Below are 72089 nucleotides of genomic sequence, written 5' to 3' on the forward strand. Positions count from 1 at the left end.
TACTTAAAGGAGTATAAGTGAAATTCTTTGAAGTACTAAGAACAAAAATAAAATTTCTCCTCCAGATAAGACACAAATACTTACCTGAAGAAACTCAAAATAGCCAAGTCCATCATCCGTCCAATAGTTCCATGCATCATTAAAATGCCCAGGTCTCTCCTCCCAAGGTCCAACGGTGTCTTTCCAGCGAAAGGCATTTCTTAAAAGATCTCCTCCAACAAAATTGCCACCTGATGTAACATAATAAGAAAATAAGGCATTATTCATATTTGAATTTCTGGGCAATGAATATAACTACAGTTGCTGAACACAAATAAAGAGATTAAGATAGGTAAGGAACATTCATTCGATAAAGCCAGTTAAAGGAAATATGCGGTGAACTCCAGAAATTTTTATATTTGCTTACTTGGACAAGATTCACTCCAAAGCTAATTTAGTATATAAATGAAACACCATATTAAAAACTTTTGAAACAACTTATATCCTCAAGGCATAGAATCAGATCAGAACGTTAAAAATGTCCAATCCATTAAAAATATTAAAGGATTAAATTTGCCTCTCAAGAGTTGAAATTCTATTTCATGTAACAACCCAGCCAACCTTTGCCTTTTTCACACGAGAAACTAGAAAATAATAAATCTAACTACAAGAATAGTACTCCTTCATATTCGTTTACGTTTGTTTCAAGTTATCAGCATTTGTTTTATTAAATGAAAAATTACAAAATTAAAATTGTATATCTTACAACATTAAAGATCAATTTTACATAACACGTGTACACATGTATGTAAAGCATTCAGTATAACGAAATGAATGAACTGTAATGCAAACAATTTATATTTACAATGATATCCGACCTTTTATCCATTACAAGAACCTCTAAAACTTTGGTTTAAGAAAACCATTTGAAAAAAAGTAGTTATGAACCCACACAAAGACGAATGAGTAAATAAACTATATTTGTTTAAATAAAGGCATTAATAGATAACAACTTAATATAAAATAGATAGAATAAAGGCATTAATAGAAAACAAGTTGAATTAAAATACATTTTTATGGCAACTCCAAATATTAATATAAGAAACAAAATATCAATCGCAAACGTCAAAATGAAAGACAAGATTTTCTAATCTGATATTTTAACATGAAACAACTTCACTTGCGCAAAGAAGCTTCTACACCAATAAATCTTTATATACCTGGAAATCTTAGGAATCGAGGTTTGATATTTGCAATCATTTCGTAAAGATCATTTCTAAAGCCATGCCCCTGCGACAGGATACAGCAAGTCTTAGATACATGTGAAAGGTAATTACTGGTTATAAGTAATAAGAAGAAATGCATTGAAAAAATTATGTTCAAACAAAAGCAAAACCCCTACATGCAAAGTTTACATTTATCATTCAGCTTCAAAAGGCAAACTAGAAGTTCATTTTGAAACAATAGTTAACTCCATCCTCACCCAATCAAAGCTATCTAAAAAAAAAACGAGGACTTAAATTTTAAGGAAGATTGCATGTTGAATTTCTTTTGTAATTACCTTGTGTGTGTCCAAGGGGATGGCAGAGACCTGATCAATCCACATTACCCCCTTCTTTGAAGTCTTCAGTTGAAGTCTTGCATTTGGATTTGTTTCTTCAGCTTCCAGCAAAGTTTCCATCTTTGTCCAATTTGAGACATGACGGGCGGAAGCACTGCAATGAAATCAAATTAAACTCTAAAATATAAATAAACAAAAATCTTTGCAGAAGAAAATTAAATAATAATGCTCACATGAGATTGGTAATGGCCAGCATCCGCAATCCATCAGAGCTCGATAAAGATACTGATATATTAACTGAGATCAATGAACGGAGGTAAAAGACAATTTTGTAAATCTTCCCTTGTTTAATGTCCTACAAGAAAGAGAATAAAATAATTAATATTTCAGATTTAAAACAACATATTCAAATTCATTTACTTTTTTGTGTAATTAAGATAAACTATTTCTTACCATTCCCCAGAATCCTGGGTTATAGACACCAACTCCTCCAACAGGACACGTATCACCATCACAAAGCACCTCCATTCGAAGTGCAATCTTATTCCGCTTGAAGCATGATGATCGGTCAGTTGAAACAATTATGGATGATTCATCCCCGATAAGAGACCAAGGGTGGATATTCAAGGATTTGTTTTGTCTTACAGCTTCAAAACCTTAAATAAACATCTCATTAAAAACCTTAATATATATAAATATCCAAACAAATTGTAAAATAAAAACCCCTAAAAAAAATTGTGTAGCTTATGCTTTGATACATTATGGGCTTTTTAAAGACATTTCATGCAACATGTCTGAGAAATTTAGAGAAACCTAAGAAATTGAAAGAGAGAAAGCAGAGAATTAAGAAATTGAAAGAGTGAAAGCAAATAACAACCTCTGATGTTTATATACACTATTACAAGTACACGCTGACAATCCAGCATGTAACTTAGCTACCAAACATCAAATATATAGATAGAAGAATAAAGAATGACCTCTGTTGCTCACAAGCTCTGCCCACAATCCACCAGCACCGGCATGATTGATCTCCTGGAGAAAAACACAGTAATATGGATAATTAGTTTCTTTAAGTACCTTGCCTTACTTTTTCTCCCTTATGTATTTAATAAATTAATTAGTAGCAGCGTGTAAGTTTATTTGCAAGTCCACCAACATGAATGGGATAAAAAAAAATATAAATAAGGTTAACATTAAAGCAAAATTACTCCAAGTGCAAGCTAACAATAAACTACCTCAAAGAATATTCCAAAGAATGTTTCAGGAATCTGTCTGCCTCCAGAAGCATTAACAACCAATTCTGCTTTTTGATTTCTATTGGAAACCGAAGCCGCTCCACAGAAGAAAAACAACAAAATAACAGCGCAATACACCTTGTTGGGAGCCATACCTAACAAACCATGCACTGTATTACAAACTAATTAAAATGATGTATATGTAATAAAATACAAATACTTCTGTTTGTTGGTATTAGTTAGAAGAGAGAAGGGAAGATGTAGAGGAGGGAGAGATGAGTACTGTTGTTGTTTAAATTTTTTAATGAGAAGAGAAGGAAGAGAAGATGAAGATGGAGTGAGGTGAGGTGAGTCTTTTTTATACAAAAAACACTCTTCACGGGCGTGCTCTGCTCTTGTATACTTTCTGTTTTTATTCTTAAGAATTAGACATCCAACTACTTACTATTACTGAAACAGCGAAGAAAATTGCTGAGGGAATATTACTCAACCCCAGAGGTATACCTCAATTAATGAACCCCCACTAGTTTCAGAATCAGACAGAGGTTTTGTGATGATCTTTCTTTGCATACAAAAGGTTTTGTGGTTACCTTAAAAGAGTAGCAGTAGAAGAGACAGAGAGGTTTTGCATTAAAAGAGTGTATTTTCCAATTTCATGCATGAGAAGGAGACACCCACTAACATATAATACAACAAAAATATCCCTTTACCTTGTTATTTTATCTATATGTAAAGTAGTATTTGTTGGCACATCATCCATCCACCATAAATGTAATTTTACCTCTGAGCTACTCGGTTGCCTTATTAAGCAAGGACCACAAAATATCACTACTTCCATCTTTTGTTCCTATAAGTAACAACCAATTATATAACCATAAGATCAAGAAAATCGCTCCAAATAATTACTACCCTAAATTAAATACAACAACAAATGAATTCTATGTAATTTGGAGAGATATTATCAATCAGAGACAATGTTTTTTTAAAAAGACGAGTTTTAAAATGCACAAAAAAGTCACGTTTAGTGCTGATAGAAAAAAGTCTAAAAGATTCATATAGCTAATATATTTATTTTATAAATGTAACTTAAGTTTAGAATTTTAAATTTTATAAAATAAAATAAAAAGATAAATAAATCATTAAAACATCGACTATCTAAACGTCAGACTCTATCATCACTTTACAGAAGTTAAATTAGTAGATTAATTTGTTTTTTCTTTTTATTATTTTTTCCCTTCCTCTCTTCTCTCACTTTCTCTTTCCCTTTCCTTCAACTCCATCAGAAAACGCAGACCCAAGACCTACAAAACCAGCAGCACCAACACCCACTTGCACAGCTAAGCAAAGATTTGATATATTTGGGTAACATAGAGTTATTACTAACGTCAACTGCCCATCGTTTTCCAAACTTAAAGATTTGATTTGATGGATATGAGAATAATTATAGGTCCCACTTAAGTATTTTTACTTGATAAGTTGATATCATGAATTGAAGCAGCAAGATAAATTCCCGTTTTACAAATGATATTACAGTTCTCCTATTGGGAAATTTGAAATGCAGATAAAATTAATTTAAAGGGAAACAAGATAATAGAGTGGGCATTACCAAAGCTGGTGTAATATTGATTATTATTTCAACATCACTCCTGGAAATATCATAAATTGACGAGATGGGTGATGCACATGGAAATTTATCAAAATTGTACATTTATTTCCAGCATATACATACATCCAATAAAGAGTTGAGATTCAAGTTGTAATAAAAAAACTACCCACCCACCACGATTTAAAACAAACCTTCAAAACCTTTAGTTTATAGTATTATACACTATTTTTGGATAATATCACCAAACCCATCACTCTAGCTATTTTTGCCCAAGAACATTGAAGGTTAGTGCCCATATATATAAAATATAAACTCATCTCACAATAGATGTTGACCAAGAATGATTTCAAAAATTAACAGTCTAAGAATGCTCCTAAATGTTTCGTATATGAATAAAAATCGAAAACATTTCGATCTAAGAGTGCAGCTTTTTAATATATGCATGTATTTAAAAGCTTTGCAAATTATTAAATTGTTGTATTATCATTTATGGACACGGAAATATCATATATTGACGAGATGGGTGATGGGTTATAAATTAAAGACCCATTAAGTACAACTACACCTGGCAGCAGTTGTTGCCGTATGAAGAAAATTATTTTAAGACTCCAGCTAGATGATGCCGAAGTCTTTTCCTATAACTACAAATGATATTACTTCTATTGGGGAATTTGAAATGCAGATAAAATTAATTTAAAAGGAAACAAGATAATAAAATGGGCATTACCAAAGCCGGTGTATTGGTTATTGTTTCAACATCACTGCAGGAAATAAATTAAATAATCCTTTGTAGCTTTGTCAAATTAAGTTTATATACAAAATTAGAAAAGTGATGCACATTGAAATTTGTCAAAACTGTACATTTATTTCCTTAAAAAGGGAAAAATTACATTGCACTTAAATATATAGTTATATACATACATTCAATAAAGAGTTGAGATTCAAGAAGTTGTACTAAAAAACTACCCACCACCATTTAAAACAAACCTTCCAGACCTTTAGGGTATGCTTGGGAGTTTTTTTTTTCACTGGTTTTGAGGGTTTTTAATTAGACTGGTTTTGAGGTGTTTTTAAATCATTACTTGCAGATTTTTTATGCACTGGTTTTGATTGGCTCAAAAACCCCCCAGAACCAATGTAGTGTATTTTTTAGGGGTTTATAAAACATCCCAAATTGAGTGTTTTAAAAACCGTTACTAAAAACCCCTCAAAACTCCTACGATGGTTTACCCTCAAAACCGCTACAGTAGTTTACCCTCATAACCGCTACCATGAAACTCCTAAGCGGACCCTTAGTTTATATTATTATAAGTTGTTTTTTTGATAATATAACTAAACCCACTTACGTATTTTGGATGTAATTTTTTCTATTATAGTTTATAGTTAGCTGGTCATGGAAAATAATTTATAATGAAAGGAACTCATCAAAAGAATGGGTATAATAATAATTTATATACTTGGTTAATTCGTTATTATTTTATAGAAGTTAAATTAATAGAATAGTTTGTTTTTTCTTTTACTATGTTTTCCCTTCCTCTCTTCTCTCACTTTCTCTATCCCTTCAACTCCATCAGAAAACAAAGACCCAAGACCTACAAAAGCAGCCGCACCTAAACCCACGCTAACACCCACTTGCACAGCCAAGCAAAGATTTGTCTTTTTTCTGATTATGATAATAAAGTGGGCGTTACCAAAGCTGGTGTATTGATTATTATTTCAACATCACCGTAAGAAATAACATAAATTGATGAGATGGGTGATGCTGATGCTGATGCTGATGCTGATGCTGATGCACATGAAAATTTGTCTGTACATTTATTTCCTTAAAAAATGAAAAATTATATTGCAGTTATATATAAACATAACATTCAATAAAGAGTTGAGATTCAAGAAGTTGTACTAAAAAACTACTCACCAGCATTTAAAACAAATCTTCCATACATTTAGTTTATATTATTATACACTGTTTTTTTTTTCATAATATCATTAAACCCACTTACGTATTTTGGATGTAATTTTTTCTATTGTAGATTATAGTTAGATGGTCGTGGAAAATAATTTATAATGAAGAAACTCACCAAAAGAATGGGTATAATAATAATTTATATACTTGGTTAATTTGTTATTATTTAATCATGATACAACACTAACCTTATTTGTTGCTTTATTTAATTTACAAATACTTGTAAATACAAGCTTTTTATTAATGTTAAAAAAAGGGATATGAGAGACAAATATATGAGTTAAATTTTGGGAGAACGACCTTTTCCCACCCAACGTTTGGCAAAACAACACTTTCCCACCCGTCAAATTTTAAAATGACATTTCTCGCCCTTTGTCAGGTTTTGTTAGTATTTTTTTTGTTAATATTTGACTGAAAATATGAAAATACCCTTAAATTTTTTATTTTTAATTAGTTTATTATAAATTAAAATTTAGTTAAGTTAAAATCTTTATTCGATCATTTATTAGTTTAAGTGTAAAGATATCTTTTTTTCCTTATTTTATTTAATTAATTAGGAATATTGATTTTCTATGTTAATTAGTAAAAATGAAAAATATTATAAATTTAGCAGATTATTGAATAATAATGATGGGATATTGATGAAATTATAAATAAATAAATATTAAGATTATCTAATTTTAAACAATTTCATAGCATTATTCTTAACTTGTTAGGTGGGATTAACTATTTTTTCTTTTTTGAATTTTTAATATTTGACTTTTTGGCTAATTAAAAATTTATAAAGTCAAATATTTAAGGGTATTTTCGTCTTTTTAGTAAAATATTAACGGAAAACATAACAGAACCTAACGAATGGTGGAAAAGTGTAATTTTGAAACTTGAAGGTTGGGAAAGTGTCGTTTCACCAAACCTTGGGTGGAAAAATGTCATTCTCCCTTAAATTTTCTTTATTAATGGGTCATTTAAAACATCAATAGAGGATCATATCATAACATCCAGCATTGATAAAGATTTTGGGTGAAACCTTATACTTATCCATGCAAGCGTTAAGACATTAAGCCGTTGTACAATTCCCGAGAAAAGGTAAGTGAGAATCACAATTATCAACCTTTGTCTGTGCTTCATCAAACATTATACCTATAAATTACAATTATCATGTCAACTATAGTTGTAAAATATATAGAGTAATAATACATATTATTGACCTAAAATAACTAATATAGACCTACCAAATGACTAATATAAATTATATATACAAGTCCTAAAACACTTGTAAATATGAGTGGACAAGGAATTATAAGTTCTAAAACACTTGCTAATCCAGTTGAATTGAAGAATTTCACTCCAAATCCTAAAACACTTGGATTGTGGAATGCAACGGAGAAAATTCGGCCCAAGCAAGTTCCAAGGAGGGAGAGAGTCCAAATATTTCAGCTCAAACCATTCCAAGCTCAAGCTCAACAAAGAAAGCTCAAACCCACCAAGAAAGAAGCCCAAATGTTGAAGTGGCCCAATTTGGCCCAAGTCTAATTCCAAAGGGGAAGGTCTACATGAACCCTTATTGGATCTATTTGCATGATTCTCAAGGTCCAAACTCTTACACCCTTATTAGTAGACTTAATTAGGGTCATTGATTAAGTTTTGATCTAATGAAGCAAGCTTATTTCAACTAATAGGATGATTAAAGACATAGATCCTAGAATAAGGGAATCATGTCTCTTTTGCATTAAATAGGCATAGCCTTGCTGTTTGAATGAATGGCTTGTAATATTAGTTAATTTAATTCATTTTAATGTATTTGTTAATTACTTGTTTATCCTTGTATTTATCTATATAATGACAACTATTTTCATTGTAACATTTAACTTATGAAATATATGAAAATTGGTTTATCCATTTGAGAGAGAACTTTTGTGTTCTTTGTTTGTGCATTATTTATCCAAGTTTTGGCAAGGGGATTTGGTGGTGAATCAATTCAAGTTGGTGAAGCAATCCTTTATGCTTGAAGTGTTTCTACTTGTCTTGGTTCGAAATTGCAAGTGAGTGTGAGATTGTTTTTGTTTTGTATTTGGCCGAAATTTAACTTGGATTTATGGCATATTGTATTGTTGAATTGGTTGGAAATTTATCAATAGACCTACCATGCTCACATATATATGATTCATTTTTATTAAAATCACATTAGCATGTAAATGAATCAAACATAGAGCTATAGTTAAAAGATTAAAAAACATTATATTCAATAAAATATCTATATAATTCATTTTATAAAATCATCTTATTAGTAAATCAATTAAACATTATCTGTAAATAATTAAAAATAATGAAAAATACAAAACTTAATTCATAATATTAAGAAGAATACATTATCCGATAACATAATCAACAAGAAGAAGAAAAAAAAAGCGTTGAAAGTTTGGTGATCCTCATTGTTTTTTCTTTTTTGTGATTATTTACTCTCTAAAGTTATAGCCCGTAAGCAACAAACGAAGTTAATATATATAGTAACATTTACTGGAAACTTCAGTTTCATTACCATTTTACTTCATTCAACAATTAATTAAAATGTTAACATTTAAAATATGAATCACATTAATATTATAATAAAATGGTAAATTAATTTAATGTACCCAAGTTAGAATTGGTATTAATTGTTCTAATAGCATCAAATTTAACTGTCACAATAAAATCATGCATGTGGATGCTAATGTTTTTGGTTTCGCTGTATTGGAAATTATATGCACTATTAGAAGTTTGATATCTCTGATAGCAATGACTTATGATTATTATGTGCAGATAGGAAATTAATTTTAATAAACAGTAAGTAAAATTAGGACGAAGGGACTCAATATCTTTTGATGTTTTTGTTTATCAATTTATGTAAAGAGAGTCTAAGACATGAAGCCTTTATCAATTGAGTTAGCCTTTACTCTTTACCTCAATTTTCTCTTAAGAATGTCTATACAAATTTATTCTGATTCTTGTATGAATCCATAGGGGATTTATGGATTATTGTATATCTCCCGGGTTTAGATAATTTTCTCATAAAACACATCCAAGCTGTACTATATATAAAATTATTAAAAAAAAAAAGGTAATACATTGACCATGTGTATAATTAACAATCTGTACTATATAAAAAATTAGAGTAAACGATATATTCTCACTCTAGGTTTGGCGAAATCCTAAGTTGGTACCCTTGGACGCACATTAGTAGATCGCCGCCTCTAATAATGCTTTGGCACACATTAACAGACATCACCCACAGCGTTTTTCGCCATTTTTCGCCAATTATTTCACCCAAAATCACTCTTGTCACCACCATTCGAACCCCCATCCTCCCCTCTACAAAACCTTACACTTCACAACCTCTCACCACTCGCTAATCGTCAGCCCTAACATGCAACTATTTTTTGTTGGTTTTCAGCCGCATTAAGGGGCGAGAACCCCAACCACCACCACCATTTAACTCCTTGGATCCCCCCCCTACAAAACCCCTAACCTTCCCAACCACAATAGCTCATCGTTTGTCACCCACCATTTCGCCAAAAACATGACAAACATGAACCTCTCGGTCGATGAATGGCGACTAAACGATTGGTGGGGAACAGAGGTGGCGGTGGGCCATGCAATGCTGTGCCTAAAAATTCAAGGCTTATCATACCGTGGGCTGTGCCATGTCAAGGCCCACAAAAATTCATGCCCTATCATGTCATGCTAGCCTGCCAAATTTGAAGGCACATGGCATGACACGATATATAGCGAGCCATGCCTTGGGCCAGCCCACATGCTTTGTAAAAATATTTAATTTTAATATTTATAAATTATGGTAATTTTGATTTATTATTAATAATTATTATAAAAATATTTTATATTTTATATTTAGTGACATTTTGTATTTATATTAATTAAAAAAATGTACAATCACTATGAAATATAATTAAATAATGAGACATTGAAATATTAATTGAATTTCAACACTTTGTATTACTTATAAGTTATAATTATAAATTACAAATATAAACATAGAAATTAGGATTAAGAATTATTATACATTTTCATTTTCATTAATTTCTAAATTCTTAAAATCTTCAAATATATCTTCAAAAACACATTTTTTATTTTTTTTTATTTTTCGTATCGTGCCATGCTAGCCCACATGCCTTTTTTAAAGGTCTACAGTACGACCCACATATTTTCATGTCGTGTCATGTCGTGTTTTTTTTTTTCATGCCATGCCTTGTTGTGGCATGTTTTTTTCATGTCGTGTCGTGGGTCGGCACGGCCCACCGTCGGCTCTAGTGTGGACATAAGGGTTTTGTGTAGTTGGAGACATTGATTGCAATAGAGGTGTCCAATTGGATTTTTACCACTGAAATCCAGCGAAGAATAGGAAAACACTAAACCTAATGATATCGGCGATCAAAGGGGCCATTGAGTCGAGAACCAGAGGGGTTTTAGACAGTAGACTATGGGGAAGGTGATGGAGGTGACCAAGGGGTTCAATGCCATCGAAAACAATCCAGATTGGGCAAAAATCGAGAGGGTGTGCAGTTGCCAAGGATGTTATTGAAGTAATTTGAAAATAAAATAGTAAATTAATAATTGTACTAATTTAGGGGTTAAAACGAAATTTATTTATTTATTTGTTAAGGGCATTATGGTAATTTCATCCACTATAACCTAAAAATTGTTAATAGTGTTACTTTAAGGGTGAGAATTTGGAATAAATACAATCAGAGGTATCAACTTAGGATTTCGCCAAACCTCAGGTGGGAATATGTCGTTTACTCTTTTATATAATATATGAGGTAGAAGGATATTGCATGACCTTTAACTACCTTTTAAAATAAAAAATTAAAAAGGATCAAATTCTAAACTAAACTGATTAGAGAGATTCTGAGAACCAAGAAGAGAACATGGAGAAGAAGATGTAAGATGCTCCTTTGCACATGATACGGCACCGCACAAAGCAAGTTTTATTTTTATGTGGGATGGACCGGGCCTGGCCGCTTTGCCAGTTATTATCCCGCAAAATATAATTCACTTGATACACTTGTTATCCATTCTTAAATAGATAATTAAAATTTTATTATTTGAATTATTAAACCACTTGAAACTTGTAAATATTTTCACTCCATAGCATTCATTTTACCCTTAAATTTACACCTCCATTCACTTTTCATCTTCTCTCCACCACCTCTCATTACTAATGGCTTCATCCCAAATTCTCAACAACCGTTATAAAATCAGTGAAACTATTCCCTCCACCACCATGACGGCCGCCCCCACCACCAAACATAAACCCGCGAACAGAAGCATTTTCCACTGTAGCCCCTCTTATTCTAACCATTACCATAATCTTTTTTATTTGTCAAGGTGGTGGAAACTCATATGGTGATTGTGAAGGTGGTGCTTCTGGTGATGATGATGATGGGGAGGAGGATTATACTCGCACTCCATTGATGCAATCTGAAGTTTTTGCCATCTCATGAGGCCATACTCTAGACGGGTTTCTTGTTTGCTCCAGCAAAGAATCCTTCACATGATCAGCTTGAACAATCTCGCTACTTTTTTTCTGCCACCAAGAAGTTCATAATAATCAGAACAACTAATATTAAAGAGTAGTTTAGTTTTTTTATCTCAAATATGTTCATAATTTTACCTTTACTTTGAACACGTTAGAAACAAGTACCCTAAAATGGGTTATATTTGCATTTGTCACTTCCAGACCCAATTCCATCAATTTTACAAATACACCTAGCTTATGTTCGCAAAACACTTTAACAAAGAACTCGCTTCCATCTAATGGAGCCACTTCAACTTGCACCTTCAAATGTACAATAAAATTGACATATTGAAATTCTAATTAGAGAGAGGAAGGAGATATTATGTTTAGATTTTAGAGTACGTTACCTCCATTTGTTGTGTCTTGTCATTAGTGATTTCTAGGTCTTGATTCTGCACTTTAGGAAGAGTACTGTCATTACCTGAAGCAGCTGTTACTGAAAATCTTTGGCTTCACAATGTTGTGGTTAACATTCATGCTTGCAGTATCGTTCTCGGGGCTCCCTTCATCATTTGAATGCTCCTCCAGTTCATCTTGAAGCTCTTGTATTTCCTTTAATAACTCCTTTATAAAGTCTATTGCGTCACCAAGGATTGAAGCTTTATCCATCTGAAAACATCAAACATCCAATCATTCTATAACACTAATACAATTTACTGTTAGAAGATATAAGATGAAATTAAAAAGAAGAATGAATTACTTTTGAAATTTTAGGAACCAAAGCTCGAAGAGCATAAAGCCTATCATTAAGCTTCTTCCTTCTTTTCCGCGCTCTCCTCTAATACTTGGCATCATCCTCATCATCAATCTGGTCAGTGCAATATGAGATTAAATATAACCGTCCATTCTAATGCACTTTATTAACTGGTGATGAGAAATTAGCATCCATGTTGCTTGTAGTAACCATCCATTGATATCCTGCATTGCGCTGTGATAAAGTCAATCACATGTGGATCTTCAGGTACCTGAAATTATCATGAAATATAAATACCATGCATCAGCGGTTGCACATATAACTAAGCAATTATAGGCAATGTCTGTTGATATAAGAGGATGAAAGTGCCAAGTTGTTAAGTCTTTGAATGATTTTGATAATAGGCCAAAGTGGTGTCGTTTTAAGTAGAAAGTTTCAGCTCACTTACTTTACTCTTTACTTTGTATAAGTGCTATATAAAAAGGAACAGTTGTTTGTTGCTCCTCTTAATCTGTAACGAGAAAAATTTTAGTAACAAAGACAGTTTCGTTCTCTCTCTTAAACTCATTTCAGACTTTCTTTAACTCGTTTAAGCTTTTCTCTGTATAAGTTCACATGGTATCAGAGCCAAGACTCGCGTCAATGGCTAAGGATTCCTCTGCTTCTCACATGCTTAACAGCAATCGAGAAGTGTTGCAAGATTCTTCAAATCGATCGACTTTAGCTCTCAATTCGAGTTTGCAAGTTATAAACCCTAAGCTGACATGAAATAATTACCGATTTTGGAGCTCCCAAGTGTTATCTGCTGTCGGCTCTCATGAATTGGAAGACCACCTCTTAGGTAGAGCTCGTTGTCCCTCACCAGTTCTAATCGATGAATATGAGGTTAGTGAACAACTTAATCCGGCTTATGTTTTGTGGAAAAGAGTTGATAAATGTTTAGTTAGCTGGCTACTTGCATCAATTTCGGAAAGCATGTTCTGTGTTGTTTCAAAATGTAGATTAGCTACTGAAATTTGGTTAGCCTTAGAAAACGAATTTGTAACAGATTCCAAGGCTCGTGCTCTTCATCTTAGAAATTTACTTCAAACTACTCAAAAGTGTAATCTCAGTATTAGTGATTACGTTAAAAAGATGAAAGAGATTTCTGAAAGTTTAGCAGCAAGTGGAATGATTGTATCTGATGAGGACTTGCTTCAATACGTATTAGATGGGTTAGGACCTGAGTATGATGCTGCTGTTATGACTCTCACTTCCAGATTAGAGTCCAAAGTTGATAATGTTACACTTCAAGAGGCACAATTTTTACTTCAGAAATATGAGCTGAGATTAGAAAAATTTAACTCAGTTGATCTCTACAATAGATCTATTAATGTAGCCTTAGCTAGTCATCCTAATGTACTTGGCATTTCTGGAACAAAAGAGCAGACTAGTTATAACACAACTACAAACGTTGAGAATGTTGTACCATCCCTAATGTCTCTGGAAAATCCTCATCCACAGACTTATATCACTCCACCAGTCTTTACATCCTCTCAGCCTCAAAATTTTATGTCTTTTGTTTGTAATGGACTTACTCAAAAATGGACTAGACCTCCTGTTTATGGAAGAGGCAGAGGCCGTGGTAATGGAAGAAACAAACTCATTTGTCAAGTCTGTAATAAGGCTGGACACTCTGCTATTCAGTGTTACCATCTATTTAATGCAGCTTACAGTGGTAGCTCACAGCAGCAACACTCTGTTCATGTGCCTCAACAGCAGTACTCTGGTTTTACTCATCCAGGCTACCAAAATGTGGCATCTCAGCATTATCAAAGCTCCATTTATTCTCAGCATGCTCAGCATCCTCAGCATGCTCAAAACAATGTTTTTTCTGCTGCTAATCAACTGCATAATGACCACTCGTCATCAGTCCCAAACAGTGGTGCAGCACATTTCAATCCTTCTTCCACCATTGGACAGTTAAGCAATACATTTGCTCCTGCTTCAGGTGTTGGCTATTTTGGAGTACCTAGTCAGCAGAACTCTGGCTATAGTCAAGCCCATTTTGTTTCTACAAGACCAGGGGCTGGATTTCATACTGATGTTGGTGGAAATTGTGGACAATCTGGGAATCATTACTGTCCGCCTTCTCATGTGGTTGATAGTGCTACAGCCTTCTCTTCCACTGATCCAGCGTGGTATATGGACTCTGGAGCTACTGATTATGTTACTTCTGATCTGGGACAGCTACAAATCAGCAAGGCTTATGCAGGTGATGCTCAACTTCAAATAGGCAGTGGTGAGCACCTTTCTATCTCTCATATAGGCCATTCTATCTTACCTAGTTCACTACATTCTAAATGTTTACATCTTAGAAATATACTTTGTGTGCCAAATATTACAAAAAATTTACTTAGCATCTCTAGGTTTATCAAAGACAATAATGTTATTGTTGAGTTTAATGCAAATTGTTGTATTGTTAAGGACAAATCCACACAGGCAATGTTACTGCAAGGGGGCATTAAGGGAGGTCTATACCAGCTGAATATTCCACCTGCCCTGTTTCCTTCTGCTGTTTCAACCTCTAAAGCTTCACACGTGTCACCTACCTATAGTTCATCATCTAATAAAGCAGCTCTTTCTGTCCAATCCTCAGGAGACGCATTATTTAGTCAGTCCCATAGGCCTAGTATTCAAAATAGGTTGGCTGTATCTGCTGCTGATACTCTCAGTTGTAATTAGTCTCAAATGCAAACTACTAATAATTGTTCATCCACATCATGTAAAGAAACTTGCAATGTCTTTAGTAATAATAAAATTGATCATTTTTGTGATTCACAATCTGGTTTAGTTTCTGATTTTAAATCTGTTGTTGATATGTCTACTTCTAACATGCATAATTCTGATCAGCTTCAATCTACTTGTGTATCTACTTTGAATAAACCTAAAACACAATCTGTTAGTGATGCATCTTTATATTCTAAGTCTGAACTGTCTCATGATATTCAGAATAACCTAAGTTTGCCAGAAAATGTGGAATTCCCTACACAAAGTGCATCCAATGTTTCACATAATAATCTGCATGAGATGAGTCATGTTAACTCTGAACTTCAACCCAGTCTTCACTGCCTTACTATTAATAAACAACCTTCTACTCATATGGTTTGGCATAGAAGATTAGGACATCCGAACTTCGCTGTTTTTCGAAAAATCATGACCAATTTTTCAGGTTCTCATCCGCAAGTTTCCTAGTTACAAAAATCTGAAACTTTCTTTTGTGATGCATGTCAATTAAGCAAACTACATCAGAACACTTTTCCTGCCTCCCAGTCACATGCTCTTGAACCCCTTGCTTTAATTCATAGTGACGTTTGGGGACTTGCCCTTGTAGTATCTGTCGAAGGTTTCGGGTATTATGTTCAGTTTTTAGATGATTTCAGTAGATTTGCATGGGTTTTTCCTTTAAAAAAAAAAGCTAAAGTCATATCTATATTTATAAAATTTCATCACCTTGCGGAAAGGCAATTTAACACTAAACTAAAGTGTCTTCAGTCTGATCAAGGAGGAGAGTATAAAACTCTTATTTCTTATCTAAATGACTTAGGCATTCAATTTAGACATTCATGTGCTTACACTCACCAACAAAATGGTCGTAGTAAACGTAAACATAGGCATATTGTAGAAACTAGTTTAACATTGCTTGCACATGCATCCATGCCCCTGCATTATTGGTGGTTGGCATTTGAAACTGCTACGTTCTTGATTAATAGAATGCCCACTGATGTCTTACACAGTGATACTCCTTATTTCAAATTGTTTCACAAACAGCCTATTTATGAGAGTCTTAAAGTGTTTGGCTGTACGTGTTTTCCTTACCTCCGTCCCTTTAACAGTCATAAGTTTAGTTTTCATTCCTCCAAGTGTGTCTTTATAGGATATAGTTTAGTTCATAAAGGGTACAAGTGTCTAAGAGAAGATGGGAAAATTTTTGTTACACCTAGTGTCACCTTTAATGAAACAGAATTTCCATTTCAAAATAAACAATGTATTGATCCTTACGACATTTCTTCTCTCCAGCAGATTTCTCTTCATAAACAGGATAGTTTCAATACCTCTTCCTCGTCTCATTTACCTTGTTTCATCCTACCTATCTCCTCTTCAGTTTCTCCTGATCCTCCTACAGTAACAAAGCCTACAGAGAAGACTGTTCTTAATGATTCAACAGTTGCTACTCCTATCGCTTCTTCTAATATAGTCAACAATTCAAATATACACCCTCCAAACCAACATATCAGCTCATTTACACTACCACTAACACATGCACCCATGACTGTTATCTCACAATCTCCAGAACCACTACATACATCATCCCGTGGTAGCTCTTTAGACTCCTTCTCGTTACCATCAGTTTCTTCGTTACCTGTAATTAGATCAGATTGTGTTCCTCCCACCTGCCATCTTGAAGCTGATTTATCATCAGCACAAGTAACTGCTGATCTGATGTAGTCACAAAATGCTTCCAATTTGCACCTCATGATTACAAGATCCAAGTCTAGTGCTACTGTTCGAAAAACAGTTAAAGCTCTTGAAAGTTCAGCCTTGACAGCAGCTGTACAGAATAACTCTAGTGCATATGGTTTAGCTCTTGAAAGTTCAGCCTTGACAGCAGCTATGCAGAATAAATCTAATGCATATGGTTTAACTGGTCCAGTTCCAAATGAAGATAACATTTTGCTGCATTCAGCTTATCTTACCCGTGGTCAGGATGACATTGAACTTGAACCGAAATCTGCAGTTGAAGCACTTGCAAGTCCAGCTTGGAAAGCAGCCATGCAATTTGAGTTCAATGCTCTTGTCCAGAATAACACTTGGTCTCTTGTTCCTCCTTCTTCTGACATGAACATTGTTGGGAACAAATGGGTTTTCCGGACTAAATTTAATGCAGATGGCAGTTTACAAAAGTACAAAGCCAGGCTAGTGGCAAAGGGGTTTCAACAAACACCAGGATTGGATTACTTTGAAACATTCAGTCCAGTTGTCAAGCCATCCACCATTCGTATCATCCTTACATTGGTAGTTTCTAATGCTTAGGACATTCAGCAGATTGATGTGAACAATGCATTTCTTAATGGCATACTGAATGAGACAGTTTACATGCGCCAGCCACCTGGTTTTGAATCATCTGATTATCCCTCTTTTGTTTGCAAACTGAATAAAGCTTTGTATGGGTTGAAGCAAGCTCCCAGGGCCTGGTTTGACAAGTTAAAAACTGCATTGCAGATTAAGGGATTTCAGAACTGCATCTAAGATTCTAGCTTGTTCATTTTCAAAGAAAATTCTGCTGTCACTTATGTTTTGGTATACGTTGATGATATTCTCATTACCGGGTCCAATTCTACTTATATTACTCAACTGATGACAGATCTGAATGATGAATTTGCGTTAAAAACTTTGGTTCTTTGCAATATTTCTTGGGGTTGGAAGCAACCAGAACTTCAGCTGGTATTCATCTTAAACAGACTAAGTATGCAACTAATTTACTTGTGAAGACTAATATGCTTAAAGCTCATGCTTGCTCCACTCCAATGGCTATTGGTACAAGGTTATCTTCCCTAGACAGCCCACTTTTTGAATAGCCCAGTTTATACAGAAGCACTATTGGTGCTCTGCAGTATTTAACCCTTACTCGTCCTGATATTAGCTTCCCGGTTAACAAACTCAGTCAACACTTGCAAGCCCCAACAAATCTGCAGTGGCAGGCATGCAAGAGGATCCTTAGATACATCAAAGGTACTCTTCAGTTTGGATTACAGTTTAAGCTAGCAGTATCATTAAATATTGAGTGTAATGCTGATGCCGATTGGGGAAGTAGTCCTGATGATCGACGGTCTACAAGTGGGTGTTGTGTTTTCTTAGGTCCAAATCTCATCTAATGGAGTTCTCACAAGCAAAAAGTTGTTGCATTGTCCTCAACTGAGGCTGAATACAGAGCACTTGCTCAAACTGCCACTGAGGTGGCCTGGTTAGAGAATATGTTCTCTGAATTGGGCCTAAATTTTCCTACAACTCCAGTGGTATGGTGTGATAATGTGAGTGCTGGAGCGCTTGCTTCTAATCCAGTTTTCCATGCACGGACCAAACATATTGAACTGGATGCACACTACATTCGTGAACAAGTTTTAGCTAAGAAGCTGGTGGTTCAATATGTGCCATCAAAACTTCAAATTGCTTATCTCCTGACAAAACCCCGCTTAGCTGCTCAATTTAGTGAGCTAAGACAAAAAATGACAGTCTTTGATGGTGCCAGTGTGAGTTCTGGTTACTGAAAAATGGCAGTCCTTGATGGTGCCAGTGTTGAGTTCTGGTTACTGGTTCTGAAGCAGTTTGATGATGCCAGGTTGAGTCCTGGTTACTGGTTCTGAAGCAATTTGATGATGCCAGGTTTGAGTTCTAGTTGGTTACTGATTTCTGAATTTTTTTTGCTGATTAAGTTTGCAACTGGTAGTGCAGATTTCTAGTCAGTTTTTGGTGATTTTTTTTTAAACTGCTGGATGGTTTTTTTATTTTATTTTTATAATATTAATGAGTGTTGCTGAAGTGAAGGTTGATGAAAGTTTTTTTTTTTTTTGGTGAAGTTCTGATGATTGAATATTGGTGGAGTTACTTATAACTCATTTTGGTAGTACAGAATTTGGCCGAACGTGTTATGACTTTGGTAGAGTGAGCTATGAATTTGGCAGCTGAAGCTGATTTTTTTTTGAAGTGTTGCTACTGTGTTGAAAATTTGGCAGTGCAGAATAGGTTATGAATTTGGCAGTGCAGAATGTGTTATGAATAAAGATTGTGCTGCTGTGTTGATAGGTTTGCAGTGCAAGAGTTGGTAACTCTGATTAGGATTGTACTATGAGTTTTTTTTGTTGATAACTGAAACTGGAAATGTTGACTCAAAACCAGGTTTGGTATTAAGTCTGCAACTAGTAGTGCAGATTTCTAATCAGAGTTGGTGAACCTGATTTCTTTTGTGCATTTTCTTTTACTAATGGTTGCCATGATAATGCATGTTGGTGAAGTGAATATTGATGGATTTGGCAGAAATTGCTAATGAATTGTTCTAATTCTGTTGGCTGATACTATCTACTGGTTGATAATGTTAATGAATGATTGATGGAGTGACTGTTGATGAAGCTTGGGCAGTGAATATGTTGTGAATTTGAATATGTTGATGGAGTGGCTGTTGATGAAGCTTAGTAGTGTAGAATTTGAATATGTTGTGAATTTAGTATTGCAGAATTTGAAATATGTTGATGGAGTGACTGTTGATGAAGCTTAGTAGTGCAGAATTTGAATATGTTGTGAATTTGGCAGTACAGGATCAGAATCAGAATTAAGCTGATGAAGCTGAAATTTTAGAAGTATCAGAATTAAGCTGATGAAGCTGAACTTTTAGAAATCAGAATTAAGCTGATGAAGCTGAAATTTTAGAAGTATCATAACTAAGCTGATTAAGCTGAAATTTTGGAATCTCAATTGAGCTGCTATATTGTGAACTAAAGTTGACAGTGAAGAATCAGAATTGAGTTTTTTTTTTTTTTTTGCTGATGAACTGAAACTGGGAGTGAAGACCCTAAACCAGGTTTGGTTTAAGCGGAGATGTTGATATAAGAGGATGAAAGTGCCAAGTCTTTGGATGATTTTGATAATAGGCCAAAGTGGTGTCGTTTTAAGTAGAAAGTTTCAGCTCACTTACTTTACTCTTTACTCTGTATAGGTGCTATATAAAAGGAACAGTTGTTTGTTGCTCCTCTTAATCTATAACGAGAAAAATTTCAGTAACAAAGACAATTTCGTTCTCTCTCTTAAACTCATTTCAGACTTTCTTTAACTCGTTTAAGCTTTTCTCTGTATAAGTTCACTAGTTAGGTTTCTCAAACTAATCTTATATGTTAAACAAAAAGAATAAGTAGAGAGGGTAGTGTATACTTCTTTAGTTGCTAAGTGCTAATAGCTCAATCAGTCCTCCCACCACTGGTATCAATACCCTAGTCCAAACTGTTTCCTGAAAATTATCGCAAGGAAAGTAATGTTAGGTCAATTTTTAAAGCGGAGAAATGTGCAACGGATGCACATAAATTCTGTGTTATATCAATAGATATGAATGTTCTTAGTAGGGTCCCTTCATAACATTTGCATCTGAGCTATTGGAGAACTTTATCTAGCTTTGATGGTTTGAAATCAAGGTTTGTGCATGATTAATCCTGAATAATTATGAAATAAGGTAATTAGTTATATAATTGAAATATTTATATATAAGTAATTAAAAAGAGTTATGTATATGAATGAATATATATAAAAAAAAAAATTACCCAAAGTCTAGGGGAATAGAAGAAGGAATTTGAGAAAGAAGTTCACAAGATTTAGTTCTTGGATTTTGAATTATAACATCCCTACAAGGAAGAATTGGAGAAACTGGAAAATGAAGCTCTTCTTTGCCATTAATACTGTTCATCTCAATTCCAGCACAACAGCAATCCATCCACTATATAAATCTAAGTCAAAAGATATTCATATTAATAATGTGATGCATAAACATAGATCACAAAAAAGAAAAGAAGAGAATTTACTTAACTGACCTTTGATCATCGCTGAGTTTCCAGAGAACACAGTAATCTCATCCTTCAAGTCCTACAGGTTGCCTTAGTAGCTCTATTAAATTTTAGATAACTCTGATGTTAACAATTAAGCGAATGGAAACATTAAATGGTGTTTATATATAAATAAATATAAATGAAGATGTAGGTACCGTTGAGTGCTTGCATGAGAAAGAAGAGAGAATTTTGTGGTTAGTTTAGTTTGGAGAATGGGAGAATTTTATATAATATATGAGGTAGGAGCATATTGCATGACCGAACTACCTTTTAAAATAATAATTGTATCATCAAATGTAGTAGTATTAATACATAATTAAAGTGATGATGTGTTAAATAATATATCTTATGTAAATAAAGTAATGACCAGTGTTTTAAAACCCGACACAGTTTAACCGGGACTTGGGGCCTTTACTAGGTCGGGTTACCAATTTTATTGTGCATGGCAAACCTTAGAAATTAGGACAACGATCGACAAACAATTGGTAGCTAAGATGTTTGGGGTTTTGAAGAAGAAATGCCTGTGAGTCGAAAGGTGGTGACAAAAGTGATTTATGGTGAGTAAAACGACTGAAAATCGTAAAAATAAATCAATGGCAATAGCCCGCTGTTGCCAGCGATTGGCGAGGCGAACAAGGGTAAGGTGAGATTGGTTTTGGTCAGGTGACTTAGGGGAGAGTTTTCATGGTGATGAGGTGTCTTGTCGATGCTAAAAATAGGCCCTATTTGGCATGGATTGTGTCGATGTTGGTGGTGTAATTTGGGATATTTTGCAAGATTTCAAAGTTGTATTGAAGGGGCTTATATTAATTTTTAGAGGTATTTTTTTTTTTTTTTGGATTTCAAACCTTTTACATGCTGATGTCATCGGTTTGACCCACCAGTTAAATTGGCTCAACCAGTCAACTCAAGACCTCACCACTTTGTCGGGTTTCACCCCGGGCCAGGTTTTAAAACCTTGGTGATGACGTATTAAATGATATAACTATACCACGTAGGGTGACACTTGGAATGTGAAATTTGAGATTATCTTGACATAAATAGCATTAGCCTATATTTATATTCGGTTCATAATAGATGATTACTTGTTGAAACTAAGATGATTCTGTGCATATTTTGGTTTAGATGTTACCATGAATAGCAATGATTTAAGGTTAAATGTGAGGCAGTTTCGTAACTTTCGCTTGATTGTTTACCATAAAAATTAAAAAGACATTACGTGTGTATTATTAATTACCATAATATATACCAACCATTAATGCTCCTGTATTTAAAAATAGAAATACTGTTAAACTCTAAAGACATAAATGCAAATCTGTCAATATACATATATATATTTTGATGCTTTTCCTTACAAAGAAGACTCCCTTTTGATCTATTACATAAAGGTCTCCCTATAGCCATAATTATCCAAACACTTTTAAGAAGAAACAAAAAGCACAAATGGCTTCTTTCAAAAGCTACTTCTTTCAGGCTTCAATTCTACTGGGGATGATGCTATTCGTTGCACCTTCATTAGCAAGGGTAAATGTGAAGGTGACAAAGGGTGTTATTAATGATATTTGTTCCAAGACACAGAATCCTTCTTTCTGCTTGGGGGTTCTTAGTCAAATTCCTGGAGCAAGTACTGCAGATCTTCCAGGTCTAGCCAAAATCACTATTGACTTGGCAAGTTCTAATGCTACAAAAACCCTTCAGCTAATCAAATCATTAGTCCCAAAAGCAACTAATAGTAAACTTAAGGAGAGATACGGAACTTGCTCTGAGCATTATGATAATGCCATTGGTGACCTTGATGATGCTCAACAATACTTGAAAACTGGTGATCCAATGGGTGCCAATTTATCAGCTTCAGCTTCCATGGATGAAGCCGGCGATTGTGATGATGAATTAAAAGGGCTCCCAGCGGATCCTTCAGTCCTGAAGGGCAACCAAGACCTAAATAACATTTGTAGTATTATTTTGGTTATTGCTAACCTTATACCCCGTTGAAACATGTTTGTTTCTAACAAATTTGTAACTGTGAAATCAAATCATCAATAAATTTACTCAAATGTATTCTGTCTTACTTAAATCCATATAAATACATCCCTCATATCCATCTTTGTGACTTTCATATTTTCTTACAGCCTCAGCAAAACACCAATTGCTCGAGTCATAGTGGCAGATGTATCCATCAAGTTTGGATTTCAACAAAGATTCTAATATAATAAAGTTTTAAGAGCAGTTTGCAGTCAATAACTTCAAATATTTTTTTTCTCTATTAACATTATGTACAGACTCCACCTAGTCATTCACTTAGCAGTAACGATTTTGCGCAATGTGTTCACCAGAATAAGTTAATATCTCAACAACACATTGGATCAGCATCAGCCTTAATTATGAATGACTTTGGAGAGCAAAAGTGGAAGCAAGCATATACTGATTGAACACATGGATAATAAGGGGCCCAGATGACCAATATCTTTCATCAACATAGTTCAATTGATAATCTAAAAACATTCCAAAAGCTGTATTGGAAAGAAAGAGACAGAATTTGAGAGTATCCATTTATTCTCTTAAATTTAGATTTACAGCACAATGTATTTCACCATCATCAGCATTGTAAAACTTAAAGAAGAGAGGTGGATATTCCAAAGAAAAATCAAGTGAAGAGTATTTTCATTTCTTAGTAATGAGTTAAAAGTTACAGATGCACAGCAGCTCATCTTTTATACTTGACGAGCTGAAGCAGATGATTCATAAGAGTAAAACGACATCGTGTCGCGTAAATGAAAACAGAGGAAACAGGGGACAATTTTCAAAGAGACCCTACACTTTCATATTACAACTGATTGACAAGCATTACATTTATATGATTCTCCAATCTTATTCAAGATAACGGACCTAATATCCAGGGCTAACAAAAGCAAGACAGTTGATGAATGCATTACCAGTACAATTCAGGAACGCAAAGTAGTAGGTTTGTAGTCTATCACTAAACTTTATCCAAATGGGACAGGAACAAGTTTGCAAATTCAACATGCGCAGGATGAGCTATATACTCTGCAACACCCTCTGTGCTCTCAAAGGTAGATTCAAAGATATGAGTGAAAACTTGATGCAGATTCTCAATACTCACATCCCTGCCCCTGTTGCAACACATAACAAAATGGCAAAAGGGTCAAGATTTTTTAACTCAGGTACCAAAACCGCACTAAGTTATTGTTTTAAACATCGCAATTTTCCAGAAATTGTGTAGATCCAGACAAGTATATTATAAGCGTAATTTGTTAAACAGCTATAAGGGCAGGCTGGCAGCAATACGACTACTACAATGAGCCACCAGGACTCAAGATTTGCATCAAAACATGCTTTTGAAAAGGTTAAGAGACAAATAACCAGAGGTTTGGTAAATTCTTCACAGAATGTAAAGTGCAATGCTTTTAAATCACAGAAAGAGTATTCTGGTCTTTCAATAAGGCGCCATTAAAAACACTATAGCAGGATTTTCCAAAACTCAGAAACCCCATAACCCATATAAACAGTAAGCTAAACAAGATCGCATATTGAGTGTTTATCATATTACTATTGACAATACTTCATGGGTTCGATGAGATTGACAAGATTAGCATAGCCTTTGATGAGCTGATCAATTTCTTCTGATTTTACCTCGTCTTTGAACCTAGCGACTAAAATGTGCTTCACCACTCCTTTAGCCTCTTCCATTTCCTAATGTGCTTCGTACATTAAAAAATAAATAAATAAATAATTTTTCAAGCATAATGTTAGGTGTAAATGACTTGGTGTTGAAATGGTAGGTGGGACATCATTTTTATAGAGCCAACGACGTATTCCCACCGACGTTTTGGAATCTCAAATTGATATTCTTGATTACATTTGTTCTTGATTTCTATCTTTAAAGTAACAATGTTTTCTTTATTTTAACAGATCCCAATGATTCACTGTAACAAAGTGCACGTTAGCATGCTAAAATGCGTTGAAGCTTTCTTTGGCATAAAGTGGACACATTTTAGCAAAAAGCGGCTCATGTTGGTAGTGTTCAAGCCGACAGTTTTTTGCTTTTTTTTGACTAGTTTCGAAGTCTAAAATCACTTTCGAAACCATCGTTGAACTCCCTACAACCTCTTTTACAAAACTCATACCTTCACTTGCAGACCTTAGTCATTGTTTTCGACCACCTCCAACAGTCACTAATGATATTAGTTTAAAGGTGAGAATTTGAAATTAGTACAACTAGAGGTATCAACTTAATTTCGTCAATCGTCAAGTGAGAATATGTCTTTTACACTCCGTTTTGCTACGGTTTTTTATTTTGTATTTGACTTAATCGTCGGAGGGGAAACACTAGTAAAAACCATCTGGCCTCTTTAACGTTAGCGAATCTTTGTGTAAGTGATTGCTGGATCCGTAGAAATCTACTAGTTTGAGCAAATCTCCTATTGACATTCACATACCTCTCCGCAACAATTTCTGCCTGAGTCATTATTTTTTGGCTCAAACAATGATAATTAATTGTTAGAAATATTGGCGCAATTGGTGAGGCCATCATGATCAGCTCAGGCAGCTCAACAAGATGATCAATTATACTGTCAAAAACTTGTATATCACCTTCGAAGCCATGAATTAGCGAGATAGATTTAATATTTTAGCTCATTAAATTAATTCTATTAGACTACAACCTCAGATTAAAACCAGTAATCCAAATGAAACCAGTAAATACTAAAATAAAGAATGGTGAAAAAAAATAAAAAAATAAAATCTTTTTTTATCTTACTGAGGTTGTGATTGCAGGAGTTTTGTCACTGCTTCATGCACAATTAATTCCCGTGTTCGGGATTCTTCCTTATATCTGAAGTATTCATACCCACATTAGAATTTGTCTAATATAATCAAAGGATATTGCACACTCGTAATCTCAACAAAATGTTTGAAAGAAAAACTTGAGAAAATTGAGTTTAATTAGTTATAGTCCGTATGCAAAAGAACTTTATATTTAACAAAATTATGGTTGGCTTTATAAATTACAAACTTTATGTTATAAATCCACTGTTGTAAAAAAATTTTGGACAGCTGAACTTTGAAACATAAAACTTCTTAATATTTTTTTTATTTGAAATAAAAACCGGGGTAGGGGTTCTTTCAAGTTTCAACCATATGCCCCTCTATCCATCCGGCCACAAGTTGGTGGTTAAACATTTTAATATTTGATTTGCATGTAGCAAAAAAAAAACATATAAATAATTAATTAAAATATCATAAGATATTGACAACTTTATTAATTAATTACATTCCTTATAAGTTTCCCAAAGGAAATTTGGCTTGAAATAATTATATTTTTGCGACGTTGAAATGTTATTTGGAAAAGTGAATATTTTTTGTCTATTTTTGCATGACTTGTTTTATTTGATTATCAATATCTTCCTTCCCAAGATAATAATTTATTTCCTATTTGACGTTTATACTAGGATATTCTTTTGCCATATATTTGGGATTACCTTTTATGGCATCAAAACCTTCATATAATATAATAAAACACGAGAATGGTGGTCCAAATATATAAGGGAATGGGGATAATAATATTGTACTTGATATATGATATCTCTACTTAATCAATATCAAAATATTCTTATAGCTTTTCTCATTTTAATTATTCCTTTGAGTTTCGGATCCGAATATGCATCTTTGCTTTCTCTTTAGCCTTCACAACAGATGATATATGATTTTCTGAGACCACAATTTTCCCAAGAATTCACTCACAAAAACTAACCACAAATGAAAACCAAATATTGCCACTTAATTTTTTTCATTTCATTTCCATGTTGTTACAACTTATAAAGTTGAAAATTAAGAACTACGCATTTATAACTTACATAACTTATTTATGTATATTGTATAGTACGTTGGCTATATATATTATAAAGAGTAAACGACATATTCTCATTTGAGGTTTGGCGAAATCTTAAGTAGGTACCCTTGGTTGCATTCATTCCAGATTCACACCCTTAAAGTGACAAAAAAGTGTTTGATTTAACGGTGAATAGGTAAATTGGTCATTTTGTAGGAGGCAACGCACATTAACAAACATTACCCTCAGCTTTTTTCACCCTTTTCAAGCAATTCTTTCACCCAAGAGCACCCTTGTCACCACCATTTGAACCCCCATCCTTCTCTCTATAAAACCTTTCCCTTCACAACCCCTCATCACTCGCCGATTGCCAACCACAGCAGTCATGACATGCAATTATTTTTTTCCAGTTTTTGGCCATTTTGAGCGGTTACAATCCCAACCACCACCACCGTTTGACTCCTCGCATCCCTCCTAAAAAATCCCTATCCTTCCCGACCACGACAACTCACAATTTTCTGTCTACCACTTCACCAAAAACATGATGAACACAAACCTCTCGGCCGGCAAATGGCAACTAAATAGTTGGTGGGGACATAGGGGTTTTATAAAGTTGGAGACGTTGGTTGAAGTGGTGGTGTTTAATTGGATTTTTACCGTCGAAATCCAGTGAAAAACAAGGAAACCCTAAACCAAACTGCACCAGCAATTAGAGGGGCTAATGAGTCGGGAACCAAAGGGGTTTAGACGACAGACTATGCGAAAGGTGATAAAGGTGACCAGGGGGTTCAACACCATTGGAAATAGCCCAGATCGAGCAAAAATCGACAGGGTGCGTAGCCACTGAAGGTGTTATTGAAGTAATTTAAAAATAAAATGGTAAATTTATAATTGTATTAATTTATTTATTAAGGGCATTATGATAATTGCATTGTTTGTAACCTAAAAATTGCTAGCAGTATTTACTTTAAGGGTGAGAATTGGAATAAATGTAATCAGGGGTACTAACTTAGGATTTCGCCAAATCTCAGGTGGGAATAGGTCGTTTTCTCAAAAAATTATAATACAAGTAAGCATGTTTAATAGTTTGATCTAGGTTAAAAATGAAGTACATGTAAGCATGCCGAAGTCTTAATGAGTGAGGTGATAAATAGCAAATTGTTTACCAATATATCAACAAAACTGTCTATACAACCTGGATAGATCATTATTACACATGTTGAAACTATTATTGTTTGTTTAATCAAAGTTTGACAGAAAACGGGGGAATAGAAATAGAAGAGCTCTAATTTGCTTTGTTTGTTCTCTGTTTTTATAGATAAAAATGTTTATAGGATATATAAAATCTCACTGTTATTGTTCACACTTCCAAATGGTTCCCTTGAATTCTTGAAAGGAAATATATGATATATCTTTACATCATTGGAAATATATGATATATCTATGAGTAATACTATGCATCAAACTGAGTCATACAAACAGATAAAAAACAAATGATAAAGTAGTTATTTTATATAAATTTTGTACAATTTTTATGTATATATATGACTCGATTGTAATCAAAACATTATTGTATATTTAAACACAGAAATATTCAGATTTGGGCCTTGAGGATGTTTTGTTTGCTGAAACATGCCTATTTCAATTCGGCCCATTTCATTATCCCCTGCTCCCTCTCGCAGCTCCTACACTCTCTTCCACTTCGTGGCTGTGACCTGTAAGTTTGTGAGAAATGGAGAAAATGGGTGATCTTGTCGGGTCAAGACAATCGGATCTTAACAAGTCTTTGAAGCTCGCAATTCGTTCTCTTCTCACTACTTGCTCAAAACAAGTGTCTTTTCTTCACTGCTTAATTTTCTACGTTCTTTTCATCCACTTTCACTATCAATTCTCTTATTTACCACTATTTTTTTTTTCTTTTTTGAATTGAAAAAGGAATTCAGCAAAGCATTCAATAACTTTACTTCTTCTGAGCAAGACTCCCTCCACCGCCTATTCATCCAGGTCCCCTCTCTAAACATCTACTCAGACCTGTTTTTAATTCTTTTAAATTTTGTTTTGGTTCATGTTTGAAATTTGAACTAATGGGTGTACAGTTTCAGGTGATTACTTTTTTGCATGAAAAAATTGAGGTATGATTTTTCCTTATGTTTTTTAAAGGATTTAAATACGTTGTTACTAGGCTATGATTGTTAATTTCAAACGTTGCCACTTTTGCATATTACAGGATGAGTTTCAGTCTTTATGCCTTGAAACTCAGGTATATTTCTATTCATTACTTTGGTCTGCGGCTAGATGTGGTCAATTCAATTACTAATTAAATTTATTCCTTTTGATTTTATGAATTTAATTGGTTGGGCATTCTAATGTTGAATTAAATATGATTTTGAAGGCGGGAAACACTCTTGATACTATGGAGCAACTTGTGGAAGAACAAGGCCTGGATCCATTGTCTTCAGATAAGTAGGTCTATCTAATCCCTTGATGGCATGTAAATACTTGTTTAACTGATAAAGTTTTATTGCAATATTCACTATGTGTAATAGATGTTTTTGTCACATCGTTGTATGCTTGAGCTACATATTTTAAGCTGCTCAAACCAATACTGTCTGATTTTATATGGTCATTTGGAAAACTATTACACTTGTATCCATACACAGTACATTAACAAGAATGAGTGAAATGATTTTACTCATGATGTCTTCTGTATTAGAGCTCTGGTCTTATCATATTATTTGAAAAGGGTAGTGTGCAGGTTGGCTTCTAAACAGTATTTGTTTGGTTTTTTCGATATGCATTGATTCTTCACTTGGTGGATAATTAGCAGTATTATTGTTAGACCGGTCGTCACGGTCACCAAAATAAACCTAAGTACCGTAGTTAGCGGTAAGCAGGGTCGAATCCACAGAGAGCAAGACTAACGACCTAATGTATATTTGAGTTACCGAAAGAGAAATTGGCAAAATGATTGATTAAAACTAAGGAAACTAATTACTTGCAGGAAATTAAAAGCATTAAATAAATTGCTAACTAAAACACAATATTAAAAGCGTTGTCGCTACGGGTTCGGTTTGACTCAAGACCAACTCTCACAATTCCTCTCCTCGCTCTTCAATTTCCTAATCCTACAAGGCTAGGCAAATCNATTCATAGATGAAATAAATGCATTACCTTATTATGGTATTCTAGGTGTTTTTCTAATTACAAGTACAACTAAAATAAAACATTATTCATCATCATTAAACGACTAAACTTCTTTTACCTATACTCTTCCATTCATTTAGTACAACAATAGAGTTTGAAATAGTATTATTCTATAAACTTGGGTAATATGACAATACAGATACAGCAATACAGTCCTGAGAAAAATTACCTGCAAAGCTGAATCACGAGTAGGCAAAACCACTAAAGCACGTAGACATTGAACAGCACGATTCGATAACATTTAAGCTATTGGCAAAGCATGAGCTAAAGTTTTACCACTTCCCGTCGGTGAATTGATGCAGAGATCTCGTTCAAAACAACCAGGTCCTATGGTCTCTTGCCAAACTGCAAGTTGCACTGGGAAGAGCGATGAGATACTCATATTCTGCAAAGCCACCTTCAACCTAATCGAATACAAATCATGAATGCATACTCTAAAACACTACAAAATTATAAAATTAACCAAAAAAATATATGTGGCTACCTTGAGTCCAGACAAGGTACGGCTTCAAGAGTTCGTTCTTCAAAGTTAGTGACGTCAACTGACCTTCGCATCCATGGCAAAACTGGTTCGCTTTTCATCTTCGCTACCTCCACTTTCATTCATCTTCGTTTTTCATCTAACACAGAGATTCTTCCTGGAATGTAATTTGCACCTCTCTCCACATAGTGGGAGGCAATCTGCCCAAAAAAGCAACAAAAAAGTATATATACATATTGTCAACAAAAGACTAAAAATTGTTAGGATTTGAAGTCTGTTCCGAGTATTTTTTTTGTATAGATATGTTGTTACCTATCTTTGTCGTTACTGGAGGCAATGGTGGGCTCACTGTTCGTGGAGTAGTCTTAGGTGGGCTGACTGGTGGTAATGGAGTGGTTTTTAGTGGGCTCACTGGTACAGATGGTGTGGACTTGGGTGGGCTCACTGGTGGTGGTGGAGTTGCTTTGGGTGGGCTCACCGGTGGTGGTGGTGTAGCAATAGCCAATAGGTGTCTTCAGTAGTGGAGGAGCTGGTGCCTGTAACAAATTTTGTCAATATAAAACTCATGTAGCAAACAACTTTGTTTACTCTTACATTGTAAAAATTATAATACATAAACAGGTAAGCATGTTTACTAGTTTGATCTACATTAAAAAAATAAACATTAGATGATAACATAATGCCAAAATCTTAATAATCTTCATGAAATAGGTCAGTCAGTGGGCTCAAAAACCCAACTCATTTTCTGGATTTCTATAAAGCCCATTTCTATAATGTTAGGCCGAATTTCTGGCAAATATTAAATCCGAGATGGGTTTGTTTCGGACTGGATCTTCATACCCAAATTGGCGAGGATGAGAGAGTCCACAGTCCAATATTTTATTCTCTTTAGGAGTCACAATTCTTGGATTCAAACATTTGTATTCCATTAACTGATTATATTATTCATATTGAATTAGCAATATTCTTATAAGCAAGGGGGTGTTTGTCTGAGCTTATGAAAATTAGCTTATAAGCAACAATTACTTATAAGCTAAAATTAGCTTATAAGCATTTGAAATTTTAAGCAATTACGTGTTTGGTTAAAATACTTATAAGTAACTGATAAGTAGTTGACGTGTTTGGTAAAATGTGGCTTATAAGTACATTTTATTATAAAATAACTAAAAAAGGTACTACATTAAATAAGGATATACTATAGAATTTTAAAATTAAACAAGGATAATGTGGTAATATACTTGGTCAAACTAACTTATAAGCAAAGTGCTTATAAGCAAAAAAAAAAAAAGTACCTCCCTCCCAACTTATTTTTTTTGGCTTATAAGCTCAACTTATAAGCTAAAAAAAGTTATAAACAAACAGGTCAGTTTAATTTTAGAGCTTATAAACTAGTTTGACCAGCTTATAAGTTTAGACAAACACCCCCCAAGTCAGCACTCAACAGCTATCTTTTAAAATGGGAATCTAGAACATGTGTTTGGCCCTTGAGGATGTTTGGTTTGCTAAAACAGGCCCATTTCATTCGGCCCTTTTCATTACCCTTGCTCTCTCTCGCAGCTCCTTTGGTTAATGTTTGAAATTTGAAGTAGTGGGTGTACAGTTTGGTATGGAACATTCAGGTGATTACTTCTTTGATGAAACATTGAGGTAGATTTTCCTTATGCTTTTTTAAGGATTTAAATGCTTTGCTCTAGTCTATGATTGTTTTTCAAATGTTGCCTCTTTTGCATATTACAGGATGAGTTTCAGTATTTATGCCTTCAAACTCAGGTATATTTCAACATTTTGTCCGCGGTAGATGTGGTCAATTCAATTACTAATTGAATTCATCCTTTGATTTTATGAATTTAATGGTTGGGCATTTTAATGTTGAATTAATATGATTTTGAAGGTGGAAACACTCTTGATGCTGTGGAGCAACTTGTGGAAGACAAGGTCTGATCCATTGTCTCAATAAGTAGGTCATAATCCCTGATGATGCAAATAATGTTTAACTGATAAAGTTTTATTGCAATATTCACTATTTGTAATAGATTTTTTTGTCATATCATTGTATGCTTGAGCTACATATTTTAAGCTGCTCAAACAATACTGCCTGATTTTATATTCATTACACAGGACATTAACAGAACGAGTGAAAGATTTTACTTGTGATGTCTTCTGTATGGAGCTCTGTCTTATCATATATTTGAAAAGGGCAGTGTGCAGTGGCTTTGACGTAGTTGTTTGGTTTTGCAATTCATTAATTCTACTTGGTGGATAATTAGAAGCATTTTAGAATTCATTGTTTCATGTTTTTAAGGTTTGAATGTTTATTTTGTTTTATTGAGAGGACCTTGTGGATACTTGAAGCTCTACAACCGTTTCCTGGACATGGTCAGAGCGAGTACTTCATGTACATTAGCTTTATGTCCACATTGTGTTTGCACTAGATTTGCCTACTCTGCCTCTAAATTAAGAAAGATTCTCTGCAATTATTTTTCTGGATAATTAGTTTCCAGTTGAAGCCAAAACTTTTGAGTTGTGGTATGACTTTCAACTTCAAGTAATGCAATGGGTGAGCTCAACCTTCTGTTGCTTCTGTCTGGTGGACATGATCCTAAGCGCTTCAGCAAAAATTTCTTTTAGCTTCTGTAATCAGTCACTTTAATTCCTCAATCTGAGAAAGTTTTTCAGCCATGGAGATGAGAAGAGATGCCCTATGTATCAATTCTTTAAATTCAAATTCTTAATCTCCAAAAGACTCTGCTGGAGTTGACCATGGCATATCTCATACATCTGGTGACATGCTTTAAGGTAGCAATCTCAAATCTAGCAACTTCAGACGGAGTCAATTGTCCTATTTCTTAGGCAACTCTTTCTTTCTACAGGAGTGGCCACAAGACTAAGAATCTCTAATTGCTAAGTCTCCAACTTTTGTATATCTCCAAGCAGGCAGTGTCCAGACACAATGTGTGAAGGTTTTTTAGACAAGGAAGAGATAAAGTAGTGCAATAAAATCCTCAAATGTATACTTTGAACTCTTTCATCCTTCAAAAAAGAGGTATGGGATTTGTAGAGATTGTTATCCATATATACAAGAAAGAATTTGAGTTTAGGACATTCCAAACTCTCGGAAGCCATACATATCTATACTAGGAATCTAATAAATTGAGTCAGCTAGCTTCAATAATGTGTTTAACTAAAGGATATATTCATTAAGATACAGTTTTAATAACAATTATAATGTTACAGACACAGACTATACACGAATTACAATGTTTCGAATAAATTCCGGGCATCTTCATAAGATAGAGGACTAACATAATGTTTTTGGGTATTCAAAATCTCCTCAAAAACACTTTTTTCTAGATATCTGCAATACTTTGCATTGCCTTGCTCAATTCCATCATTCCTATGCTTCTTATCTAACATCCCTGAAAGATATTCAATGACTTCCAAGTAATTTTTGTCCAAATATTATCTAATATATAAAGTATCCTTTCCTTTCTTCAACTTGTTACGTTTTGGATCAGTTCTTTGAAATTCAATCTCCTTGACAAATTCCAACCCACATCATGATCAATTCTTTGAAAATGTTAATTCTTTATTATATTGGGTTAATTTGTTAATATATCATTATATTGGGTTTAAACGCAAAGTGTAATCTAAGATTTCCTAATTGTTTTATTAAAATCACTTAATTGAGTATGTATTTTTTAATAATTTTCTTTTCTCTTATTTTGAATGCAATGTATTAGTGTTAATAGTTTAATATCTTCATCAACAAAATGATTTCACAACTCATACGTGAAAAAAGACCACAAACTCTATCTGATATTACAATAATGCATTAAACGGAAATTCACAATCACCTATTGAACAATTACAATTTGATGCATTTATTTAAAAAAAAAAAGTACAGTAACATTATTAATTAACAATCTATATATATGTAAAATTATAATACAAAACAGGTAAGCATGTTTAATAGTTTAATCACATTAAAAAAAAAAAAAAGACTTTAGATGATACATAATTCCAAAGTCTTAATAATCTACATGAAATGGGTCAGTCAGTGCGCTCAAAAACCAACTCATTTTCTTATTCTATAAAGCCCATTTTTATGTTAGGCAATTTCTGGCAAATATTAAACTCGAGATGGGTTTGTTTGGACTGGATCCTCATACCCAAATTGGGCAAGGATGAGACAGCCACAGTCACTATTTTATTCTCTTTAGGAGTCACAATTTTGGATTCAAACATTTGTATTCCATTAATTGATTATATTATTCATATTGAATTAGCAATATTATCTTAATTTCTTTAATATAAGTTTGATGAAACTTTAGAGTTCTTCTTGGATACTTCTTCTCCTTTAGGAGTCTCCTTTAGAGTAGCATGCGAATGAATGAGATATATATATCATGAAGTTAAATGATGATTAATGGATCAAAAGTGAATAACTTGAAAATTTTAAGATAAGAAAATGAAAAGAATTCTCATTTTTTTTAATTATAATTTTGATTCCAAATCAGAGATGCCATCATTCACACAAATTTAAAACATATTTTAGGTGATAAAAAAAAAGGGACATGAGACAAATATGTAAATTAAATTTTATTTATGAATGGGATGTTAGAATAACATCAATAAAGGATCATATCATATAAGAACTAAGGTCACTGGAATGATAAAAACATTTTTCTGCAGGCAAAAGAAAAGGGATTATTTGGTTCACCATCATCACTTAAACAAAATTCAGTTCTTCCCTCTTCTCTACAAGCAAGCAATATTTACTATTTGGTTTCTTACTAGGCCAAAATGTCAAGGGAGGCGGCTTAAACAGATTTATCTAATCTAAATAGTAAAAGCTATATAAGGATAGTGAAAGATTCTCCTTTAAATAAATGTGATTGCACCTCACAAAAGCGGAGAAGAAACAATATGAACGCTTCAAAATTATCTTATTCCCAACATCAATTAACAACAACCTCTCTAGTTAAACAAACTTATCGCTTTGGTGATAAGGGCGTTGTGGATTGGGATTGTGTTGGTTTTGGTTTTGGTTAACAAAGAGAAGCTTTATGGGCGGTGGGTTTGGGAGGAGAAGAGGCAGAGCTAGATTTAGTGCCATTTAAGAGAGAGTGTGCGTCGGACTAGGAGCTGCGATTTCTTTTGTTGAAGAAGAAATAAATGGTGAGAATCTGTTATTGGTGGTAGGGCATGGTTAAGCTTTTAGTAGGCATAGAGTAGAAGAAACTGATCGATCGAGATAACATTTCCACCAGATGCCAGAAAGAGGAAGACAGAAGGAAGACAGTCTTTCCATTGAAAGCACTGTATTACAAAACTAATTAGAACGATGTATATATAATAAAATACAAAGACTTGTGTTTGTTGGTATTTGTTTGAAGAGAGAAGGGAAGATGTAGAGGAGAGGGAGATGATTATTGTTGTTGTTTAAATTTTTTAATGAGTAGAGAAGGAAGAGAAGATGAAGATGAAGATGAAGTGGAGTGAGGTGAGTCTTTTTTTATACAAAAACACTCTTCACGGGCGTGCTCTGCTCTTGTATACTTTCTGTTTTCATTCTTAAGAATTAGACATCCAACTACTAAACCAAGTGTAAAAAAGAGTAGCAGTAGAAGAGACAGAGAGGTTTTGCCTTAAAACAGTGTGTTTTCCAATTTCATGCATGAGAAGGAGACACCCACTAACATATAATACAACAAAAATATCCCTTTACCTTGTTATCTTATCTATGTGTAAACTAGTATTTGTTGGCACATCATCCATCCAGCATATGTAATATTAAGCAAGGACCTCAAAATATCACTTCTTCCATCTTTTGTTCCTATAAATAACAACCAATTATATAACCATAAGATCAAGAAAATCGCATTTCTTTTACTAGTTTTTCCCTTTCTTCCTTCTCTCACTTTCACTTTTCCTTTCCTTCAACTCCATCAGAAAACGCAGACCCAAGACATACAAAACCAGCAGCACCTAAGCCCACACCAACAATTTCACTTAAGCTCACTTTCACTTTTCCTTTCCTTAAAAAAGGAATAATTAGATTGCAGTCAAATATATACATAACTAAAAAACTACCCACCCACCATGATTTAAAACAAACCTTCCAAACCTTTAAGTTTATAGTATTATACACTATTTTTGGATAATATCACTAAACCCACTTACTTATTTTGGATGTAATTTTTTCTATTGTAGTTTATAGTTCGCTGGTCGTGAAAAATAATTTATAGTGAGAGAAACTCATTAAAAGAATGAGTATAATAAAAATTTATATACTGTGTTGGGTCTTTTATGTTGGTTCTATTGTTCTTACATCGTTATTTTAAGTTGGGTCTTTTGAATTGATTTCTATTACTTTGTTTCTCAATTGGTTTATGAATATGTTTATTATGGTTTATAACACTAATGAATTTAGAATTCCGTTTAGAATTTAATTTAGATAACAATTAGTATTTGACAGAGAATGGATGATAAAAGAAATCTCAAGGTGATTTAAGTAATTTCAATTAACAAATAGAAAATAATATGACACTTAGAAATTTAGTGGGGCTTTTCAAATAAGTAGACCTTAGAAAAAAAGTTACTAAGGCAAGATGGGCTGATTCATTTCGGATTGGGCCTAATCTAATCCAATAAAATGGGCTGGACCAAACCCACCTCGCCCATTCACAAACTCTAACCAAGGACAGAACACAAGTAAACACAAGACGTCATCAGCCTTTTCCCTTTCCGCCAAGCCCAACCACCCCATAGCCCCTCACCTCTTTCTTCCCAGCGCCTCCACCTTCTGGCGAATCACCAGGTAAGCATGTTTAATAGTTTGATGTACATTAAAAATGAAGTACAGGTAAGCATGTAGAATTTAGATGATAACATAATGTCAAAGTCTTAATGATTGAGGCCATAAATAGCAAATTGTTTACCAATATATCAACATAACTGTCTATACAACCTACATTAAATAGGTAGATCACTATTACACTATGTTGACAGTATTATTGTTTGTCTAATGAAAGTTTGACAGAAAACAGGGGAATGGAAATAGAGGAGCTCTGTTTTGCTTTCTTTTATTCTTTGATTTGATTACAGGTGAATATCAAAGCTCCTTAAAATTTATGAAAGTTAATAAAAAAATAATCAAATATTTGAAGTTAGAAAAGCTCCAAGAATGATAAAAACTACAGGTTAAAAGAGTCCAAGCTTACTTAGACATTACTTTTCTAGTATTATTTCTCTGGTGGCATGCAGGTTCCTTTCTTAATATATTTCCTGCCATGGAAGTATAAGATTGCTGCACATGGAGAAGAAGACAGACCATCCAACCAATATAACTAAGAGTAATTACAGACATCAGCACCGAGCTTCTTAGATTTGCTCAAAGCTTCATTGCCGCTTCATAGTCTCTGACAGAAAGTACATCAAACGGTCAAGATAGTGAACAACATGAAATTCTTAAATGACTTTAAAATTAAAATGTTATATGATAGATTCAGTTATTAAATAGCACAAAGTTTAGATCTTTGTCAAAGGAATACAAAATGTAATGTTTAAACCTTCTCAAACGTTTTCTGCCCATGACAGTACAAATTACTATCGAGTAAACGGTATATAAAAGGATACGTGATTTCCGAAGAAACTGGTTGAGAATTTGCTTCATATTGGCAAGCCCGACATCAACTATTTTTGTCTGACCATTGTAATACAAATGAAATCTCGGTTACTTCTCTGCAAGTGAATATTCGTTTTAGACCATTCCGAATAACAAAATTATAATATAGGAACAAATGTAAATTTACTACAACACTTGAATCACTAATTACAACAGAGGAAAAGTTCACTTTCCAATGAAATCTACTGCACTCACCTCATTCATGTTAATGTATTCAAGCGGTAGATTCCCAACTGAGTTAACAGGACATGGCAATCCAAAAAGAGTTGACCGTCAGAAAAGTCAATCAGCAGACCAATGAAAATATTGGAGACGTGATTAGGTTCAGAACAAAACTATCAAAGACAAAAATTAAGCACAACCATGATTGGTGCAATATCCGCTTGATTGACATCGACCCTTTCAATGCCATCAAGACCCCATTCTTTAGGTGTTGGAGTGTCATGTGCATGTTCATCGACAAAACGAAAACCACAATCAGAATGATTTGTTCCAGATAATGGCTTCGGATAATTAACATGCTCCCCAAACAACGAGAGGGGTATCAGTGTTTGTGGGATGACCATCTCCATAACTACCTGCCACTAAAACGGTAATTATTTCAGCATTTTTTTTTTTTTAGATAGGGAATAAAAGTTACAACTATAAAAGCTAACACACCAAGATATAAATAATTCGGGACTTTTAAATGAGTAAAGATAAGGTTTTCCACACGCAAGATAGTTTACACCAAGATATAGTACGAAGGAAATCCCCAGTGGCCACCCAGCCTACCTTCCTTTCCAAAATAACACTTTAAACTAAAATCATCAGCCACCGAAATCAGAATCAACAAATGAAAATAAGTATCAAGGAAATCCTGAAATTCAATAGCGGGGATGAAAATCATTGGGGGCTGTACTCTGTGAGGGGCTACGCTGGAAGTAGGGACGCGTGAGATGGTGGTGGGTGGATGCACGAGTTGGGTGGGTGGGTGCGTGCGGTGGTGAGAGTGGGGGTGCGAGGGGAGGGATAAGAAGAGATTGGGGGAAGGGAGGACAAAGAGGAAGGTAGGAAAATGTGCATATAAATAGTCAAAAGGATTAAAAGAGGTATTTTATTACTCTGTATGAGTAGTGGGCAGATTTTAGTAACGTTTTTTTGTGTAATAGATAGATCATTATAACACAATCCACCATGTTGAAATTATAATTGTTTGTCTAATGAAAGGTTTGACAGAAAAGAGGGGAATGGAAATAGAGGAGCTCTGTTTTGCTTTGTTTATTCTTATTTGATTCATAAAAATGGTTGTAGGACATATGAAAACTCACTGTTTTCGTTTACACTTCTAAATCTTCCTTTGAATTCTTGAAAGCAAAATATGATTTATGTTTACATCACTGAAAAACTTATTGCAAACATATATATATATACTCTAGCAATTTTAGAACCTTGCTTATTCTTTATTATACTAAGAATAAACACTTTACTTCACATACTGATGTCTAACATCATCATTAAGAATATTTAACAATAGAAATTATAAAGCACACAAAAAACATAATGCTCAATGATGGTGGCATAGAGCAGTTTTCGTGTTAATAATAACAATAGCTAGCGCAAAGATGTTAAACAAAGACAATTTGTTAGATTTTATGTAGTAACGGTAGTGCTTTCCTGGTATAGATGTTTTTCAGTTGTCTATGCAGTAATATTCAGGCAAATTTCTTAGTCAATTTCATTCTCATATTTCATTTTAAGCTTCAAATTCTCCATTTTTCTATCCCCTTTATACTTGATTTGATGCCAACTTATCTCTTTGGAAACATGGACCTCAAGTTTTACTTCTTAGAAAAAAGTGAATAGGTTTTTGTAGGAACTTAGAAACAGAGTTGGTGTACATGGAGTGTTCAATTGAGCTCTGTTATGGCCTCCTGGGTTTTGGAGCACTCTTGAGGGGAAAAGGACTTTGGCCGTATGGGTTTGTTTTTTTGCACTGCATGAATATCAATGAGTTTACTTTGGAATTCTCATGTTTTTCATTATAATTTTGGTTTCAAACTCAAATATGTCGTCAGTCACATATTAATTTGTATTTTGTACAGAGCAAGAGAAGCCTTGAATTTTGGGTTAAATATGAGATTGAACATCAATTTGATTTGTGTAATTGCCATCTTAATAAGTTGATACGAGTTCTTAATCTGTTTTGCTTGTGTTTCTTGATTTCACAGTTAAGAGTGTTTAGGTGAATATGGAACGGAGGATACTAGGAGAGGTGTCTCTAAGCGGATAGAATGAACATGTGGAATATTTGGTATCCCAGTCATATCCATGTTGACACATCTCATCTCTGTTTTAAGCTTTTATTGGGCACATAGGCTTTCATTCTAAACCTTTGAATTCCCTCTTCTTTATCCTTTTATCATGTACTCAAAATGGTAATTTAAAAAACAGAGTAGAAAAACTCAATGCTGATAGTGCAAATAATGCATTAACACAAAATCAAATTGTATCGTCTTGTTTGCCCAAAGTGTTTGGCAACTTGGAGAAATTGGAATACATAAAACAAATCCAAGTGAAACAACAGCACAAATAAATAAACGGAGGGCGCTCCACCTTCAAACCAAATACGAAAATAATATTAGTTAAGATGGCAGAAAGAAAGTTCCTCTTCACCTGGAGGAAATGGAGTTGTGATGCATCACAAACTATTAAAAGGAATGACCTCAGTCTTCTTTGGAGCTCCGCACATTCTGTAATCACAAAGCATATATCATTAATCTCTATCATTTATTCAAACTTATAATATAAACAATATCATAAATAGCATTACAAATCATCATATATATTAGTAGTAATATCTGTAAAAAAAATATATATATAGATATCAATAGCAATGTTGTAAGAGGAAAGAAAATGATTTTGTTAAAGAATAAATACCATATCTGTAAACATTTGCTTGATAGTGGAGTTGAGGTCCTCCTTCCAAAAATATTCTAGGTCATCCTCTCTCGTCAATTGTACTCTTTTTAGCAAAGGTGTGCTTAAGACTCCCTGAGAGAAGATCTTTAATTTTGGACATTGACTCACAATAACTTGCTCCAAACAAGGGAATTTGAAGGAACAATTGGTTGAGCAAAAGAATGTGAGGCTTGATAAACAGTAAAGCTCCAAAACTTTCAATTGCCCAAAAACAATCTCCTCTTCTCTGTCTCCCTCGTTGGCCATTACCTCTATCACTAACTTGCAGTCTCTTATTGTCATTGTTGTGAGATTGACAAGAGCTTTGGCTGCTGAGCATGTAAGTATGCTGACTAGTCCATCGCAGCTCCAAGTGTCCAGAGTTGTAAGATTTTTGAAAGACATTGCGGTTGGCATCAAAATTATCAAACAATGGCATCTAACTACTTGTAGAGCTTGAAGATTTCGAAGAAATGTGTCCCCTCGTAAATCTTGTTTCCATATATGTCCTTGTTCATAGGGGAATAGCTCTTTGAAACTATTACCATAAAATGAAAGTGATTCCAAACAATTCAACCTTTGAAGGAAACCGGACAGAGAAGCAACATATTCATCATCAAAGTTACACAGCACAAGTTGTTTAAGTTTGCCAAAGCTCTCGGCTAGATCACTATGGAGGAATGTCAATCTGAAGTCATCTGCGTCTAAACCCAACACCTCCAAATTCGGTATGACCTGAAAATTGATGAACAAGCAAATAATTAGGTGTTAGCATTCACTCATAAACAAGTTCACCGATATACACTGAAAAATGTTACAATTTTTTCATATACATGGTATAGGTGTCACAAGTTATATACTGAAGAAGCAATCAGTATCATTATTGAGAATACAAGCTGCACTCAAACAACAAACAAATGCTAGATTCTGGACTGCTAATCACTGGTACTTTCTAACGAACTAAAACTGCAGAAGTTTGTTATGTTTCCCGCCCAAAATCAAGTTGCAAGTCAAATGGCATAAGGTAGTTAGGCAAGTTGATCAAGTTGTCGAAGGTTGTTATGCAAGTTGGTCAACTTGCTGAACAAGTTGATTTACTTCCCAGCAAAATCAATGGCAGTCAAGAATTTTTTGTTTTTCTGTTACAGCTCAATGGTTGAGATCTTCTTCCATTTTTTGTTCAGTCATTTACAATATAAAAGAACGTCCCCTGTACTTGAAAACAATCAATGAAAAATAGTTGCCATTTCTTCCTTGTTTTCCTCTTTATTAAATTCTTAGATCACCAAACCTTCACTCTAAACTCCCTTTACAATCATTAATTAGTAGTACAACTAATTATAAGCAAGTAGAACCATATATAACCAGATCTTTAATTTGGAAATAATGTAAATGGAAATGCACAAGGCAAAAGGTCTTATCTACTTTTATGAGTAAAATTTTAATGCAAGTGCGGTTGATATTACCAACAAAATTTCTCCAAATGATTATGTTATTTATATATTTCAAATAAATAAATATGTTACAATGTTAATATACACTTTAAACAGGAATTGCATAAATGAACAACAATTTTTATTCAACAAAATGAATAATATCTCACAGTTGAAACATTCAGTTGATTATTATACATCAACTCGATGGATTTAAAGAGAAAAAGGAATTTATTGTAACTAAGCAAAAGGAAAGTGCTTCTTAGTTTATTTTCATTTGCAACAGAAACATTAATGTCCTTATGAATTGGAAACTGAAATTGAATGACGCTTAGTTTAAATCTTAATTTTCATTTGGGGTACTATATCATACTAAAAGGTGCAAAACCAAATAAAAGTATTTATGTTATACTACATAAATGGAAAATTGACAATCCCACAGTATTTGTGCACATATATAATCAGAATAAGCGATGATTAGATTAATTTAAACAATCATAAACATGTTGCATTTTTTAGTGAGTATGGAAGAAACTGAAATCATAATACCTTTTCTAACAGAAAAATGGCAGGTTGGCTTTCCCCATCGTCTTTCCTTTGGAAGCTAGGAAATTCTGAAGCATATATATTTATCTTCTTGCAACCCTTCACAACCAAACCATTTAGCATCGGCCAATCTATTGTATGCAACCCCGAGTAGAACCATTTCAGTTCCGGTAAATTATCAAGATGGATGTACGTTAATTGTGGAAACAAAAATCTAGGGGCCCTCTTAACTTCCTCCTTGGAAACAATTTCCTCTAGTCCACAAGAAATTATGTATAGCATTTTAAGTTGCATGAGACCAGTAGCTATAGAAACTGGAAAGAGACTTTTCATACTCCAACAATTCGTAATAGTAAATCTCTCTAGATTGTGAAAGGTGAGAAGTCCGTGAGAATTAGATGGTACAATAGTCTTTAACTTTTCACAGAATTCAACTCTCACTTCTTTTAGTTCACGAAAGGATTCCACATGGAATTGTTGGTTGTGCCATATCAATTGCAAGTTATCAAAGTGTAAGAGTACCATCACCTCCAAGTTTGGGAAAGCAACCTGTAGCAAGCATTTGATCGATCATGTAAATATTGGGGCATTTATATATGACTTAGAACAAAAAAGTGTTTAGTCAGGTTGAACAGTTGTCAAACCAAATCAAATCTTGAGGTTTGTATGGAACAAGAACAGAACACCAATATTTTGACGTCTTAGAGAACATAGAGTTTTACATTAAAATAATTAAATGCAAAGATCATAGTTTCAAAATAAGATTGTTGGACATGATATCAAAATTAAAAAGATAAAAAGGTATTTTCCCATCTTAGAAAGCACGGAGCTAGATGATAAAACTAGCTAATACCAAACTTCTGTCATCTATGCATAAAACGAAAATTTCTTCCTGTTGGAGTAATTTATGATAATAACATAACACTGGTAACTTTTAAAGGATGTTATAATTGAAAGGATAAAATTCTTGAAATAAAAATGCATCTTGCAAAATATGAGAAAATTATTTAAGAAAACCCAACCTTCTCGCTGAAAAGATGTGACGAATAATCAGAATGGCTCTTCTCCTTCAAATCGGTGAAAACAAATGATTCCATCTTCGAACAGTTGGCTATAGTAATACTTTTCAAGGACGGACATTCTAGATCGTTAGAGCCTGAATAGAAGTTTGCCAAGTCAGGCAATAGCTCAAGAACAATGGACTTCAAATGAGGGATGATAATTTTACCAATGTCTGCCTTCTGTTCTTCGTCCTTCTTAATGATTTCTTCTATCAAATCACAACTTTTTACTTCAATCTCTTGGAGCTTATCAAGGCCCAAGATTATAGAAGGAGTAAATAAATATCTCAAGCTGCCACAATTGTGAACTTTCAACGATTTCAGGTTATTAAAGCCCAAAATTTCTTCCTCATTGTTCTTCAATGTCTGTCCTTCTATATCAAATAAATCTTTTAAAGAATGGCAATTCCTTACCTCCAACGTCTCCAGATTTTTTAAATCGTACAATACATGGGAGGGAAAAGAACTTGACATATCAGAAACCTCATCCAATACTAGCCACTTTACATTGCAGAATAAACCCACTGGCAATCGGCCGTTCCATATTTTTTCCTTTAATGTGGGGAATTCAGAGAGTTTCAAATATTCTAGGTTGCAAAAACCAATCTGTAAAATCCAAAATATTAGGTTAAAACATGGTACAATCAATATTTTGAATTTTGAAAGACTAAAACATAGAAAAGTATTTTAAATTTAACAGAATGAATATTTATATATGAATGTCAATGAAATATTAATATTGGATGTATTAACTCATAATTAACAAATTTCATGTTGATGTTTAAAAAAAAAAAAGACATCCCTGTTCTATTATTATAAATCATAAGTAATCACATCCATCAGAATCCAAAGTTGTCCTTCAGTAAAAAGATTAAAAACTAAAAAAGGAAAACAAAATTCTAATACATAAATGTAACAACATTTTGTACTTGTTTATAGTTTTAATATGTGCCACTCTATGATAAGAGCACCTGAAAGTTGGACATAAAAAACTATGGAACGATTTGAAATCTTATGCTGCTACTTATTAGAGAGGAACCAAATAAAATAGCCACTACATAGCTGTGAATATATAATAACAACAAAATGAAAATAAAAATAAAAAATAGTACAGAATTATAAATCATATTATACTAATCTTTTTTCATGCAATTTTGCACAACATATATCATTTAGTTTCGTCTTTGTAATCTACTTTGAAACTGTGTGAGAAAAAAAATGTACATGGTCCAAATTGTAAGTAGTTCTCATAAAAATTTAACCAAGGCATAATGACCCATATAGAGCAAACTGAGAAAAACTAAATCCTAAATCATAACACAAAATAAATGTTCAAAAACAACTTAGCGAAATTTTTGAGCAAGTATCAATGTAGGCTTTTCAAACTTGCTTAGCATGCAATTGATCTGTATATGCAATCAGCAGATTGAGATTCGTGAAATCTTGGAATTACAAATTTTTAATTGAAATAGGAGTTTGATAGCTTTTCATCCTAGTCCATAGAAGATAGTAGCTCATGTAGTCATGATTTTGGCGCTGTTGCATTAATCTTATCATTAATTCAAAATTATAATATAATATCAATATCACAAATGATATTACATATCATCGTATATATTAGCAGTAACATCTATAAAAAACATATATATAGATTTCAATAGCAATGATGTAAAGGGAAAAAAAATGACTTTATGATAGAGTAAATACCATATTTGTAAACATTTCTTGGATAGTGGAATTGAGATCTTCCTTCCAAAAATATTCTCTGTCATCTTTTTTTGTCAATTGTACTCTCTTTAGCAATGGTATGCTTAACTCTCCCTGTGAGAAGATCTTCAATTTTGGGCATTGACTCACAATAACTTGCTCCAAACAGGGGAATTTGAAGGAATGATTGGCGGAGCAGAAGAATGTGAGGCTTGATAAACAGTAAAGCTCCAAAACTTTCAATTGGCCAAAAACAATCTCTTCTTCCCTGTCCCCCTCACTTGCTATTACCTCTGTCACTAACTTGCAGTTTCTTATTCTCATTGTTGTGAGATTGACAAGAGTTTTGGCTGCTGAGTATGCAAGTACGTTGACTAGTCCACCGCAACTCCAAGTGTCCAGTGTTGTAAGATTTTTGAAAGACATTGCAGATGGCATTATAATTGTCAAATGGTGGCAAAATTGGACTTCTAGAGTTTGAAGATTTTGAAGAAATTTGTCCACTTGGGAATCTTGTTTCCATGCATGTTCTTGCTTATATGGGAATAGCTGTTTGAAGCTACTAACACAAAAACAAAGTGATTCCAAACAATCTAACATTTGAAGGAAACTGAATAGAGAAGCAACAGATTCATCATCAAAGTAACCCAGCGAAAGTCGTTTAAGTTTGCCAAAGCTCTCAGCCAAATCACTATGGAGGAATGTCAATTTGAAATCATATGCATCTAAACCCAACACCTCCAAATTTGGTATGACCTGAAACTCAATGAACAAGCAAATAAGTTGATGTTAGGGTTCACTCATCAACAAGTTCACCGGTACACAAAGATAAATACTACGATTTTTATATATGGTAAAGGTGTCACATGTTATATACTTTTAAGAAGCAGTTAGTATCATTAATTAGTAGTACAACTAATTATAAGTAAGTAGAACAATTGTTAAGCGAAGCTTTAAAGGGATGACGTTTTGATATTGTCTATACCTTGGCATTTTGGAGTTCACTTAAGTGAGTAATCTTAGCCATTGATTCCAGCATGATCTGACGGCCTTCAGCAGTCCAAAAAGTCAAACTATATAAGGTCGCATATTTGGAGATTTGCACAGTAGAATAACACTCTTCCTCTCTCGCAATATCAAGCTCTGCTAGGGTTCTTCAGTTTTTTAGGGTTCTTTCTCAAATCTTGTAATTGTGTCACAATTGGTGTAAATTGTGGGTAGAAGAATAGGGATTTTCTTCAGGTAGAGATACTGTGTATAGGTATGCTCTAGGGTTTACGATTACGGGTTGATTTGAGGATTTATTCTTGTAAGTGAGGGATTCAGGTATTTTGTGTTGATTGGTTTGCAAGTTGTACAATCTTGATCCTTATAGTGCAACGAGCCCCATATTACTTGGAGCTCAACATGGATGTAACTTATTCCATTGGAATAATTGAACCACGTTAAAAGCTTGGTGTTCTTGGTTTCTTTTCTATTTAATTCGTGTGCTATGTGTGCTGGTGTGTTTATTAGTGGAATTAGTTAGGATTGAGTTCAATTTAAACATAACAACAATATATAAACAGATCTTTAATTTGGAAATAATATAAATGGAAATGTACAAGGCAAAAGGTCTTATCTACTTTTATGAGCCAAGCTTTAATGTAGGAAGTAAGAATTTGGTTTATGATGTGTGCGACTGATATTATCATTAAAATTTCTCCTGTTGATTATGTGATCTATATATTTCAAATAATTAAATAAATAAACAACAATTTTTAATCAGCAAAATGAATAATATCTCGAAACTGAGTTGATTATCATACATCAACTCGATGGATTTAAAGAGAAAAACAAATTTATTATAACCAAGCAAAAGGAAAAGTGCTTCTTAGTTTATTTTCATTGCAACAGAAACATTAATGTCCTTAAGAATAAACAGAAGTTGACTGACGCTTAGTTTAAATCTTAATTTTCATTTGGGGTACTATATCATACTAAAAATTGCAACACCAAATAAAAGGATTTATGTTATATTATGTAAAATGGAAAATTGGCCATCCCATAGTATTTGTGCAAAAATATAATCGGATTAAGCGATGATCAGATTAATCTGAATAGTAAGTATGGATGAAATTGAAATCATACCTTTTCTAACAGAAAAATGGCAGGTTGGCTTTTCCCATCGTCTTTCTTTTGGAAGCTAGGAAATTCTGAAGCATATATTTTTATCTTCTTGCACCCATACACAGCCACAAGTTTTAGCATCGGGCACTCTATTGTATGGAACCCTGGGTAGAAACATTTGAGTTCTGGTAAATTTTCGAGACTAAAGTTTGTTAGTTGTGGAAACAAAAATCTAGGGGCCCCGTTAACTTCCTCCTCAGAAACGATTTTCTCCAACCCACAGGAGACTAAGCAAAGGTCATTAAGTTGCACAAGACTAGTAGCTATAGTAACTGGAAAGAGACTTTTCATACTCCAACAATTCTCAACAATCAATCTCTCTAGATTGTGAAAGGTGAGAAGTCCGTGAGAATTAGATGGAACAATAGTCTTTAACTTTTCACAGAATTTGACTCTCACTTCTTTTAGTTTGCAAAAGGATTCCACATGGAGTTGTTGGTTATGCCATATCAATTGCAAGTTATCCAAGTGTAATAGTACCATCACCTCCAAGCTTGGAAAAACAACCTGCAGCGAACAATCCATGATGTCAATATTTTTGTATAAAAGACCTGTAATCTTACGATGAGAAAGATTTCCAAATATTGTGTAAGGTTGATCTGCTCTCAAAATCGAGAAAAACGTTTTGAAAGTAATAAGCAACATAATTTTTTAGTACAAAGATAAATCACCTTTTCATCAAAAAGAGGGTTTATATCAATAAAGTAGTTCTCCAAGTTCAGTTCTTCTTCAGGTTCTTCTCTCACAGTGCCTGGATAAAAAGATTTGCAGAAGAATGTCTTCAAATTAGAGCAATCATCAATATGAATTTCATTTAAAGACGGGAATTCGATTGAATTCCCGGTGCCAAAAGTCACAAGTTTTGGCAGAACTTCAAGTTTCAAGTAGAATAGTTTAGGAAAGCTCATATCAATTATCCTTTCTTCTCCTTCTTCCCCTTTTGAGTCGATTATTACTTCCATTGACTTACAATTGCCTATCACAAGTTTATGGAGTTGGTTAAGACTTTTGACCATAGAGGATGAAAACAAAAATGTCAAGCCATTACACTCCTCCATGGTTAAGCTTTTTAAGCATTGACTATAAGAAGACATTGCCAAAGGTTGATCAAGCCATGTATTCTCAATATAAATTGAGCACAGTTTCAAGTTCTCCAATCTTGGAAAGACGACCTGTGGAAATAAACCTTGTTCGTAAACATAACTTATAAACTAATAAGAAAACTCCTTTTTACATCAAAATAATATAAAAGATGAAAAATACAAAACATACCCTCATGTCACAACCAAACTTTATGAATTGTGGTAGACGTTGTAGTGTTAGAGAACACAATTGATTGAAGTCAATCTTATCATTTGTTTCAATTTCATCACCATGGTCTTCACTTTCTTCACCAAAAATCTCTTTTAGGTTCTTACAATCAGTCACTTCAATTTGTTGTAGCTGAGTAAGGTTTTTTGCCACAGAGGATGCAAAGAGATACTCCAATCTATCACATTTTTCTATTTTCATTATCCTTAATTTGCTGAACGACCCTGCATTGAGTTGGCCATGACATATCTTCTCCAAATTAATCAGATTACAAAGGATCAAGGACTCCAATTTGGGAAAGGCTAGATTCCAGGCAACTGACTTAATGATATATAAAAGCTCGAGACAATCTTTTACAAGCAGATGCTTCAAATGTGGAAAACCATCCATATCGAGTTCATAAAGAACATTTCTAACACCATTCATTTCCTCTAGAGAAAGATCTTCAGTCATCTTCAACAAAGCTTTAATCCCGAGCCCCAAACAAGTACTATTGTTGATCTTGAGTTTGAGCATTCTTGAAGTTGAAATGTCATATTTATGGGACCACTTCCATTTATCTCCTATAAATATCTTATAACTTTTCAACTTCTTAAAGAACAAGTCTCGTGGCATAACTCCAGCATCCTGAATATGAAGATGTAAAGCTGTTAGGTTAGACAACCGCTTTAACTCTCCAAGACTAGCATTTCTTCGTCCTTCATTATCGACTCCTTCAACCTCCCATTGAACAAAGCTATTGCCCATATATAGCTCTTCTAATTGAAACAAGCAGGAGATGACATTTGGTGCTATCTGTCTAAGGTTTAAACAGTGGCTCAAATCTAACAATTTCAACCGAGTCAACTGTCTGATTTCTCCAGGCAACTGTTCAATATCAGATTGCAGAAAGCTAAGGATCTCTAATGTCTTTAACTCTCCAATTATTGCTACATCTCCTAGCTGGCACCCATCCAAACACAATGTTCGAATTTTCTTGAGGCAATCAAGTGATGAAGGTAATGACAAGAATTGTATTGTGGTCAAATCCAAAACTTTCAGTTCTCTCATTCCTTCGAAAAAAGTATCTGGGATATGTAGATTTTTGTTTCTCATATATAGGAAAAACAACTTGAGTTGGGGACATTCCAACTTTTCGGGAAGCTCATCATAAATATCTATATACTGCAAAGATAGAGCATTTGAATCTTTTTTCTCCTCCAGTACTTCCTTCAAGCCGGTGACATTTTGAATACTAAACATTAACTTATCTGTTGCTGCAATCGATATAGCAACAGCATGAATAATGTCATGCATTTTAACTCTGTCGTCATCGCCGTCGTCATCCAACAATAAACAACGAGCTTTCAGATGATCTATCAACCTATGCAATCTATTCCTTCCTTCTTCTAATGTAAAACCATCTCCAAACAGACTCCAACCCATACTATATTTCAATAAGTCACCAATGGATATTCTAGTGCCTGCATTTTGTAGAGCGCAAAGAAGAAACAATGTTTTTGCTTCCTCATTTTTCAAAAAATTGTAACTCAGTTCTATAGTAGAGTACAAAGTTTCATCCATATCTAGAATGCATCTTGGATTAGACCTTTTTAGTTGAGCCAAGGTATCTTCCCAAGCGTTAAGACTCTCATTTTTCAATGCATGCGCAATTGTTGAAATAGCAACCGGTAAACCTGCACATTTTCTAACTATCTGAACTGCTACAGGATGAAAATCAGGGCTTTCTGCCAAATCACCCACAATCTTCCCAAACAAATTCCATGAGTCTCCATCAGATAAAGGATGAACAGGGATGTTCTTCTGAGTGTTCATATCTTTGTTTAATACATCCAGATTTCTAGAAGTTAGCAATATTGTGCATCGCCTCTCCTTGTCATCTTTTCCTTGTTTCCCACCTCCCCCGAAAGGAATTCCGATTGCATCCAAGTCGACTTTCGTCCAAATATTATCGAATATTACAAGTACATTCTTCTCCTTTTTTATCCTATTCCGTAGTAAACCACGTCTCTGATATTCACTCTCCTGTCCAAATTCCAGGCCTAAATCAAAAGCAATTTTTTCTTGAACTTTTTTGCAGTCTGGGGTTTGTGCTACCTCAGCCATGGCCACCTCATCAAATAACTTTTTTTCCTTGGCCAGCATGGCTACTTTTCTGACCAGTGTGGTTTTGCCCACACCTCCCATCCCATACACCCCAATCATGTTAACACTAGCATCCTTCAATGTGTCCACAATTTCCTGCAAAACTTGCCTTCTAGAATCAAAGTCCTCGAAGCCTCTAACATACATGGATTCTGTCCTCTGTAGTGCAGGACGGTAAGAAACACTATTGAAGTCCCCCTTTCCGCAGAGATCGGTGCCATCCATTTTGGCCTTCATTGCTTTTTTGCCCAGCCTGTAACGTTGAATCAAATTAGGACATGAACCCAATTTGAAACAGCCACCCTTGTTTGCTTTATCTTCATCCTCAATGATGGATTTTGCTACCCTTTCAGTGAACTCATCCACGTCACTCAGCCATTTTGTAACAACTTCGTAAATCTCTTCCCCCCGTCTTTCAGCAGACTCTACAGGTCTCTGCACCATTTCTCTTTTATATCTGATCTCCTGAACTTGATTCTTGAGGCCGTTGATGTAGTTCTGGTACTTGAACAAATAAGAGATCTGCTGTTTAAGCAAACCACATATATCTGATGTAGCCTCTTTTACAACTTCAGCGCCAACAGCCACAGCTATTTCTTGAGCCATTGCCTATTTCTTGTGAAATATTATGAATACTTGGATATAAAGAAAAAAGTGAGAAACAGTTGATAGGAAACAAAGAAAAAGAAACAGAGTTAATAAACAGAATCTATCTTTAAGCAAACAGAGTTAATAAGCAAAAGTTGAGCATGATGATGGATAGTATCTTTGATTTTTTTTTTTTTTTTTTTTTATGGATATTGAATATATAGTAAATCTAATTAAATGACAGAGAATTGAAAGTTATGGATAGAGGAATTAAAGCAAAGCTAATGAAATGACATAAAATTAATAATCTTGAAAGAATTAAAGAAAAAGATTAAAACAGAGCATTCTTATGATTATTATGAGTAGATAAGGAATTAATATTAATAAAAATAGGGTAATCTTTAATTAATTACATATTTAGAGATTGTAATACTCTTGTTAATAAAAGTGAAATCAAAGGTTAATTTATATAAATCTGGTGTTCTATAACAAAATCAACGCTGGAATTAAAACCCATTATTGATCCACGTGATAGATTTTGCGGGTTTATATAAGTCCAATGGGTTGTACTTAAACTTAAGTGGGATAGATAACTATGCAATGCAACATTGAATTGAGTAATTATATATCTTGTTTCTATGTATCTTAAAGCCTTATTTAGCCAGTGAATGAGGCAGCAAACACGACACCTACTAACTACTGCTAATCATCTTAAAGGAATACTACTGGATATAAAGATAAAAGTGAGAAAAAGAAACAGAGTTAATAAGCAAAATACTTGCAAGGAAAGCTCCGTAAACAGAACCTTAGCTTCAACCAAACAGATCTCTGCTATCAGAATCAGAAAAGTTGAGAATGATGCTGGATAATATCTTTTTTTTTTTTTTTTTTTTTTTAAAGTAAATTTATGGATACTGAATAAAAAGCACAGAGAATTGAAAACGCAGAAGAAGGATAAGAGTAAAACAAGTGCAGCTTAATGGCTTAATCTGAGAGTAAGAGGAAAGTATTCAAGGAGCAGATTCAGTGTTTGTTTCTCTGCTTTGTGAGCAATAATAAGCAACAAAAATTGATAAAACAGAGTATTGGGTAGATTTTTGCCGTAGAATTTTTTTTTTTGAAAGGAAAGGAAGACCAAGACTTTAGTAGTGGAAATGGACAACATAGTTTTGAGGGAGAGCGAGCAATAATTGAGTATGAAAACAACTAAGAAATAAAAAGTCAAGTAGATTCAATTAATCAAGCAAAACTAGCATGCCAACCACACAATAACAACAGCTTGCAGTGTTGGGCATCGTTTTTTCTACGGAGCAATAAAGAATGTGTCTTGTCGCTGTCATGTTGTGTGGCCGCCCGCCCACCACCCGCTTCTCATCCAAAGAAGAAGAATCAAACGATATATATATATTTCTAGTTTTTAGAAAAAAAAATTACTGGCTGATATTATAAGTATATACTTAAAAGCCATTATATTCTAACAACACAGAAAGTAGAAAAATCCAATTGGAAACCAAAATTCCTCTTGCCTGATGAAAGTTAAATGAAAGTTTGACAGAAAACAGGGGAGCTCTGTTTTGCTTTATTTATTTTCTGTTTTGATAGATAAAAATGGTTATAGGATATATAAAAACTCACTGTTATTGATTACACTTCTCAAATTGATACAAAAATGGTTGAAGGTGCGCCAACTTTCTCAACATCTCATTTTGATGAAACTTATTACGTTCAAATTAATCATGTCCGTATATTTATTAGCAAATGCAGAGCAGAACTGAGAGTTATTAGCCTTGTAGCATTTGACTGAAAGAAATGCAGCCAACGAAAGCAGAAAAATTTTGAAAGACATTGAGCCAAAAATGTTGATCTCAAGAGGTAGCAATTAATAAGTGACTCTGCAGCCGATGCAGAAGCAGCTTGAGTTTTAGCAGTCCATAATCTCTTAATTAAATGTTCATTACTCCGCACACAACATTCCGTCTTTCAATACTTGGGATCTAAGACATTTTATTGGTAGCTTCATTGAATGATATGAGAAGAAGCTCCTCTCAATTGCTTGGTAATTAATATTGTCATTGAACATCCATAGCACCCCACAGGAATATTCATTAATGAAGGCATGTGGCTGGTCGCAGCTGGTAATTCAATTTCTCACCTTCAATTAAAAAAAAAAAAAAAAAAAAAAAAAAAAAAAGTTGCAGATTGTAATTCAATTTCTCACCTTCATTTATGGACTTATGGTTTTGATATCTCGATCTAGTATTTTAATATATTGAAAATTAAATTTTCTTTTTCTTTTTGTATATATTAAAATAAATAAATGTTCTGTACTTAACATGTCTTATTAGAATGCATGATAAAACACCCCTTCACTATCAATAATAACTTTAAATAATAATAAAAAGTAACCCGCGGTTTTCTATTGACTGATTGGTGATTAGCAATAAATTAAGATGAGATTTGAGTAGGAGACAATTAATGTTTTTATCAAGGACCACGCGGCTTCAGTCATTATATTTATATCTCAACAAACACCAGGGGGACCATAACAATATGTGAAACACAAACACGGTATCATTGGGATTTCATTTTCATTCCTCACTTTTTACTAAATTAATTTTTTGCCAATAAGTTTGAAAAGTAACAACCCCATCCCCACTTTTAACTGTTGTTAGACAAAATTGTTTTCTGTTTCATGCCTCTGCTTTGTCTTATTAAAATAAATTACCAATACAAATAATGATAAAATGTCGAATAAATTATTTTTAACTACTAAAAACATTAGTATATAATAATATAATAAAAAATAGTAAATTATTTGTTAAAACATGAATAAACTATATATATGAATAAACTCTGCAATATCTGAAGTGGTTAGGTAAATAAAGAAGTCTTACCTGCCTAGGAGGCTTAGCCAAATTGAAAGATATTTTCATACTCTTCATTTCATTTGACTGTAGCTTTTGACCCCAGCTAGTTGGCACCAGTGTATTGTTTGTAGTTATTTGTTTCAACAACCAGATTGAGTGGCAATTAATTCTTGAACAAATTAAACTGACCCGTCAACATAGACTCTTTGGATGGTTAATTTAGCTTCCATCTTGTTTGGCTAGGAAGATTCAAACATCACTTTGGGTAATTTAAAGCTTTTGAGTAAATTTTTTAACATAATTTAAAACAGAGATCCTGAATGCGGATCATCAATGATTCTCTCCACTGGAATTTCTCTTACTATTATATCCAGGAAATTGTGGAGCCACAGTAGGTTATAATGAAACTTCTAGGCTCCATGTTCCCATTTTCATTTATTACTTATTCCTGCTAATTGGTGCTGCCATTGAAAGCTTTTAATATTGTCACTTGCTTGTTGGCATGGATCTGCTAGTACAATACTCAAGTTTACAGATTGAAAGCTACATTTCTCTGATGAGACATTAAAACAATATTTTAATGAAACAATAAATATACATTAATATTTATTTATTTATCTGCGGTAGTACATTACACAGGAAATTTCAGTAGACACAATAGAAAAATTAACACTACTGCATGAACTGGTAATTTTCTCTTTTTTCTTGTAGAGACATAAAATTGTTGCACACTTTAGCTAACATTAAGCCTGGACTCAGATTTTTAACTTTAATTAAAAATCTTCAAGGGCACTTGGATTTGTTGTTTCTAGTGGTCATATCAGTGTAGCACTTGCCTCAAAGCTCTCTGTTGCCGTAAGTTCCTGGTGGAACACATTTGCACCCGTTACAGCATGTAAGACAAGCTCTAACACACAGATTCTTCCTGGAATGTAATTTACACCTCTCTCCACATAATGGGAGGCAATCTGCCCAAAAATGCAACAAAAAAAAGTATATATTGTCAATAAAAGACTAAAAAAAGTTAGGATTTTAAGTTTGTTCCTGAGTATTATTATTGTATACATATGTCGTTACCTTTCTTTGTCCTTAATGGAGACAGTGGTGGGCTCACTGTTGGTGGAGTAGTCTTAGGTGAGCTGACTGGTGGTGGTGGAGTGGTTTTGGGTGGACTCACTGGGGGGAGGTGGAGTGGTCTTTGGTGGGCTCACTGGTGATGGTGGTGTGGCCTTGGGTGGGCTCACTGGTGGAGGTGGAGTGGACTTAGGTCGGTTCACTGGTGGAGGTGGTTCGGCCCTGGGTGGGCTCACTGGTGGAGGTGGTGTGGACTTGGGTGGGCTCACTGGTTGAGGTGGAGTGGACTTAGGTGGGCTTACTGGTGGAGGTGGTGTGGACGTGGGTGGGCTCACTGGTGGTGGTGGTGTAGCCTTGGCTGGGCTTATTGGTGGAGCTGGTGTATACTGAGGTGGGCTCATTGGTGTTGGAGTAGTCTTGGGCGGCTTCACCAGTGGTGGTGGTTTAGCATTGGGTGGGCTCCTGGTGTCGGTGGAGTAGCAGTAGGTTTCTTCACTAGTGGTGGAGCTGGTGCCTGTAACCAAATTTGTCAATATAAAACTAATGTAGCAAACAAATTTGTTTACTCTTACATTGTAGCTAGAAAAGCTTGACAATATTTCTACACATGTTTGAACAATGCTAAGTAAACATTGTCTATAAAGTTACCTTTCCAAATAGAAATTCCTCTTCATTACTAGATGAAACCTACAAAAGAAGCACAAAATTACACATTTAGCCATTAAAAAATTACATGTACTTGGTGTGAATAGTACTCAAAGGGAGACAAAGAGGCATACCCTTGTAGAAACTAAAAGGAAAGTGGCCAATAGAAGGAGCAGAGGTTTGAAAGCCACTGTTTGGTAAGAAAGGGACCTGAGAAATTAAAAAATAGTATATTTGTGTTCTTTGTCATTAATTTTTACAGAAAAGGGATAAAATGGTCAATGCAACCTAAACTATAAAATTAATCAATAAATAAAAAGATTTCATAAAGGATTTGTTAATCTTTTTTCTGAATAAACCCCACCGTTTTTTAGTGTACGTACGGCAATAGGATGAATTACACTTTGATGTATTACACCATGTTGAAATTATTATTGTTTGTTTAATGAAAGTTTGACAGAAAACAGGGGAGCTTTGGAAATAGAGGATCTCTGTTTTGCTTTCCTTCATTCTCCGATTTATGAAAACTCCTTAAAACTTATGAAAGTTAATAAAAAAATCATAAAATATTTGAAGTTAGAAAAGCTCCAAAAATGATAAAAACTATAGGTTAAACGGTCAAGATAGTGAACAACATGAAATTCTTAAATGACTTTAAAATTAAAATGTAATATGATAGATTCAATTATTAAATAGCACAAAGTTTAGATCCTTGTCAAAGAAATAAAAAATGTAATGTTTAAAACTTCTCAAAAGTTTTCTGCCCATGACAGTCCAAACTACTGTCGAGTAAATGGTATATAAAGAGGACACGTGATTTCTGAAGAAATTGGCTAAGAATTTGCTTCATATTGGCTAGCCCGGCTTCAACTTTTTCCGCCTGACTATTGTAATACAAATGAAATCTCTGTTACTTCTCTGCAAGTTAATATTCAATTCAGACCATTCCAAATAACAAAATTATAATTTAGGAACAAATGTAAATTTTCAACTCAAATTTTACTACAACACTTGAATCACTAATTACAACAGAGGAAAAGTTCACTTTCCAATGAAATCTACCGGGCTCACCTCATTCATGTTGATGTATTCAGGCGGTAGATTCCCAACTGAGTTAACAGAACATGACAATCCAAGATGAGTTGACTGTCAGAAAAGTCAATCAGCAGACCAATAAAAATAATGGAGACGTGATTAGGTTCAGAACAAAACTATCAAAGACAAAAATTAAGCACAACCATGATTGGTGCAATATCAGCTTGATTCACATCCACCCTTTCAAAGCCATCAAGACCCCATTCTTTAGGTGAGTGTCATGTGGATATTCATTGACAAAATGAAAACCACAATCAGAATGATTTGATCCAGATAATGGCTTGGGATAATTAACACCTGCTCCCCAAACAACGAGAGGGGTATCAGTGTTTGCGAGTTGACCGTCTCCATGACTACCTGCCAGTAAAACAGTAATTATGTCAGCATTTTTTTTAGATAGGGAATAAATATATTCTATTAAACTAACAAATGTAACAATTCCACCAAGGGGAACACCAAATTTTTCTTTTTCTAGAATGAAATGAAGTAAGAAAATTCCCAAGGCAAATTAATATGATATAGAATAATTCTGACCTTTGTCATGCATCCCATGATATGGGTGAGAACATACACTGTACGATTATCCTTGAAATAGCCTTCAAGAAGAGAGCACATATGCTTGGCAATATGGTCACAACCTTCACATTATTGAGATAGGTAGATGAAAAGGGCCAATGTGCATGTCCATTCGAATCACAACAAAGTAGATATAGAGATATAAGACGATTATCTTGTAGTAGTAGCTCCTTCAACTTCGGGTCTTCATTGGACCTATTAAGAAGGCTCTGAAATTGATCAGAAGACCACTCATCCAAAAAAGACGCATCTGCATTAACACTACCGTATTGATAAAGCATTGAATAAAAGTTACAACTATAAAAGCTAACACACCAAGATATAAATAATTCAGGCATTGTAAATGAGTTAAGATTAGGTTTTCCACACACAAGCCAATTTACACCAAGATATGGTCAACTATAATAAAGAAGAAAGAATATCAGTTCATGCCAGCTAAGATGTGGTTATATTCATAAAGTTCTAAGAAAGCTTCTTTTTGCTTCTAGCATTTACTAAAGAACTTTAAGAACACTAATGAAATATATGTATGGTTTCTGTGCTTACAGAAATTGACTGAACGAACCAGTTGCAAAGTCTTCATAGTCATGAGAAAAGTATTTTAGGTGCTGTGTGGCAAGGCTCCACAAAATATCGGAACAATATCTGGGCTACCATCAGAAATTGTATGCTGGCTTTGATTAAAACCGAATCAAATTCAACTGGATTAGCTTTCCATCCTGCAAATGCGAACAAAAACGTCTTCAGCTTACACAATAAGTTACTCGCCACATACAAACTTTACAGGAATTAAAAAAAATTATATTGACCTTTTGTAACAGCGCTAGGATCCTCATAAAAACCAGCAATTAGAGCAACATGTCTAGGCCTTGACTCAGTAGGTGGTCGAGCATGAGACTCCCCAGCCACCTTGATTTTGAATCACACTCCTAAAAAATGGTGCTCTGAAATTTCCTTCTGAATCCGGCTCAAAAAATTTATCATCCTGTAAACCATCCGCTATACAAAATCTTTCCAAGACAAAATCTTTCCAAGACCCCTTTAATATATTTTGCAATATGTTCTCATTAAAATTGCCCAAACAAACACCAAAAATAGCAAACACAGATATGCTCAAAACGCACACTTTTAACTACTTCATTGACACCAATTAAGAAACACAATACTCAAAAAATTTCCCAAATAGCTGAATTCCATCACATGAGCACTTCCAATAAGAAAACACTAACACGATCAAAACGAGATAGTTCTAAATCATTTTTTTAGTAAGACAAACGAGCAAACACCTTGTGCACAAAAGTTTCGAGAATGTACGCACAAAGAGGACGAGGCGTTTGGCGGGCGCCTTGAAGCGATGGGTGACGGGATCCATGCCATGGACAATAGGAGTCTTGAAATAGATATCGAAAATGCTTAGCATGTAGACAGCGTGAAGGATCACACCAAGAACCACTAGCCACATCTCTCGTGTCTTGAGCCATTTTTTCTTGGGATTGCTTCTTTTAGATGACTGTTTCCTGCCCAAGATCCCATCAAAGTCCATGCCTTTGTTTTCTTGGTGTTTCTGTTTTCAATCTGCGTTTTTTGTTTTCCTTGAGTGACTTTGTAGAGGCCAGCGACACTGAGGGCGCGTTTGGATTATATAAATTTTTTTATCTTACTAATAAGGCTACTGGACAAAAATATTACATGGTAGATTATAGGGTTTAAATTATTATTGTGCCTGATTCAATTGCGATGTATTAATAATTAATATGTTTGATTGATAGTAATAATAGATATCCTGGGATGATTACTTATATTACTAATTAATTTGTTTGATTGGCTGTAAGAGTAGATGTCTTGATTATATTTTACTAAAATACCCTTTAGATGATTACTGGGTATAAATAATTAATGTGTTTGGTTAATAAAAGAAATGATATTAACAAAAAAAATTTTCTTATATTTTAGCCAAATATTTTATTGTTAAGTCATTTATTGACAAATTTACACATACTATTGAAACTCTAAAAAAAACCTATTGTATTTTCTGGTGGGTATACATTCAACACCTCACCCTGCTATTGCAACAAATATAGTTCCCATCTCCCAATTTAAAACTCTGATTTGTATATTGCCACAAATCATAGTTCGTACAAATTGAAGCCTTTTTTTTTTTCAAGGCAAAAGAAAAAATGCTTTTTTTTTTCTTTTTTTTTTCTTTACACCATGGCTGGAATTTAGATGCAAGTTTCCAAATTTGAGGAAATTTGTTAACTTTTCCACTTGTCCTGGACTGAAACTCTGTGTGAAAAGTGTGAGAATTATTGGTACATTTGTAATATCATATATTTTGAAGTACCTGTGCATTTATATTATGCTGAATCCAAGCAATGTACCAATAAATTAACTACAAGCAAAATAACGATGCTCTTTAAATATGTGAACCAATAATAATACATAATTCTGCATGTTGCAACAGTGAACGTAATCACCACAATTTTTTAAGTGAACTCAATCCGACATATGCAAATACAAATTACACAATACTCAATACACAATAGTCATACATAAATGAATAAAACGCAGCCTATGCTACTCAACTTCACACAACAGTTTGTCATAGAAGGCTGTAAATTTAGCCAGTGTGAACCAGTCCTGGTCATTTGTGAAGAATAAAAATCAATAACAATAACCCACATATTATAATTGAAGAGACAATAAACAAATCAGCCTGATCAATTAAATGACTGCAGTACTTACAAAGTAAGGATACCCATCGTTGATTGAAAAATCTTCTGGGGCAGCTTCTACAAACTTGGTTATATAATACAGTACGAAATATCTGCAATCCATGTAGTTTTGTTGTTGAGGGACCTAGTAAGTGCATTTATCGGTCACAACAAATACATGAAATACTGAACATATCAACCACTAATTACCATCAACCAACACAATATATTGTTGTATCACCTTAGGCACTAGCAAAGGCAATTTCTCAACCAATGCTGGATGTTTGGGCATTGTTCCTGATTCATAAATATCCCTTACAAACTTGCATAATTAAAGTTGGACAATTTGAAACCCATTCCAGTACCACATCTCCAACAATATAGTTTCATCATGTGCTCAAATGTGCTTGCAAATAATTGTGAAATAATCAAAGTTTACCATCGAATCAGAGGTTGCAGCCTCATTCCGTTTTCCGATCCAAGGGAATCAAGCAGCACCATGCATCGAGTTTTAATTTTCAAGTTTACATGTCCACCAAAGTTGTACAAAATCAATAAACTCCAATGACCCCTATAATTTATGCATATTATCAATGTCAAGTCTAAAGCAACCGAAATCAACCCATGTCCGCGTTTGATAAGTACAAAATAAATGCATACAGACACAATATCTTCACTCACTAGAGGACTATAGGAATGAATACATATTTCCTTGAGAATATGTCTAATTCGTCAATCCACTTCAGCACGTTCCTTTTGTACACTTCTTCTGTGGACATAAAAAACCACATGCAGTCCAAGGTGATGAAATTGTGCAAGTTGTCTCCTTTAAAACTCCTCCACAACTTCATGCTGATCAGAAATATGTAATCAATCATATGAGGTAAACATATTATGTAAATATGGCCTGAAGCATCTGAATTGTAAAACAGTTATGTACCCCATGTGCAGGTCAAACATACTGCTACTCAAAAACCCCCCTCCCCTTCTATTTGCCAATTGCTTGCTTGACCTTCGTTGATTTGTGGTACCTACATATGTTTATCATTCATTTACATTATCAAACAATTCTAAACCTCTTTCATAACTGAAAGCATTAGTCGGTTTATGAGTTGCAAGGTTGGTACCTTTGCATTTGTTGCCCTTTAAGGCTGAAGGAATCTCCTGACATTCTTCATGTACTGAATGACTAGTCCCGCCTACATCTACACATCAATCAATTATGAGCTACGTTAATAAGCATTATTCCCAACCATATAACAAATTACTATCCAATCGTAATACCTTTCACATTGTTATTCATACAAACTGTGTGGCTTTTTTGACATTGTTCACGAACTTTTGCGCTTTCCATCGTCACTAGTGGGCAATGTGGTGATCCTTCCATCATTCCTACACACCAAACCACAAAACAAAGCACATCAAAGAGGCAAAGGAAACAAAAATTAGAGAACTAACACTTTATAACTGCTAGTATCCTTTACCGTACTTTCCTGGTGAACTAAATGTCAACTTCCATAAGTAAATCAAAATGCCCCATTCACCACACTAAGGCAACACAAACATTAAATGCACAGACATGTACACATCATTTTATACATCACTACCAAAGTTACGAGTTTTTTATATTCCAAATTAGTGATCCCTACCTTCTCATACTAACTGTAAACATAGGGCATTACCATTTAATTACTAGACAGACATGGTTTTGACAAAAACATAACAAGACATCATCTTGTATGCAGTTATAATATAGGCAAAATACAAATACGGGAATACAACCATTGTGTCAGCTCTTCACAAAATCTCTCTGCACATGCATTGGTAACCTAAACAAGATATTTATCTTGTGAGGTTCCTTGCAAATCTCTGTGGTGGCTGTAAACATCTCAGTCACTATGAACCCATGTTAGAGTCATGAAAGTGACTCTATTTTGTTATAAAAAGATCCCATATGTAATTGAATTGAAGTGTATTGAGACAATTAAAGAATTTATGAATTTATTCACGAAAATCGTTTCCTAATATTTTTCTTATGAATTTAACGTGTTTGGAATGATTTTGGAAAGGATATGAGTTGATATTAGGTTGTGGTATATGGATTATAGGTGATTTTGTCTCATTTATGTTGTTTAGGGGGTAAACTGTCATATTAATAAGGGCTGATTTTGTCACGTTTCAATTATGCAGGGACCAAAGTGATATTTTGCATTTTGTTCTATAAAAGAAGATGAAAAGTTGCGTTAACGTGGAGGTTGTTCACCCAGTTTTTTGGCAAGCTCCGGCGACCCTTCGTCTCCCTCCGGTGACGATTCATCTTCCCCAACCACATATCATCTTCATGAGCCGTCAACGCCACCATGGGAAGTGAAGAGCTGCCGCGACGTTTCATCTTCCACCACCGCGACGGTTCGCATTCTCGGCCAGATTTTGCCATTTTTTGGAGACGTTTCAGCTCCCTAAGAGTCGATCTTCATTCCCCCACGGTTGGATCTACCCTTTGGAAGCTTCAGTTGCCGCAAAAACTGTCGGAATCTGCCAAATCGCCGTTGCGCCTCTTCATCTTCCAGCCCAGATCTTGCTCATTTTCGGTGACTTCTCACCTCCCCAGGACTGATTTGAACTCCCCATCAACAGAGCTTTCCATCGGTACCTTCGGATCCCATTTCCGCCACCATTTTTTGGAAGACCCGCCGGAAAATTAACGTTTTTCGGCGAGTGCGGCTATTCGTATTCCGGGCTGTCCGTTGGTCGTTTTTGGCCCTTCTTTGCATCATATCATTGTCAGTTACATCCTCTCTGCTATGATCAGCTCCGTTTCCACTGTTTTAGCCTCCGTCATCACCACCATGAGCGATTGAGTTCCCGGTTGTCTGTTACAGTGTAGGCGAGATCGAGATTGACTCCATTGATCTCCTCATCAGCTCTTGACTAGTTGGATGAGCCCGGAATGTTGGATATTTGGTTAAGTTTCTTGTATTCAGATTATGTTTGTTTTCGTTTCAGTTTGTTTGTGATGCTTTAATATTATTCTAATGCTCGACGTGTTGAATTGATAATGTCCATTAAGAACGTTTATTGATATATAACTTTTCGCATAATTGAATGTCGGTTTGAGATTATTGAATGTTGATTATGACTTTAAATTGCTTCGGTATTGATTACAATCAAGTTGTAGTAGCGTTTAATATCATTTCTACTAGGAATGCATTTGTTGTGTAATTAGTTGATTGGATGATATAGGTTGATAGGTTGTTCTTGTTAACGTTGTACCAACTAGTGGTGTTTAAGGGTTTAGCGTTTTTCGGTTAGTCGATGATAGTCTTTAATCAATCGATTTGCAACTAAAACAACGGGGAGACAGGATAGATTATACCTAGCTTGCCGGAAGCCATTCTATTGATTTGTCTAGCCTTGTAGGATTAGGAAATTGAAGAGCAAGGAGAGGAATTGTGAGAGTTGGTCTTGAGTCAAACCGAATCCGTAGCGACAACGCTTTTAATATTGTGTTTTAGTTAGCAATTTATTTAATGCTTTTAATTTCCTGCAAGTAATTAGTTTCCTTAGTTTTAATCAATCATTTTGCCAATTTCTCTTTCGTTAACTCAAATATACATTAGGTCATTAGTCTTGCTCTCTGTGGATTCGACCCTGCTTACCGCTAACTACGGTATTTAGGTTTAATTTTATGACCGCGACGACCGGTTCAACAAAATTTTTGCGCCGTTGCCGGGGAGCAACGTGCTTTTTACTTTGTGTGTATTTGGGTTTGTAAATACTTTAAGTCTAATTTTTCTACCTTATTTAATTTTCATTAGGACAGTTTCATTCGTGTTTGTTTTTATTTTGCAGGAAGATCGCAATTGGGGAAACGTTGCAGTGTGTCATGTGCTTCAAAGTATAAGCGTGACCCGATTGTGATATTTTCTAATCTTTTTAGCTTTAGTTCTTTTTAGTGCTTGTTAATCGTGTGTGTGATGTTTGCATGTTTCGTGTTCATTTAGTTTGCATGTTTGTATTAGTTTTGCATATTTTGTTTTTATTCATAGGATTTAGTTTTTGATTTAGTAATAATTTCATTTTGTTTGATTGTTTGTTAGATTATTGATTGTGTAGATTTTTTTTTTTTTTGTTTTTTAGGGTGTTATCATATTTAGCTTTATTTTTCTTTATGTGTGGTTTTTGAATTTGCTTTTAGTTCTTCTTCTTTTAATTTTGATGTTGTGGTTGTTGGTGGAACCTTTGGTACACTTGTAATAAATGCTTGGTAGATAGTCATATCAACCAATTTTAATACCCTTGGATTTGAAAATAGAAAGCACATAGGACGGATGATAATCTGTATCCCATGCACAACCATCTAGCTTCTAGGATTCCTATCATAGGGCAGTCGCCTAGGAATGGTGGCATTTATGAGGTTTCTCCCTTGGACGATACAGACTCCAAGTTGGAGTCTTTAGCCTATCAATTTGACACGTTCATATCCATACAAGGGCAAGCTTCTAGGCAACCACCTCCCAGTAAGACAAGTCAGGATGTCTTTTCTATGCCTTTAGACCTTTTAGCTGTTGAGTACACATTTGAGGAACCAGTTCCCTACACTTTTGAGGAGCAAGTGCAAGATACAAAAGGTTTCCAGAGATGGAATGATCTGTATTCGAACACATTTGATAGTGAGTGGCATAACCATCCTCATTTTGCATGGAAGCAGGAACAATCTCAGAATGTCTCCCATAATATGCAATATAGTTCTTCCAATCAACAGGGCAATTATTGGGACATGTATTCGGTCCAACCACCCGCCCAACCTAGGATCCCACCTCCCGTCCAACAGCCCACTCACGAGCCCAGTCCAATAGAATCAAAGATGGCTCAAATGCTCCAAACAATGCAAGAACAAAAAGATGACATGAATGCTAGGTTCAATGACTTAGAGCAGCATTATCAGATATTACATTCCCATTCCCAATCTATTAGTAAGCTAGAGACCCAAATTGGTCAAATAACTGAAACGGTTTATAGGAGAGAGGAATGCCATTTCCCGAGTCAAGTTGTAGATAATCCCAATGATACACCTCACCAGATGGGGTGTCATGAAAAGCTAGGCTTGAGAGGGAATTATATGCTGAGTTTGGAGAGAAAGAGAGCTTAGAGGGAAACCAAGCTGAGAGGAGTGAAAGAGAACCAACCATAGAGTTAGGTGTGTCGAGGCATGAAAATGAGGAAATTGGGGAGAAAGAACCATCCTCTGCATTTGACATGCCGATAGAACCTTTTCCTCAATACCTAGAGTCGAATAATGCATCCAACTTTCAGAAAACCACTAGGATGGAAGAAATGGTTGAGCTGTTTACACAAGAGCTGATTAGTATTCCACTTTTAGATGCCATTAAGCGCATACCTGCCTATGCTAAGTTCTTAAAAGACTTGTGCACAAGGAAATGGTGTATTAAATTCATATATGCCTTCTTGGGACCTTGTGATACCCTACTTGTAGCTGAATGGCGAAGGCCATGTAAGGCACCGCCAACGTTTCAACCACCTTGAACTTGATGTTTGCATTTAGTCTAGCTGAAGACTTAAAACTTAGCGCTCGTGGGAGGCAACCCACCTTTTTTAAATATGTTTTTATTGCTTTTATGTTTTTGTTGTTTTTGTCTTTGCAGGAATTTCCATATTTGGAAACTCATTAACTAGTCCAAGGCTACACTTATGCATGCTCCACAAACTCTGTTAGTGACAATCCCACCATTGTTCCTCAGGTTGTATCTCTCCACCTTATATGCTGTTATTGTTAGATTTCTTGTTTCTCAAATATGTTGGACGATTTTAATGTTATTGATCATATTGCCATTTGACATCATTGATGCTAAGTTGGGGAGGATGTTTGTAGTTGTGTGTCATTGAGGACAATGACATTTTAAGTTGGGGTGTGTTGATTGATTTTTATTTTGTGGAGTATGTTGTTGATCATAATTTTGTAAAGTGTTATTGATGATGCTTTTGTGGAGATTATCATATTTTTGGGAAGTGTTGTTAATGATGCTTTTGTGGAGATTGTGTGTTGAATGGATTGTGCTTAAATTTTTGTGGCATGATGATGTTGTTTTTTGTTGAAAATATGTTGAATCTTACTCTTGTAAGTCCAAAAGTGGTTAAAGTGGACTAAAGTGAGTTATTTTTAAAATTTTTCATGAGTTCATGCATAATCACCATTTTAGAAGCAATTGAGGTGCTAGTTGAAAGGTTTTGTGAGGTTTTTGAAAAAATTTCGTGCAACATGGTTTTAAACATTGAACTATTGGTTCTGTTTTGTGCTAGGTTTGTCCATAATTGTGGTTAGACACTGTTTTGTGTAAATGTCATGTGTTTTAGTATTTATGCAAGTCTCCCACATACTTTACTTGCCCATGGAGCAAAGTTTCATTTATTATCTTGCGTGTGTTAAAAGTGCTTAAATGTTGCTTGATGATTTGGTTTTGATTTGTAGCCTAGTTGACTCGAGTGAGTACCCCTGAGGGTTATTCTACACCTAATCCCCTAAAGCTATCTAGCTTGGGAGCGGTTGGCCTAAAGCTCGTTACAAGGGTCCTTTAGTAAGCAAGAAGTCATTACATAGATCATGAGCTTTATAAAAAAGAAATAAAGTCTTGACTTGTAGCCTAGTTGGTTCGGGTGAGTAAGTTTGAGGAGTACTTAGTGCCCTATAGCCATCTGGTTTGGGAGTCATTAACCTAAAGCCCGTTACATGGACTTTCTAGAAAGTTTAAGAAGTTAAGACAAGAAAAAAAAAAAAAGTGATGAATGAAAAAGAAATTATATGTCAAAATCTTGTGTGGAAAATGAGCAGTATGTTGCATGTACATCATTTGGGGAGTTTAGCATGACATTTTAACATTGTGATATGAATATGAAATGTGTGTTTGAGAAGCTTGACTGGAGATAGGCAAATCTTGACAGAAACTTTAGTTCTTTATTTAGGATTGTGTTGTTTGCTTGTTGTGTTCAAATTCTTCACTTCACCTCTTGATGAATGTCTTGGTTGTTGATGAATATGGTTGTGTATGGTTTTGTGAGAATGTTGAAAGAGTTCCTTTAACTTTACTCGAGGACGAGCAAAGAGTAAGTTGGAGAGTGTGTTAGAGTCATGAAAGTGACTCTATTTTGTTGATAAAAAGATCCCATATGTAATTGAATTGAAGTATATTGAGATAATTAAAGAATTTATGAATTTATTCACGAAAATGGCTTCCTAATATTTTTCTTATGAATTTAACGTGTTTGGAATGATTTTGGAAAGGATGTGAGTTGATATTAGGTTGTGGTTTACAGATTAGAGGTGATTTTGTCTCATTTATGCTGTTTAGGGGGTAAACTGTCATATTTATAAGGGCTGATTTTGTCACGTTTCAATTATGTAGGGACCAAAGTGATATTTTGCATTTTATCCTATAAAAGAAAATGAAAAGTCGCGTTAATGTGGAGGCTGTTCACCCAGTTTTCCGACGAGCTCCGGCGACCCTTCGTCTTCCTCCGGCGACGATTCATCTTCCCCGACCACCTATCATCTTCATCAGCCGTCAACGCCACCATGGGAAGTGAAGAGCTGCCGCAACGTTTCATTTTCCACCACTGCGACGCTTCACATTCCCAGCCAGATTTTGCTGTTTTCTGGCAACGTTTCAGCTCCCCAAGGGTCGATCTTCATTCCCCACGGCTGGATCTACCCTTTGGAAGCTTCAGTCGCCGCAAAAACCGCAAGAATCTGCCAAATCACCGCCACACCTCTTCATCTTCTAGCCTAGATCTTGCTCATTTCCGGTGACTTCTCACCTCCCCAGGACCTAAATCTGAACTCCCCATCACCAGAGCTTTCCATCGGTACCTTCGGCTCCCATTTCCGCCACCGTTTTCTGGAAGACCCGCCAGAAAATTAACCTTTTCTGGTGAGTGCGACTGTTCGTATTCTTGGCTGTCCGTTGGTCATTTTTTACCCTTCTTCGCATCATATCACTTTCGATTACCTCCTCTCTGCCATGATTAGCTTTGTTTCCACTGTTTCAGCCTCCGTCATCACTACCATGAGCGGCTAAGTTCTCGGTTGTCTGTTACGGTGTAGGCGAGATCGAGATTGACTCCATTGATCTCCTCATCAGCTCTCGACTAGTTGGATGAGCCCGAATGTTGGACATTTAGTTAAGTTTCTTGTATTCAGATTATGTTTGTTTTCGTTTCAGTTTGTTTGCGATGCTTTAATATTATTTTGATGCTCGACGTGTTGAATTGATAATGTCCATTGAGAACGTTTATTGATATATAACTTTTAGCATAATTGAATGTCGGTTTGAGATTATTGAATGTTGATTATGACTTTAAATTGCTTCGGTATTGATTGCAATCAAGTTGTAGTAGCGTTTAATATCATTTCTACTAGGAATGCATTTGTTGTGTAATTAGTTGATTGGATGATACAGATTGATAGGTTGTACTTGTTAACGTTGTACCAACTAGTGGTGTTTAAGGGTTTAGCATTTTTCGGTTAGTCAATGATAGTCTTTAACCAATCGATCTGTAACTAAGACGAAGGGGAGACAGGATAGATTATACCTAGATTGCCGAGAGATATTTATATAGATTTGCCTAGCCTTGTAGGATTAGGAAATTGAAGAGAGAAGAGAGGAATTGTGAGAGTTGGTCTTGAGTCAAACCGAACCCGTAGCGACAACGCTTTTAATATTGTGTTTTAGTTAACAATTTATTTAATGCTTTTAATTTCCTGCAAGTAATTAGTTTCCTTAGTTTTAATCAATCATTTTGCCAATTTCTCTTTCGTTAACTCAAATATACATTAGGTCGTTAGTCTTGCTCTCTGTGGATTCGACCCTGCTTACCGCTAACTACGGTATTTAGGTTTAATTTTGTGACCGCGACGACCGGTTTAACAACCCATCCAATTGAGAAGTGATTGGATACACCTGCCATTTACGGTCTTTCTTTTGGGTCTCCTTCTTGAAATAGTCAACAATACCCTTCAGCTTAGCTCAGGTCCTAGCCAAGGCAGTCTCAAACCTACCTAATGTGACTTGCCAATCTGTTGCTTTTCTAGCAACTTTTTTCCTCCTCTTACTACTAACAGCAACTCTACTTTGACTGGCAGCAGCCTCCTGACATGCAGAATCAACCACATCATCCTTCCACGAGGCATTGGTTTACCCGTTGACATCGAGATCTACATCGACATCAATGTCTATCTGTTCATCATTGTTGTCGATAGTGTCATTAACCAAATCTTCAAGAGCATTGGTTGCTATTTTCGTACCAGCTCTATTGGCCCTGTCTTTGCCATAAATGGTGACAAAGGAATCACAGTGCACCCACGGTTTGTGTCGCAGTGCTCTTGAAACGGATGACTCTACAAAGAAGTTAATCATCATAAGACATATTACATTTTTATGAGTACATGTAAACATGAAGTTCAGAAAATAAATGTACACGAATAAACCAAGCCAAGCATACTTACCTAGACCAAGTCATCGAAGACATCCTTGGTACATGTAATGCATTTCTCCTCATCATTCCACCCAAAGCCTCTAACTTTCTCAAGCATCTCATTGATTGCATTATATTACCTCCTCAACATCTTAACCCTCGAGTCGATATGCGGTTATGCTTTCAGACCATAATGAGGAAGCTTTTCTTGCATCATCTTTTCAACCTCAACTTGGTAACCATATTTGAACCCCCACTCAGTTCTCCATAGTGGCTACTCTTTCATCTCCAGCAGACACTCCATCAACACAACATCCTCTTTTTTTGTCCACTGTTGCTTACTTCCTTTAGCCTTTGCCTTTGCCTTTCCCTTTTTGCCCTTTTTCGTAGGCATAGGGTTGTCATGCATGCTAATGCTCCTGTTGGACTCATTGGGCTGCGATGTTGACCTTTCCATATTGCTGAAACAAAAAAAAGGTAAATTAGTGATATTGGGAAAAAAATCAAGTTACAACGTCGTATATACATAGTGTCTGAGCTACTGATATGCACGATATTCAGAATTTTAAGTAAATCAACAAGAATAATACATGAACGGGATCAATTGATATTCAACCATTCACATTATGACAAATGTAAGTCAAAGTACAAGTCCACAAACAAAGCATATGTGTTTGGGTTCGTTCATTCATTCATGGAAAATAAAAAAAGACAGAAATTTAAAAAGTCACAACACTACACATAAACTAAACACAAGCATAATCATGCATTTTGTGCAACCATCCAAGTATTGAACATTTCAGCCACCAAATTGTCTCTAAATGCAATCCACGCAGCACTAGGCCCAACATGCCTGATCAATTCTCCATCGTCATCCTCTTGCTCTTCATCATTCACCTCTTCCTGCACCTCCGCTTCAACTAGTCAATTGGCACCTTAAACCTTATGAAATTGTGTAAAAGACAACATGCAGTAATGATTCTACATTGAGTTTTGACAGGGTAGTAAGATGTGTCCTTCAATATGCCTCATTGAGCTTTGAGGATGTTGAAACATCGCTCAATACAATTTCTTGCTTGAGAGTGTTTCATGTTGAAAAATTCTTGTGGTGATGCCAGTTGGTGACCTTGCCACCATTCACTCAAATAATATCTTTGTTCTTGATAAGGGGCCAAAAACCCTTCCCCATTGGTGTATCCAACATCACATAAATAGTATTGCCCTACAATAAACAATTTCAAGTCAATAACAATTAATAAGTGTACTATTATG

The 72089-nt window shown here is 34.6% G+C and overlaps 3 protein-coding genes, 1 long non-coding RNA gene and 2 pseudogenes across 4 annotated transcripts in view; 2 read left to right on the forward strand and 4 right to left on the reverse strand.

The window, feature by feature from the left end:
- Positions 1-3418, reverse strand: part of LOC116129146 (alpha-L-arabinofuranosidase 1-like) — a 9006-nt gene extending 5588 nt beyond the window's left edge. The window contains exons 1-8 of the mRNA XM_031414902.1: positions 3280-3418; positions 2776-2930; positions 2518-2572; positions 1994-2196; positions 1774-1895; positions 1541-1694; positions 1200-1269; positions 85-230 (exon numbers count right to left, since the gene is read on the reverse strand). Of these exons, the coding sequence (XP_031270762.1) occupies positions 85-230; positions 1200-1269; positions 1541-1694; positions 1774-1895; positions 1994-2196; positions 2518-2572; positions 2776-2928 (903 nt within the window). The 5' untranslated portion in view covers positions 2929-2930; positions 3280-3418. The remainder of the gene's footprint in view (positions 1-84; positions 231-1199; positions 1270-1540; positions 1695-1773; positions 1896-1993; positions 2197-2517; positions 2573-2775; positions 2931-3279) is intronic.
- An 8375-nt stretch (positions 3419-11793) lies between these two features.
- Positions 11794-12525, reverse strand: LOC116129147 (transcription factor ABORTED MICROSPORES-like). Its single transcript, XM_031414903.1, has 4 exons — positions 12396-12525; positions 12264-12352; positions 12013-12177; positions 11794-11925 (listed from the first exon to the last, which is right to left on the reverse strand). The coding sequence occupies exons 1-4, from the start codon at positions 12523-12525 to the stop codon at positions 11794-11796; spliced, it is 516 nt and encodes a 171-aa protein (XP_031270763.1).
- A 10155-nt stretch (positions 12526-22680) lies between these two features.
- Positions 22681-23229, forward strand: LOC116129148 (pectinesterase inhibitor-like). The gene has a single exon (XM_031414904.1). The coding sequence runs from the start codon at positions 22681-22683 to the stop codon at positions 23227-23229; it is 549 nt and encodes a 182-aa protein (XP_031270764.1).
- A 950-nt stretch (positions 23230-24179) lies between these two features.
- Positions 24180-24945, reverse strand: LOC116129149 (annotated as a pseudogene).
- Positions 24946-28771: 3826 nt separating this feature from the next.
- LOC116129104 lies at positions 28772-29224 on the forward strand. Its single transcript, XR_004127854.1, has 3 exons — positions 28772-28916; positions 29021-29089; positions 29188-29224. It is a non-coding gene; the product is annotated as an uncharacterized LOC116129104 (long non-coding RNA).
- Positions 29225-37741: 8517 nt separating this feature from the next.
- LOC116129098 lies at positions 37742-60201 on the reverse strand (annotated as a pseudogene).
- Between the last annotated feature and the right edge of the window lie 11888 nt (positions 60202-72089).

This window comes from Pistacia vera, unplaced genomic scaffold (assembly GCF_008641045.1).
Source record: "Pistacia vera cultivar Batoury unplaced genomic scaffold, PisVer_v2 Contig208, whole genome shotgun sequence".
Lineage (NCBI taxonomy): Eukaryota > Viridiplantae > Streptophyta > Magnoliopsida > Sapindales > Anacardiaceae > Pistacia > Pistacia vera.

Coding starts and splice junctions, on each gene's coding strand:
- LOC116129148 (XM_031414904.1), top strand. CDS start 22,681: ATGGCTTCTTTCAAAAGCTACTTCTTTCAGGCTTCAATTCTACTGGGG.
- LOC116129147 (XM_031414903.1), bottom strand. CDS start 12,525: ATGGATAAAGCTTCAATCCTTGGTGACGCAATAGACTTTATAAAGGAG. Junction 12,353..12,395: donor CCCCGAGAACGATACTGCAA/GCATGAATGTTA, acceptor AAAGATTTTCAG/TAACAGCTGCTTCAGGTAAT. Junction 11,926..12,012: donor CTAACGTGTTCAAAGTAAAG/GTAAAATTATGA, acceptor TCTTGGTGGCAG/AAAAAAAGTAGCGAGATTGT.